Raw genomic sequence first — 72,089 nt, 5'->3', positions numbered from 1 at the left:
TTCCTCTTGGGATTACAGACTAACAACCACTGGGACTTCCTAGTAAGTCCGACTGAAGAAATAGCAGCTCTAAATTCAGTGAGAAACTCCATCTCAACAAAACATGTGGTTTAATGATAGAACAGGACACCTGATCGTCTCCTCTTGCTTTAGCAGGCATGTGTGACACACATCTGTACATATATGCACATGCACTACACGCACGCACACACAGATTTACATCCCACACTACATATCCTAGACACAACCAAGAACTATAAAGACCCATTCTGGGAATCATTTTTGGAGTTAGTTAACAAATTAACTGAATACATCATTACTTAACTTCTAGTGGTTGAGAGGCAACTATTATTGACATCTTGATTAAACATGCTCTTCAGTGTTATCTTGTTATCTTCAGTGTTATCTATTACCTAAATAATCTTTATGTCTGAAAAATAAATGTATTAAGATACCAAGTAATTCTTAAAATAAAATTATATTACCAAACAAGAAAACGCCAAAAGAGAGGACCAATTCCCAGGGTAAGGAGCAGTTGAAATTCACTGAATATATGGAATTATCTTGAGTGTCTTGAAAGTGTTGAATTCCCGTTTGTTCAGAAAATTGTCATTGCCTGTAAGACCCAGAAAATGTCTGTGTAAACTTAGAGCATATTTTTTTAAATATTTTTTGTTCATATTTTATTTATTTATTTGAGAGCGACAGACACAGAGAGAAAGACAGATAGAGGAAGAGAGAGAGAATGGGCGCGCCAGGGCTTCTAGCCACTGCAAACGAACTCCAGACGTGTGCGCCCCCTTGTGCATCTGGCTAACATGGGACCTGGAGAACCAAGCCTCGAACCGGGGTCCTTAGGCTTCACAGGCAAGCGCTTAACCACTAAGCCATCTCTCCAGCCCGAGAGCATATTTTTTAAAATTTATTTTTACTAGATATGGACATACTTTGTATGTAAACAACACATGCCAGTACCATCCTTTCTCTCATCACTGTTCCTTTTCTGAAGAGGCACTAACAATCTTTTTGACCTCTTTCGTCCTTCTCTGTCTCTCTCCCTCTCTCTCTCTCTCTCTCTCTCTGCATGTCTGTAAGTCTGTCTATCTCTGCTTCCAAATAAATAAATGAATGAATTTAAAACAAAGCTCTCTCTCATATCTTACAGTAGGTCAAGGAATGAGATCCAATTCCCATAAGTTTTCTCAGCTTTATAGTAAAATATAATTCCATTTCAATAAATGAGTTGGTTTATTAATGCTTAAAACAATAAGGAGTAGAGTTAGGGCAATGACTCTGTTGGTAAGGTGCTTGCCTCTTAAGCATAGGGGCCAGAACTCTAGTAGCCTCATAAAATTGTGTGTGTATTGGCACACCTGTAATCCCAGCTCTGGGGGCATGCAGACAGGTGGATGTCTGGGGCTCACTGATCAGCTTTTCTAAACTAACCATTGAGCACCAGGCCAATGAAAGACTGTGTCTCAAAGGCATTCTTGAAATAAATAAATATCTAAGATAATTCTCTGGCCTTTACACACACACATACACATATACCCCTCCATATACACATGATGAAAATGCATACATTTGTGCATATATATATACACAAAATAAGATAGTGCATGTATTAATGAGTATAGTATTTGTATAAGGTATTCAGCATGCTGACTATTTAAGGCACAAGAAATAAGAGCACTGTCTTGGATTGTATTAAATGATGGGATCCCTTCACATTGACAGTGCAAGGGGGCAGGAATGAGACAGGTGCAAACTCTCTTCATGAGTTTAACAAGTCTTTGATTTCCATGGGTTTTTGTCTGATTCACATTTGCATTTAAGATAAAGAAAAACAACTCAGGATCTTAGTCCATATTTTATGTAATAATATAAATTAAGTATGAGAATTCCTGTGGAGGTAAAAAAACAATGCAGGGCAAGTGAATATAAATTCATGAAAGTGCATATCACCCCTGGTTAGTTGGGATTTTTGCTTTACATCGAGCTCAGGTGAAAGAGTTTGAAGAGACATAATGAAAAACTGTCAGTGGAAAATAAGCCGGAGATTTCTTTCTTTCTTTCTTTCTTTTTGTTTCTAGAACAGTATTAAGACAGAATGTTAACATTTTGTGTAGTTCAAAGCCATGTACTATTTATAAGCTTAATATTAGATGTATGTTACTGAATTTCTTTCTTATACAGAAATGTGTTCCAAGATGCCCTATTCAGAAGTCTTTTCAGATGCAAAATGGAAAAGAAACATTTTTTCTTTTAGTAAAAAATCATTAATATATTCAAGGTTTAACTTTCCTTTTACAAGTGTTTCTGAGTATACCATATGGCACCAGTTAGATTTGAAGGTTTTCATTTGCTTTTTAAAAATCTGAGTGAGGTTTCCTTTCATAAGCTCATGCTGGTTATTTTTAATAAGCATATAACTTCTATATAACACCAAATGCATGATTTAACAGGAAGGAATAAAAAAATGCATGGCAATGTAATAATCGTCTCATTTACTTAAGAGCGCCTTTGAAGCTCAGCACAAAGAATAAGCAGTCATTAGCTTATTAGCACAAGTTGGACCTGGGCTTAGTTTTTCAATGAGTGCTGGAATACATATCTTGACAAATTATAAATTATCTGTTCCTCTCCCTAGTTCTATATTCACAAAGAGGGTTAAGCCTGGCCCTGCCAACCAAGACATTTGGTATGGAAACATTAATATATTTGAGCAGATGTGTGTCAACATCGCCCTGCAAAAAAGAAGGTTGTCTGAACCCTGCCTTGGCATACTTCATCCCCTCTTCTTCCAAAAACACTAAAGCTCTGTACTTTTCCTAGAGTTTAACTATGAAAATATGGTTGAAGACTGTACTGTAGGAGATGAATAGATCTGAATGTGCTTTCTAAAATTGTTCATCATCAGGCTCTGTTGACTATACTGTGGAAAGGCAGTTTCAAACAACAACTTTATTAGAAGCATCTTTATAAAGTGAGTAGGATCTAAAGTAATCAGTGAGCTTCACTTTTGGGGCCTTTTCATCTTTATTATTATTATTATTGGTATTGATAAGAGAACTAGTATGTTAACTCACTCTAGATTGGATTGTTCAGGTAAGTTACTTCTTTTTCAAGTTTGAAAATCTTATTTTTTTCAACCAAACTTTCATTTCAATTTATGTTAATTTGTAAAAAGAGTCTTCTGTTCTTTGAGTAATATAGTTGTTATTGCCCTGTATACTTCCCTCAATAAAATTATTGAAGAAAAATTGCATCTAGATGTAAAAGGAACACTAGACCATCAAGATACTGGGTGTGTAAGGGAAAACTATTATGTTAATATTAGATTCCTCAATATTGAGGCCAAAATGCCCTAAAGAATTGCATAATTCTAATGCTGACATTTGACAGGATAAATGGCAGAAACAATGTTCATCTGACTTTTATAATTTTATCCACCTGTATATTCAATAAATATGAATTGAGCACATATTATTTGCTATGCATCATTTGAAATTCTAAGACTGACGTAAAGGTTGCAATTCCCATTCTCTTGAAACTAACAATCTGCACAAAATAAATGTAATATTCGCAATGATAAGAATTAAGCTAAATATAGTTACATAAAGTTACAACAGCAAACTGCAAGACATTAAAAAGGCAAAACTTACACAGAGCATTGAAAGATTAGTAAAAGTTTCCCTGTTACCAAAAGAAAAAGAGGAGAAACTTTATGGTGAGATATCATGATGCAGAGAAGCAAAGGGCTAGAAATGGTGTGGTTTAAACTTCAGTAGGGTGGAGTAGTGTGACTGGAAATGAGGAAGAACTGTGGGCATTTAAGACTACACATGTTGTCTGAATATAATTGGCCTTGACCAAAGCAATCATAGCAAAGTTTAATTAGAGAAGTGATGGCAGATGAATAGAGTGTGAATTGGTAGTAAGAACACAATGAGATGAAGCTATGCCAGTAATATAGGTTTAAGAAAAAACAGTGTTGTATAAGCTATTTTTTCATGGCTATGATCAAAATACATGATATAAACTATCTAGGGGACTAGGATGTATCTTAATGGTGAAGCCCTGGGTTAGATCCTCAACTATAGCCGAGCATATCCTTGGCTATACCAGCGGTGGTGGTGCACACTGACAGGGCCAGCACTTGGGAGATGGAAGCAAAAGGGTCAGAAGCTCAGTCATCCTTGGTGCTACATGGTGAGATTGCAGCCATCCTCAGACACACGAGACCCTGCTTTAAAGGGGGGGGGGATTGCTTCATAGTTAAGGAGCTCCTCTGCAAATCCGAAGGACCTAGGTGCAATTCCTCAAAACCCATGTAAGCCAGATGCACAAGGTGGCATATGCATCTGGAATTTGCTTGTAGTGGCTGGAGGCCCTGACATGCCCATTCTCTCTTTCTCTATCTGCCTCTTTCTTTCTCTCAAATAAATAAATAATATTTGAAGAAAGAAGAAATGAAGGAAACATAAAAGGGCTGAAGAGATTGCTTAGTGGTTAAGGTGCTTGCCTGCAAAGCCAAAGGACCCAGGTTCAATTCCCAAGGACCTACATAAGGCAGATGTACAAGGTGGCACATGTGTCTGTATTTTGTTTGCAGGGCTAGAGGCCCTGGTATGCCCATTCTCTCTATCTTTCTCAAATAAATAAATTTATTTTTAAAAAGATCCAGTGTAAGAAAGTTTTATCTGGGCTCATTGTGGTAGGAAAAGCAAAGTGATGTTTATGTTAGTAGGAGTGTGTAGGGGAGACATCATATCATGGTCAATCAGGAAGCAAAGAGACCAGGTGAGAACCAGGATGAAAACCAGGTATAAGGCTGGGCTTCTCTCACAAGGAAATGCATGGTGCAAATATCCACTTCTACTAAGGAGAGCAGACAGGCCCATATCATAGTTTTAGAAGCCGACTTAAGCAAAGGAAGAACTAAGAAAGATTCTATAATATATAGAGGAATTTGTTGGAAAAAATAGTTATCACAGAGAATACCAGTTACTAGTAAAGCAAGCCAATGACAATATGTGTAGAAACCTGTGTCCATCCACACAAAATGGAACCCAAATGGCATTGGCACCATAAAGTTCTACATCCTAAAAGACAGACTAAATGGTTGAACCTTCATCAGGCCCTTAGAGGGAACACCTGAATCACAAGGCCCTGGAGAGGGTAAGATGAAAACTAACCTTAATCTTCTCCTGTTTCTCTCTCTCTCTCCCTCTCTCTCTCTCTCTCTCTCTCTCTCTCTCTCTCTCTCTCTCTGTCATCTCTCTCTTCCCTCTGTTGCTTTATATTACCTTTACCTTTTCCCTTTTCCCCCCTTCCTTTCCTTGGCACTGTTCTGTAACTCCCAGTACCAGCATGTGGTTAAATTCATAATGAGCTGTTGATCAGAGACACCTACAAGGTTTCCCAAAAGAAGATCGAATTCTATCAGAGTACATGATGACCCACCAAAGGTTAGTGGTAAGACCCTACTGCTGAAAACACCATATGCTGTCAGTATGGAAAATGGATTGACCTTCCTGTAATCTGGAAGAGAGTTAGTCCCCAGTTAGCTTGTCTAGTGCCAGAAGGTGCTACATTAGTGACTGGGGGAAAATGACCAACATCTGTCCAAGCAACATGTGGTCTAACCTGCTCAGAAGCAAACAACCTGACATGATGCTCACACACCTACAATAGTGGCACACAGCCATGGTGGGTAACCAACTGCACTTGATTTGGCTAATGGACCTGCTCAGTGAAACAGAACCTATATGTAGCTGGATCTGAGAAACAAGTCAGAACCATATCCAAAAAAACAATTCCACTCTCCATTATCAAGCTCCCACAATTGTGGGCTACAAGAAGGCCTATACCTATTAAATTACCTCTAAAATAATAATGGTTATCCCAATTATCTGGCGCTGACTTCACTCTCCATTGGAGAATTTGCCTCTCTTTTGCAGATGGACACAGACCCTGAAGAGAGAATCATCCCATCACACCTTACCAGGGCCCCAACTGAAACCAAGAGTAATTGGAGGAAAATGAGTAAGAGTGCTGCTTTCTTGGTGAACTTGGTACCAGCACAAGGGTGAAGGAGATAGACAGAGAAGACTCAACTCCTACCAAACCAGACATCCAGAGACACAAAGGCTCCCAAGACCTCATTACTGAAGTAGACCTAAAATAAACCCAACATGGCTCAGGGAAATTTGCCAAAGAGGGGGCGGAAAGAATGTTAGAGCCATGTGTTGGGTCATTATGCACAGAGACATTGCCTCTTACCCATAACTGATGGATAATCCCACAATGCATGACCCACATTCCCCAATGAGGAGGGTCTGTGGTGAGGGGGAAGGACAGGGAGGAGGCTCACGATAGTACCAACATGACTGTATACACACTGTGTATATAACTAATAATAATAAAAAAGAAAGCCATTCTGTTCACTTTTGCCTACTTTTACTTCAAGAAGGTTAGCATTTCTTTCATTCTAGTAACTTACCCTCCATACTTACTAATGACTCCTATAACTTTTCAGAAAATTAAATGAACTAGAATTTAATCCTTGATGTTTTGGGCTCAGAATATTAATTCTCTGGTTTTCAGGAATCAAGTAGCCTGGTTCATCCATTATAGAATTAGAAGCCACAGGTAGGTTTTCCCCCCAAATCCTTCTAACACATTACTTTAAAAACAAGTTCTCGCTAGCAGCAATTACTAAATTTATTCTAATGCCTGATCATATTTAGTTACACACTGAGATTGTAGCTAGCAAATTAAGAGAAATTTTTATTGAAATTATTATCAACCAATTAGGATCACTGGGCTTTAACTTGTGACGTTGAGCTCTTCAGTTTATTGAATGGACACAATGAAATTTCTTCCTTTTTAAAAAACAGGCAAACCAGTTAGCTGTCTGACTCTCAAACTATGTTTTGCTATCTGGGTAGTCCAAATGGAGGTTTGGAGGCTTAGATTCATGTCTTGTTTAACTTTATTAAGTTTGCACCAACATAACATTTTAACCTTCAAACAAAGGAAAAGATCAACAAACAACAGGAAGACTTTCAATGGCTCATCACATGAAAGCCTGTGTGAAGGGAGCCGGGGGAGAGTAGAATGCCAACTGTTGCAGCCACAAGCTCTGAGAAGGTTAGAAGAGCTGGCTGCTTGCCAAGGAAGCCTCAGGCCTTGTACACTCAATGTGTTTTCACAAATAGAAGTATGGGTGTAGGTACGCGGGCATCACGATGCACAGGGAAGCAACACAAAGTTAGTGTCTCACTGTAGCCAAGGCTGACCTGGAATTTACTACGTAGTCTCAGAGTGGCCTTGAACTCACAGTGATCCTCCTATCCCCTCCTATCCTCCTGCCTTGGCCTCCAGAATGCTGGGATTAGAGGTATGCGCTACCATGCCTGGCTAACACAAAGTTTTAAAAGAGAGCTATGGGAATCTTCAGGGTTTTGTCTGGGAACTTTTTATAACTTTTTACAGTTCTTGATTTTGGCTTATAAGAAAATCTTACAAGAGGGCTGGAGAGATGGCTAAGTGGTTAAGGTGCTTGACAGCAAAGTCTAACAACCAAGGTTCAAATTCCCTAGCACTCACATAAAGCCAGATGCACAAAGTGGTGCATGCATTTGGAGTTTATTTGCAGGAGATTGAAGCCCTACTGTGCCTGTACTCACTGTTTCTCTCTCCTTGCAAATAAATAAACAAAATACTTAAAAAATCTTACAAGAATGTTCAATAAAGTATACTGAGTTAGAAAATGGAATTTATTTGTTTAATGTACATTTTGTATGAGTGTGTATGTGTGTTCAAAGGAGCAAGAATGTGAAGATCAGAGGACAACCTGAGATGTCATCCTTAGGAAAAATGTCTGCCTTCCTCCTTTTTCTGTGATAGAGTTCTCATTGTCATGAAGTTCACAAATTCACCTAGACTGGCTGATCAATGAGCCCCAGGGATCCACCTGTCTCTGCCTCCCCCACTTTGGGATTATGAGCTTGTTCCACCACATCTGGCATGTTTACATGCATATCAGGAATCAAATTCATGTCTTCATGCTTACAGGGCAAGCAGTTTATTGAATGAGCTGTCTTATCAGTCTGGAAAATAAATTGCAGAAACATAAAGAGTCATGCTTCCATTATCAAATGATCCAGTTGTCTTGGCCATGTTCTTTTTATGTTCATTTTTCATATGTATATGTGTGTGCTGCATGTTTTCATGTGAGTATACGTGTTTGTATGTATATGTGGTGGGTGTATGTATTTGTGTGTACATGAGTATGTGGGCCAGAGTTTGATGTCAGGTGTCTTCCTCAATTGCTGTACCCTAGTTTTCTTAAACAAGATCTCTTTGAATCTAGAGCTCACAATTTTGGTGAGACAAGTCAGCCAATAATTCCCAATTATTCTCTTGTCTGCTTTGCCTCTGCTGGGATTATCGGATAGGCACCACCATCTGGGAAAACTCTTTTTCTTTTTCTTTAATATTTTCATGTAGAGAGGGAGGAAGAGAGACAGAGAAAATGTGCAAGTCACTGCCTCTTAGCACTACAAATGAACTCTAGATGCATGTATCTCTTTGTGCATCTGGCTTTACATGGGTACTGGGGTGTTGCAGTCCGGTTCACATTGCTGGTAGAAATCACCCAACCAAGAGCAGCTTCTGGGAAAAAGATGTTTATTTTGGCTTACAGGCTTGACGGAAAGCTTCATGATGGCAGGGGAAAATGATGGCATGAGCAGAGGGTGGACATCACCTCCTGGCCAACATAAGGTGGACAATAGCAACAGGAGAGTATGCCAAACACTGGAGAAAACTGGCTATAACACACATAAACCTGCCCCCAACAATTCACTGCCTCCAGGAGGCATTAATTCCCAAATCTCCATCAGCTGGGAACCTAGCATTCAGAACACTTAAGTTTATTGGGGACGCCTGAATCAAACCACTACATTCTGTCCCAGCCCCCATAAACTGATATCCATACATGATGTAAAATACAATGTATTCAGTTCAACTTTAAAAGTCCCTATAGTTTTTTATCAATCCCAATGATGTTCAAACATCCTCATAGTCCAAGATCTTTTTATTGTTTGTTTATTTGTTGTTTTTTGTTTTTTGAAGTGGGGTCTCATTGTAGCCCAGCCTGACCTGGAATTCACTGGCAAGGGGAAACTGGCTCTGTAGTCTCAGGGCGGCCTTGAACTCACAGTGATCCTCCTACCTCTACCTCCCAAGTGCTGGGATTAAAGGTGTGTGCCACCACACCCAGCTCCAAGATCTTTTAACTGAGCCATAATACCAAAAAAAAAAAAAATCCCCCCAAACCCATAATGGCACAGAATAAACATTCACACTGCAAAAGATGACATTGGGCATAGCAAAGAAATATTCACACAATGTAAGATTTAAAACAACCAGGGCAAACATCAAACTCTGTAGCTCCAACTCCAACAACTCTAGCCAGTGACAAATTTTCAAGTCTGATAATTCTAACCAGCAACAAGGCTCTGGAGTTCTAATTCTGCCCCTCCAGCTAGGCTACTCACAGTCCTGAAAACTTCATCTGGGACTGGCAGCTTTCCTTAGCAGCCATCTCGTGGTCCTGGCATCTCCACTGGGTCTCCACTGCAATCCACAGTTCATCCACATGGCTCCATCCGGTTTCCGTGCAGGCAATCCTGCTTCACACTGCCCATGGCCATTTCCAAAACACAAGACCACATTGCAAACTCAGTGACCCTCTCTTCCCTGCATTTCTTATACACCACAATACCAGATAGGGTGCCAATTTGTTAATCCACTGGGGAATAAAACAGACTTTGAAGAACAGACACTCCTTAAGCACTCAGGTCCCTTCAAAAGAGTCTACATTCTTACTATCGTCCCAGTGCAGGTCAGCTAGCCTAGTCTCAAAGGTTGTAATCTCTCAATTGCAGCTGAATGGGCATCATTTCACCCAAAGATTTTTCTTTCTTGCTTTCTTTCTTTTTCTTTCTTTCTTTCTTTTTTTTTTTTTTTCCTGTGCCATATCCCTCTGCTCACACCTGTTCATTCTACACAAAGCAACCCTGCACAACTTCTCAGGACCCAGGCACAACAGCTAGTTTCCCACACAAACTGCTAGCCCAGTCCAGGCAAAGCTCTTTCTCACCCTCATAAACCAATCCTCACAGTCCATAGTTCTTACTGCATTTAGGTCTTTCAACTCTGACAAGAATAGTCCATTAAACTGTACTTACAGCATCTCTTAGGCCAAGGTTTTAAATCCTTCCACATTCCTCTTGAAAATCAGCTCCAAAAGGCCAAAGCCACACAGTCAGGTGTCTAGCAGCAATCCCACTCCTCCGTACCACTTTACTGTTGCAGCCAGGTTTGCACTGCTGGTAGAAATCACCCAACCAAGAGCAGCTTCTGGGGAAAAGAGGTTTATTTTGTCTTACAGCCTCAAGGGGAAGCTCCACAATGGCATGAGCAGAGGGTGGATATCACGTCCTGGCCAACCTAAGGTGGACAATAGCAACAGGAGAGTGTGCCAAACAATGGCAAGGGGAAACTGGCTATAACACCCATAAGCCTGCCCCCAACAATACACTCCCTCCAAGAGGCATTAATTCCCAAATCTCTATCAGCTGGGAACCTAGCATTTAGAACACCTAAGTTTATGGGAGACACCTGAATCAAACCACCACATGATGAATTAACCCAGGACTATAAGACATTGCAAACAAGTGCCTTTAACCACTGAGCCATCTTCCAAGCCCTACCTCTGAGATTTTTATGAGTGATCTGGATATTTGAACTCAGGGCCTCATGCTGCTGTTCCTAACACACTGATCTATCTTAAGTTCTTCATCTCTTCTAAGCTTCTATTTCCTGAAACTAACAATGGAAAGGACAAACTTTCACTTTGCTCCGAACTGAGATGATGAGTAAGGGCATCAGGAAGTGTTATCACCCAAGGCAGCTGGAGATAAAGGATACAAGTCACTGATGCAGAGAGTTTGCAGTTAGCACGATTATTTCCTTACTGCCATTTCCAAATGTGCCTCAAATTCTCTTTAAAGTTGTAATTTTAAAAAACTCTCTAGAGTTTTGCCTTTTCCTTTCAAAACCTTTTTGAGGTTTTCCTCATAATCCAAGTGTTTGCAATATTTACATGTCTTAGCCCCATGTAGCAAAGCTACAGGCTGTAACCATCTAATATTATTTTATCAGAATATATGAATATGTTGCATATTAGTTGTATCCCCATCAGGTTATAATCTTTTTAATATTTTATTTTTAGTTATTTATGTATTTAGCAGAGAAAAAGGGAGAGAGAGGGGATGGGTGTACCAGGGCCCCCAGCCACTACAAATGAACCCCCTTGTGCATCTGACTAACGTGGGTCCTGGGGAATCAAACCAGGGTCCTTTGGCTTTGCAGGCAAATGCCTTCACTGCTAAGCCATCCCTCCAGCCCAGGTTATACTCTTATATTCCCTCTCTCTTCCCTTATTTCACTGGGGTCCCTCTTCATTGGTGTCAATGGTATTCACTGTGGAGTCATGAATATACCAATCCATCTCTATGGAAGTAACAATGCCTCAGGATACTCCTTCCCACCCTGTGGCTCTAACAATCTGTCCACCTCCTCTTCTGCAATGTTCCTTGAGCCTTTGAGGGTGTGTTTTAAGTCTCCTTTGTTGGTGAGCTCTCTGCATCTTCTGATTTTCTGCTTTGAAATTTTGAGTCTTCTCAGTGTCCACCACCATCTTCTTGGAGGAGGTTCAGAGAGCAGCACACAGGTTTAAATTGCAACTTCCTCTGCAATGTCTCCTGGGCCTGGCAGATGTGAGAAGATTACAGTGTGTACACCTCTAAAAGTCTCAGAGGAGATTCGTTCAAACGGGACTTAAAGATCAAGTACAAAGTAGGAAGCCAACATCACCACATCTCTTTAAAGTCAAGGGGAGAGAGGGAGAAAGCTGAACTGGACCAAACAACCTCAAAACCTGTCTTCCAGGAACATACTTCCTCTGCAAAGCTCCACCTTCCAAAGGTTCTACAACCTTCCTGAACAGCACCACTGGAGAGAATCAGGCTTTGTGATTGCAAGAGACATTTTGCATTCAAACCACAATAACAACCTTAATGGAATAGTCTGAGAATTCATAGGCAAAGATGAATTTGAGTCATGAGTGTTAGAAAAGCACAGAGAAAAAGTGGGCAAAAAGAAGAGAATTAAAAAAAAAAAAAGAAGGGAATTTATGAGAAAATGATAGGGTTGGCTTCTTAGTCAAGTGATCATATAGAAGAGAGAAACTGCTTGTGTAGGAGAAACCAGAGATAATTGCAAGTGTGAAGTGTGGACAAGCAAGAGGAAGAGAATCTGAAGTCCGTGGCAGAGCAAGCCTTCTTCCCCTGTAAATAGGTAACCAAGCGAGCAGGTGAGTTGATAACCACACAGGCCAATACAGTTGGTGGTTGTGAATTTATGTGTTGGTTGAATCTATTGCTGTTCATAAAGAAGAGAATTACTTCCCACATGTTCTTTCCAAAGAATCCCTCTGACAAGAAATTGTGCATTGGAGAGACTGACTAGAATTTTCTCAAAAGTCTTAACAATGTGCTCCTAAAGGAGGAGTATGTTTCAAATAATTGAAGTATGGTGATACAATAAAGAGTTTTTGTTTGCTTGTTTGTTTATTTTTTTTGAGGTAGGACCTCACTCTAGCCCAGGCTGACCTGGAATTCACTATGTAGTCTCAGGGTGGCCTTGAACTCACAGGGATCCTCCTATCTCTGCCTACCGAGTCTCCCAAATGCTGGGATTAAAGGCGTATGCCACCACACCCGGTGTTTTTTTTTTTTCTTTTTTTCTTTTTTTTCTGTGTGTGTATGTATACATGTTTGTGTTTTGCTCCAGAATACAGAGATATGACCAGCAGCTGGAAGTGATATGATGGCAGAGTAGAACTGATAATAAAGATAAACTTCATACAGGTCAGAACTCTGCAATCATGATATGTAATTTCCTTTACACAAATCATTCAGAGGGCTGAACATCATGAAGACATTGTGAAATTCCTCTCACATTGAAATGAGACACTTTAGTCTCTGTGTTGCATAAATGCTTCAACTTATTCATCTGTTCTATCACTTCCAACAACTTTTTTTTTTTTACTTCATTCATTCATTTTAGTATTATAGCATCTCAGTTGTACCTCCTGGAATTGTTGAAAATTTTGTGGTGAAATAGGAAATATAGGGGCTGCAGAGATGGCTCAGCTGTTAGGTGCTTGCCTGCAAAGCCTAATGACAGGAGTTCAATTCCCTAGTATTCACATAGTCAAATGCACAAGGTGGCATCTGGAGTTCGTTTGCAGTGGCCAGAGGCCCTGGCACACCCATTCTCTCTCTCCCTCTTTCTCTCTCAAAGTAAATAATAAACTATTTAAAAAAAAATATATATATATATATATATATATTAAAAGAGGAAATATAGCTCAGATAGCTATTTACAGATATATTTTTTAAGCTTTGAGGATGAAACATGTGGAATAATCGCTCTGACCTATAGTAGCCAGAGAAACTTGAGAAATCATATATCCAATTTCCTGTTTCTCTTTCTTCTTTTCAGTACTTTTGAACTTGAGTATGTACATAAGATGCTTCTGTGGGGCTGCTGCTTAAATTAATTAGAAGCAAGAGAGAACCGTAGATTACAGAATCAGTTGTTGAATAGTGACACGGACCACTTTGACAACAGAAGGGTCAGTACCTGCAAAAGTAAGGACACTACTTACAAGCTTTAGCATCCAAGGAGTAACAATGTGCATGGCAGGATAATGAACTTAAAACAATAGTAATTAACAGGCTAAGACAAAGGATTAAAATTAGAAATGAATGGTGCAGTGCTTTCCGCTTGCTTGTAAAACAGCATTAAGCCAACTTAATCCATTTTAATTCATTGTGAAACCTGCAGTGCAAATGAGATGGATTCAAGGGTCAGGTTCAGCTCCTGAGAAAGTGCGATACATTCACCTGTGACAATTCTTTCTGGAGTGATAAAGTAAAGGAAGTCTCTTAAGAACTCTGAGTGACTCCATGAGGTCCCCAGAGATCAGGTGTCAAAGTTGTCTATCAGATGCCTGAAAAGAAAAAAGGGAAGCATTACTCAATGCTATTGTGAGACAGTTGTCATTGACTGATCAGGCCTTTGAAGCCCGCTTTCACAGTCAATGAAACCACCTGAATAGATGAAAGCCAGGCAGCTTCTGACAAACAAGAGTCTATGGAATATTCATTGTGCATCTGGGAGGGAAAGATTAATGTATTAGAAATTAAAATGGGACCAGAACGTATGATCTTGCTCTAACACTTGGCCAGACCTGTGTCACCCAGTGCTAGTGCCTGAAGTCGACAGACAATCCTGCCAAGGTAACTGAGAATCATTAAGCATCCCGCTATTGTGCATGGTGAATAATAAAACTTTCTTTCTATTCTTTGCCTGGAGCTGACAATGAATAATTCTGGCGCTATTTGCAATGTTAACAGCACCTATCTTGCCCATCCATTCCTTTACGATAAGGATGAAAATATGCATTTCAACAGTCTGTACAGATACTGATTCACAGGCATTTCAAAGGACACCTGTCACTCAAGTGAAGGACCTGTCAATCTCCAGTGTGTGATGGTGCCAAGAAAATGGCCAAAAAGATTATCTATATTTTATTTCTCCCCCTTTTTTCAGATTAAAACACTGTTACATTTGCCATAGACTGACAAGTGATTTACACTGGCAACTGTAATGTGTTTAAGACCAGAAAGAAAGCTATTCTCTTAGCAGGCATATTCTTCAAAGGTTTACAACTGTATCAAATATACTATCACAAATGTGATCTAGACCATACAGAATGTCATTACACTGGATATTAGGAGCATTTAATCTGTTTGCTGACAGAAAGGTGACATTGATAGAGCTGTATTTTTGACGTCAGTGCCAGAGTAAATTTACTTTTAGCAAATGACAAGTAGACTGGAGGCCTGAAACTGTGACCGGCCTCCATGGGATCACGTCATTAAAACTGTGTGTGACTGACTGGAAATTGTTCTCCATCAGTATAGTGTCGAATGTGTAGTCCAAATCAGAGCAGTGTTTGTTGTCAGCAGAGATTCATGTCACAGATTCTAAAGCTTAGAATAAAATACCCAAGGGATTCTTAAGGTATTCTTCCTTGGAAAAAGTGGTAACTGCTTTTTAGATCTATTTCTCTGATTTAATTCTAAGACTTCCAAGAAGACCTCAATTGCTTTATTGAAAAAATCATTCCACTTCACTGATTTGCAGTTAAATTATTAAATAAGTTAAAATCAATGAACTTCAAAATGGTCCATGTTTCTAAAAAATATTTTATTTATTTATTTGCAAGCAGAGAGATACTACGGGTGCCCCAGATCCTCTAGCCACTGCAAATAAACTTCAGCTGCTTGCACTCTTTGTGAATCTGGCTTATATGGGTAATGGGGAATTGAACCCCTGTCATTAGGCTTTGCAAGCAAGCAAATTAACCTCTTAGCCATCTCTCCAGTCCCACATTCTTTTCTCTTGTTGAATGTCATATAAGTTCCTCTTCCAGCCAGTGGACCATGAATCTTCCTGGTTTTGTTTTTTTTCCTTAGAGTTGTAGAGCCCATGACAATCATTGATAGCAAGAATATGACTAGAGGATGTTTGATTGGCACTTGTGAACAGAAGGATGTATTTGGCACATTAACAAAGTAGGCTATGGAGTTTTCCAGGGTCTTGCTGATGAGTACTCACTGTCCTTTCTGAAATGCTATTCTTACAATTAGCAGTCTTTCATTCTTAAATTTATAATTTGGTGATTGGTATAGGGTATATTTTAAACCTGGGAGGTTTCAGTCAAGAAATGATCTTCAGTCTCCTTGGTATAAAGGAGTACATTGAAATCAATGGGAACCAACTATTTCTTTACAAATATAATAAGTAGATAGGTGACTTGATCTTGCAGAGAAGGTAAATATGAACTAATTTAAGCCTCTCAAACTCATGCAACTATTGTAAATGTGGAAAGGCTTTATTATAATCACTGACAGGGATAGAATACATTTAAAATTATCATTACAAAACATCCTTCCTCCCGGCACTGCTACAATGAATGTGGACTAGACAAAAGATAAAATGGGAATTGCATTGGGGCAGAGGAAATGCAGGAATAGTAGTAGTTAGATTCTGAATAACCAGGTCCACTAAAGGTCAATAAATTTATAAATTTGTTTCTTCACAATAATGAGATTACCATGACCAATGTCAATAATCTGGTCATTATGGATAATTTTTTATTGTAAATTTCTTCTTAAAAAAGATTTGTGATTCTCAGAAAAAAGTGTATAAAGTCCCAGAAAGATGCTACATTTTCCCATTGCTTGCAGAGCATTAAAATGTTCGTCCTCACATGGGCCCTCCAGTAACACAGCAAGTGGTTTCTTTCAAACTATTATTCTCCTTACTGATAAAAAACTGTCTTCACTTAAAATTCTCAGTGCTTTAAGTAGATTTATTCTGTCCCTGTCCCTTAGTAATAATATAAGGTTTAAAACTATTCATTTAATTTTCAGAGCTCTCATTTGATAAACCTTTTGCATCCTTGCTGTATAGGTGTGGAAGTTGTCTACCACAGGACAAGTTAGTCATCAATGCAATTGATTTAAACCCAGAAAGGTAGAACCACATTCCCTGCCTTCAGCTGTGATTCTAGAATTGGTTGAGAGAAGTATTTTGCCTTAGCATGAACTCACAAATGGGAGTAATGAACCACCAACATATATAAAAGTTTATTATATTTTGACAATAATAACCTTGAGAAATAAATTTAATTGGCTTGTAACATGCAATAACCTAACAGAAACATTATCCCAGTAAGTGGTCATTTGGTCAATCATAAAGCTAAGTCAATTCAATAACATCAACTAAATTACATATTAAAATGGTAACAAAGGAAGAAAATGCTCATTTTCTCTCATATGGTACTTCAGTATAATTTCTTATTGTACACTGAGCTTCCTGCAATAATGCGTATTTCTACTAGTACCAATGAATAAAATATATACAGAGAAATGTTGACACTTTTCCTAGAGGGTTTAATTGATACAACATGATGCACGAGCATGTCTTTCTGTCCTTTGGATATATAACAAATAGCCTTTCCAAAAAATCGAGCCCATTCTTTCTCTCTCTCTCCCTCTTGAACAAACACATACAAAAAAAAAAAAAAGACGAGCGAGATGGATTAGCAGTTAAGGTACTTGCCCACAAAGCCAAAGGACCCAGGTTTGATTCCCCAGGACCCTCATAAGCCAAGTGAACAAGGTGGCACATGCATTGGAGTTCCTTTGCAGTGGCTGGATGCCCTGGCACTCCCATTCTCTCTCTCTCTCTCTCCCTTTCTCTCTCTCTCCCTCTCTCTCTCTCTCCCCTCCCTCTCTCTCTCTCCCCTTTCTCTCTCTCAAATAAATAAACAAACAAAACAATAAACTAATCACAATGTGAAACATTATTTCAAATGGTCCATCTGGTTGGGAACAAAGTCTGTCTCTCTGGACCAAACTACCAGAATACTTGCTTTTTGTTTTCTTCTAACAGCTTGTTTATCTATAAACATGTCCATTGGCTTCTACTTTAACAATAGTCATAAATCTAAAAATTGTATCAATATACATCAAGTTTAAGATATGAAATTGATTTAAGTACTCTAGAAATAAATAGCAATTTTATTTGCCAGGATGCAGTTACAATTGCCTCCATGTGAAGTGGTTAGATGAAGGAAAAGAAATTTCCCAAGCTGGAGAAACTTCTAGACTACCTGATCCAGCTAATCCTTGGCAGAAATGTGGCTTAGCAACAGTTAGAATCCCCTTTCTCACTCCTCCAAGGAACTTTATTTTAGGAACTTGTTTGTTTTAATTCTTTAAAATACTGATACAAAATATGTTGTTAATAATAATAATAAAAATTTTAAAAATCATTGACAATTTCATACATGTAAATAATGTATTTTGATCATGATCATGTTCACCCCTGTTACCCTTACTTATCTTCTCCCCACTTCCCTTTTACAAATGTGTCATTACACTAAAGAATATGGTGATTATGAAAGTGGATAGCAACATTGCATCCATCTCACACTGATTCCAGAGGCTGCCTCCAAATTTCTGTTTCCTTAGTTAAGCTTATTCCTAAATGTCTTTGTAATGTAATTTTCATTCTGCAACATTAATTCATGTATTCTGTATTTTTATTTTTATTATTATAAATATCAATATATTTCATATGGATATATCATGTGTTGGTACCTTCTTTTCCCTCATCCCTGCCTCCATTCTGTTGGGGACCCTTCTAAGTGGCATTGCAGGTATTCTCTATGGGGTTGTGATTTATGCATTGTGGAAGCAGTAATCAGTTATTTTGGGGGTGGAGAGAATGCCTATGTGCATGTGGTCTCAACCGGCGGCTCTTACAATCTTTCCGCCCCATTTTCCACAAAAATCCTCTGAGCCATGGTGGATGAGTTTTAAGTCTACTTCAGAGATGAGTCCTTATGAGCCTCTGGATCTCTGCTTCTGTAGGTGTTGAGTTTCCTCAGGATCTGTCTCATATACCCTGGTGCTGATTGTCAGGTTCATCATAGAAGCAACACTCTTGTTCCTCTCCCCAGTTCCTCTGTGGTTTCAGCTGTGGCTTGGCTGAAGTGTTAGGGGTAGTTTATCTCCTCTGGTCTTACTACCTTCTGAAAAAGAACAGATTCTCCAATAGAGAGTGACGTCAGCATATTTTAAATAGGATGAGTATTATTAATTTAGGAAGAAGTTGGTGTATGTAACTCATCTCTTAGCCAAAGACTAGTGAAAGCTTGACACTGGAGAACCTAATCTTTGTCTCCATAGGATGCTGATCTGGCTCCCAATTCCAGATATGGGTTCCTTTACACTGAGCAGATCTCTTGGCCAATCAGAAAGCTATTGGTTACCCACTGAGGCTGTGTGTCATTATTGCACTGGCATTTATATTCTGTCAGGGTATTTGCTTGTGAGTAGCTTAGACCTCTGGTTGTGCAAACTGCTATTGGTCACTTTCCCCCAGTAGCTCATATAGCACTTTCCAGCACTAGACAGGCCTCCTGTCTGAGTACTGGCTTTCTTTTGAATTCCAGACAGGTCTCTCCTTGCTCTGTTACCTCAGCATAAGGTGTCTTCAGCAATAGGGTCTTACAATTTGCCTCAGGGGAGCAATCAAGTGCTTTGACAGAAAGCTGTCTTGATTTGGGGACCTCTTAGGTCTCTCCGGTCAACAGCTCAATGTGGGAAACAACCAATTTCTGGTACTGGAAGTTATAGGCCAGAAAGAGAAAAAAAAATTTTTTCTTTTAAGCTTAGTCTTCATTCCTTTCCAGGAGCCTACTTTTCAGGGGCTTCCCACTTAGTCTTCTTGACGGTTACATCTTTTAGGCTATCTCCAAGGATAAAGTTTTCTATGGTAACAGCTTACTTAGATTTAGTTTTGTGTTTGTTTTTCCCTGCTCCCTGGACTTTTTATATATAACATCATGTCATCTGAAGAGTTTTACCTTCTTATTTGTTATTTATATGTGTTTTTTTCTTTTTCCTAACTAATTGTTTAGGCAAATAGTTCCTATACTATATTGAATATAAATTGCCAAAGTAGTATTCTGGCCTTTTCTATGATGTTAGAGGAAAAGCTTTCATTTTTTAAAAAATTTTATTTTGCAATATCATGTTAACAGTTGAATTTTTATGTATAAAAATTTTAGAAGATAATACAGGAAAAAGTTTATAGCATTTATGTAGGAAATGATTTTTTAAAAATGAAGACAATAGAATAGGTAATCAAAATGAACAAGTGTTGGGCACTGCCAAGCTCAGGCTGGAGCCTTCAAGAGAGGAGCCTGAGCTTCCAGGCATGGCTATGGACCCCCAGGCTACAGAAGGCCACTCCTTCTCCAAGCCCAGCGCACCTGAACTTGGGCTCTGCCTTGTAAACTTTGGCCAGTTGCCTAGGAACACCCCCCCCCCATCATTACCTATGTGCTAGAATGGATGTCCTCATATGTGAATTAGGAATCAGAAATCAACTTGGTACTTCCAATCCCCTTAGGTTCCCTCCCCCCATCCTCAGATGCTTATAAACCCATTTCACTGACAATAAGCTGAGAGAGCTGTTCAGCTATCTCCCAGGAGTATTTCTCTTGTCATGCTCTCACATACTCCAGTTGCTTGGGTGCCTTCAGTGTGGGGGGATCACGGCTAGCCCCCACAGCAAAAACCCATGAACCCACAAACAAGTAGAACTAAATCAAAGCCAAAAAAATCTGGATAATAAAGGAAATAATCAACGAAAAGATAAGGCAGCATATACAATGGGTGAAAATGTTTGTGATTAATATATCTGAAAGTAGTTAATATCCTAAATCTTTACTCTATATTTAAAAAAAAATAAATGAATAAACAAATTTCAGATTTAAGCCTAACATCTTGAATAGATATTTCTCTAAACAGTACCAATAACCAAAAGGTTTATTATAAAATGATCAGAGCCAGGCTGCAGATATAGGTTATATGGTAGAGCCTTTGTCATATTAGTGTGAGGACAATAGTTTAGACCCCAAGCACCCACATGATGGGTGGGTGTCATGGCCTGCCTGTAATCTCAGCACTGGGGAAGTGGAGACAGTGGATTCTTGGGGCAAACTACCTAACTAGAGTAGCCAAATCAGTGAACTCTGGGTTCAAGTGAGAGATGCTGCTTCAGGGAATAAAGTGGAGAGCAATGGAGGAAAACCCTCCACATCAACCTCTAGCCACCAAACACAGGTACACATACATACACATGTACCCACACATGTTTACCCACATGCATGTTAACACACATACACATAAAAAGATCAATGTCACAATTAATCAGGCAAATATTAATTTTAGTCAGATGTGTAATATTTCCTCATAGCTTTCAGGATGACATGTTATCAAGAAAACAAACATGAATGACTTTAAGTGTTGGCAAAGAAATAAAAGAACTGGAATTCTTGTGCACTGTTTGTGAGAATAAAGTATGGAACATCCTCTATGGAAAACAGTAGGAATATTCACCTAAAAGTTAAAAGTAAAATTACCATATGATCTAGGGATCTCACTTTGGGATATTTATTCAAAACAATTGAAATCAGTATCTTGAGATAGTACTGCTATGTTCGTTAAAGCTATGTTACATTCCTCATGTGAAACAACCTAAATGTATATTGAAAGATTGTTAAAAATGTAATGCATACATATAAGAAAATACTATTTATACTTAAAAAGGAAGGAAATTCTGCAATATCTAACAACCTCAAGGATATTCAACCAAGTGATGTAACCCTATAGTAAAATTAACTATGCCTGGTTCTACTTAGATGAGGTATCTATGACAAGACTTGGAGAAATAAAAACTGAAATAGTGATTACTTCAGGTGAGAGTGAGACGTAAAGGGAAATTACCAAGTAGCAGGCAGGAAGTAAAAGTCAACAGAGTAAAATTCTGCTGCACAGCATTGCACCAGGAACAAAACTCCTATTCACTCAAAGGTTTGTTGGTAGAGCAAATCTCACAAACTGTACAATTAAACCCCAAGTTAATAAAGAAAACAAATAGCCTTACAAGGCAGTAATTCATGAATAGTTACATAAAGACCACCTTCATTATTTCAAGTATAGGTATGAACAACTAGTTTCTTCATTTACAATATAATCTTATTACACTTAGGGTACTGGCATTCAATTTTAATGGAAGAATTTCCAGGATGGGATATGTATTTTATGATAGGAAGAAAAGATGTAAGTGGAAAATACATACCAGATTTCAAAAACTTATCACTAAAAATACCTTATTTATAATACTTATATTGATTATGTATTACAATGTGTTTTAAATTTTTATAATTTACTTAATATTTGTACATATTCAGGATGTATAGTGTGTCATTCCAATACATGTATAGAATGTGTGAAGCTCAATTCAAGGTAGTTAGGATATCCATTCTCTTCTATACTTAACAATTTTTTTTTGAGGGGGGGGATCCTTCCTACAGGCCATTTTGAAGTATATTAATTAATTGTTTTTGAATTCTTCAGTGTTACACTACCGTGCCATGGAACATTAGAAGTTATTCTTCCTATCCTTATACTCAGTAATAACCCTTTCTCTAATTTCCACCCTCTCCCCTTTTCCAAGCTTTTGTAACCATTATTTTACTTTTTGTTCCTATGAGAAAACCTTTTTAGCTTCCTTATCTAAATCAGAACATGCTAACCTCACTTTCTGTGTCTGTTATCTCACTTAATATAAGGACCTCCATCTCCATCTATGTGACTACCTATGGCAGAATTTTAGTCTTTTTTAGGATTAAATTATATTCTACCACACATATCAACCACATTACATTATCATTTGTCCATTGATGTGTACCTAAGTTGATTTCATGCTTTGGTCACTGTGAATGGTGCTGCAATAAACATATGAGTACAAATACCCAGTTTCACTTATTTTAGACGTATGCCCAATTGTGGGTTGCTAGATAATATGACAGGTCTAGTTCTAGTTTTCTAGGGAATCTTCACATTGTTTTCTATACTTTACATGCTCACTAAAAATAAGAGTTCATCTTTCTCCATATCCCTACCAAGTTTATTTTTCTTTTTGAGAGTAGTCATTTTAACAGGAATGAGATGGATAGTTTACTGTGACTGGTTTACATTTCCTGATGATTAGTGGTATTTAGCATTTTTCATATATGTGTTGGATATTTGTATGTGTTATATATTTGTATATTTTCTTTAAAAATGAATATTTAGGTCATTTATTTCAAAACTTCAATTATTGTTTTTATATTTACTCAGACAATAAAAATATATTGATTCAATACTTCTTTTACAAAAATACATGAGTCAAATTGATAAAACTAGGGAAACACTGGAATTATATGGTCTGGATTCCAATGCTCTGAAGATCAGAGGAGGATTATATATATTTGGCTTTTTGAAGCACTGTCTTGTTCAACTCAGGATAACCTGAAAGTCTCAGGGTGGTCTTGAACTCACAGTGATTCTTCTACCTCTGCCTCCTGAGTTGTGGGATTAAAAGCAAGAGAGAGAGAGTGGCAGAGAAGGGGGGTGGGATGGGTGCACCAGGGCTTCCAGCCACTGCAAAGGAACTCCAGATGCATGCACCACCTTGTGCATCTGCCCTATGTGGGTTCTGGGGAGTCAAACCTGGGTTCTTAGGCTTTTCAGGCCAATACCATAACCACTAAGCAATCTCTCTAGCCCCAGAGTAAGAACTTATGTAGAAAATCACTAAAAGGGTGTTCTCATATTCAAACAATAGTGTGTGTACACTAAAGCAGATTTAGGCTAGTGTGATAGAGCAGTGAACACAAGAATCCCAGGGCTCCATGAACTCCTGTTTGATTAAAAATAGGCAAAACAAGACAATGAGTCAAATAAGATTCTATAGGGTTTTTCAAAATACTGCAAGAACATAGGTAAGTAAGAGAATTTACCATAAAAAACAACTTTGACTGGCAAATGGAAAATGAATGTTTGAAAAATGGAAGTAAGATTTTCTGAAAAGATACCAATTAGGAGACTATAACAATTGTAAATAGGATGTCTGGCAATAGCTTGGAATGGCATTCTTCATATGGATCTTCTGAAATCCCAAACAAGATTAATACATGCTGTTGCTGATGGTGGTGTAGGTGGTGGTGGTGGTGGTGGTGGTGATGTGTGTGTGTGTGTGAGAGAGAGAGAGAGTGTGTGTGAAAGAAAGAGAGAGAGATGGCCAATATTGACTTCATGGTTGATAATATGGTGAATATTATAAGGATATATTTGAAATAATTCATCATAGGTGTCCATGCATACTTTCAAACTTGATGACAAAAATGAGTGGATTAAAAATTCTTGTTTGGGCCCTGGCGCGCCCATTCTCTCTCTCTCTCTCTCTCTCTCTCTCTCTCTCTCTCTCTCTCTCTCTCTCTCTCTTTCTCTCTCTCCTCTTTCTCTGTCTGTCGCTATCAAATAAATACATAAAAAAAATAAAATAAACAAAAATTCTTGTTTGTAGCAGCTGATTAATAGGACAGATAATTTTTAAATAGCAATATTTGGAGATTACTGTGCATGGTTTCTTGGAAAACAATCATATTGGAAAAGGATCACCTCAATAGAGATTGAAAAATGACTCAGACTCAGCAGATGGCTCAGTGGATAAAGAATTGATCTTCAAACCCCTAATACAAAACACCAGAAACCTGGTCAAACATCTGTAATCCCAGCACTTTGAAGACCAGACAGGAGGCTGTTGTCTATCTTCTTGTTGCTGTTACACAGCACCCTACCAACAGTAGCTGGTGGGAGGAAAAGGATTACTCCAGTTTAGAGTATTGAAGGGACACTCTATGATGGCAGGGGAAAGAATGGCATAAGCGGTGGCTGGATATCACCTCTGCTATAGTAGGTGGAAAATTGCAGCAGGAGAGGGAGCTTAACTCTTGGCAAAAACTGGCTATAAGACCCAAAGCCCCAGCAACACACAAGGCTCCACCTGTAAATGACCATCTGTTGGGGTCAGCCTTCAAACTCATGAGTTTATGGGAGACATCTGATTCAAACCACCATAGAGGCAAGAGAGGAATATCTCCTTGAACTTTGCAGCAAAATGAGCAATAGGGGCTGGAGAGGTGGCTTAGCAGTTAAGTGCTGGCCTGTGAAGCCTAAGGAGCCCGGTTTGAGGCTCGGTTCCCCAGGATCCACATTAGCCAGATGCACAAGGGGGTGAATGTGTCTGGAGTTAGTTTGCAGTGGCTGGAAGCCCTGGCATGCCCATTCTTTCCCTCTCTCTCTCTCTCTCTCTCTCTCTCTGTCTCTCGCTCTCAAAAAAATAAACAAAAAAAATTTTTTTAAATGAGCAATAGCAGAATAAAATGGAACAAAACTCTGCCATAGATGAAGTGTACCAGTGAAGACAGACCCTGAAGTTGTCTTCTGACTTCCACATGTGTGCCATGACATGTGTGCGCACTCACACATGAGCACATATACACACACGTACATACACACATGAATGATTAATACAATTTAAAAATCAAACAAAAAATTCCTTATTCTTAGTGCTCAAAATTTATAGAGGTCTGTAGACATGGCTCCATGGTTAAGGTGATTGTCTGCAAAGCCTAAAAACCTGGGTTCAATTCTCAGCATCCATGTAAAGCCAGATGCACAGTGGCATATGCATCTGGAGTTCATTGCAGGGCTGGAAGCCCGGGCATGTCCATTCTCTCTGTGTTGTATCTCCCTCCCCCCTTCTCTCGGCTTATAAATAAACAAATACATAAACATTTTTTAAAATGGTCAGCAAAAGTAAACAAAATCTCTTATCTTTTCTAATGAGATACTAGGCAGTTTTACTTTCTGGTTAGCCTGAAAAAAAGGTGTAATTACTTTCAGGATAGAGAAACCATTTTTTCAGGTGACATTTTCTATTATGCATAACAGATAGACATTATTGTATTATTTAAATATTATTTATTTGCAAGGAAAGAGATGAAAGAAAAAGAGAAAATGAAAGAAGGAAAGAAAAAGAAAGAAAGAAAGGAGGGAGGGAGGGAAAGAAGGAAGGAAGGAAGAAAGGAAGGAAGGAAAGAATGAAGAGATATGGGTACACCAGAAGGAACTTCAGACACATGTGCCATTTTGTGCATCTGGCTTTATGTGGTACTGGGAAATCAAAGCTGGGCTCTCAGACCTTGTAAGAAAGCACCTTTAATTCCAGAGTCATCTCTCCAGCCAGGATTACTATTATAAATGCCATTATCTGCAGGTGTGAAGTTAGCAGATGATATTATTATTCATTTTATTTAGATCATCCTTACCCTCTCCTCCACTCTGACCAGCACTGCTAATTCACCCCTATCAGTTCCCTCTATATAACTATTCTTATAGCATTAATTATCACTTGCATCTTCAGAAATAATGTCTGCCTAGGATCATAGGTCCAGTGTAAACCTCTGTAGCTTACTGCTTACCCAACATAGCACTAGTCACAATCTGTAGGACTTAAACTCTGTGTAAAACAGGGAGGCAGACAAAAGGGAAAAGTAAGGGTAGGGCACCTTTTTGCTCATCAAAGGGACCTTCACCAAACATCTGGTCATGGACACTTTTAGGAGAATGTACCTGATTAAATAGTAACTGTGCTGGTAAGATAAGGAAAACTCACTTTAAGTAAATAGAAATGATAATATAAAATTTAATTTTAGACTCATCCTTGGTTTGCTGTTTAGGCCAAAAGGCACATTTCTTTATAAATCTGTTTAAGAAATCACCAGGGACTTTCAATTTTTAAAATCCATGCTGAGGTTCATGTCTCATTTCCCTTGTTGCACTCTTTAGCTATGAAATATTAGCTTCTAATCCTGTTTATTTTTGTCGTTGATGCTTTCAGCTTGAATGATTTCCAACTCAGAACATCGTATTCACTGGAGAATCCATATGAAATTTCCACCTTCTCAGTGACTGGAGAACAACAAATAGCTTCAAAACAAAGGATGCTGCCTAGCAACATGCAAAATGTCTCACAGCATTACAGATACCCCTTCTCAAATGCAGTGAGGTCCTGCAAAATTTTATCCTAATAATTTATAGGGAGAAAAATTAAGCAACACAATTTTAATGCAAGGATTTGGGGGAAATCTGCTTTTCTCCTCTGATTATGGGTTTGCCCTTGATGTTATTTAGGGGTAGCAAGAATTTAATATTTCTAAAAATAATTTCTCTGAAACTTCTCTCTCTAAACAATTTGAATTAAGGAAAGTATTTGCTTTGTCATTTTCTTTAAAATAGGGTAAACTCAAATTGATTTAGTAAGGCAGATTTTACTATGGCCCCAAGTATGATCAATTTTGAAAAATAGTCCGTTTCTTTGCGGTGAATGTTTATTTTACCATTGCTGAGAATAGTCATCTTTACATACTTAGCTTAGTATTAAAGTTGCTTCAGTTTTTCTGCAGTTCAATTTTATAGTCCATATTGTTCATCTGATAATGGGAGTCAAATGCTAAAATGGCTCTCTGGGATTATGGATTGTAGTAGTAAACTTCAGGTCATGGGGCTGAACTTCCAGGCCAGGCACAGTTATGAAGGAAGGGATATTTATTGAAGCCTACAGATCCAGGGGACGTTCCATAATCACAGAAGAATCTGGCCCACATTCACAGGTCCAAGCAGAGAGAGAGAAAAGCACAAGCCATCACCAGCAAGCAAGCATACTTCAGGAGCTCCAGACAGAACTCAGGTATTCTGCATATCTTTAGACTGGAATTCCTAATCCACCACCACACTTAAGAGCTGGACCCTAAAATTCACAAAGTGCCACCTCCTCCAGCCAGGTGGCTGCAGATCTAAATTACAAACTTTAACAAACTCCTGGAGAGAGGAGGGCCATCTATTTAAACTAACATATGGATCTTTTCATTTTTCACATTATTCCTGTTATTTTAAATATTTTTTGTTCATTTTTTATTTACTTATTTGAGAGAGACATACACAGAGTGAAAGACAGATAGAGGGTAAGAGAGAATGGGCGCGCCAGGGCTTCTAGCCACTGCAAACGAACTCCAGACATGTGCGCCCCCTTGTGCATCTGGCTAACGTGGGACCTGGGGAACCGAGCCTCGAACCGGGATCCTTAGGCTTCACAGGCAACCGCTAAGCCATCTCTCCAGCCCATTCCTGTTATTTTAACTGTTTATGTTTTGAAGCATGAGGCCCTGGGTCTGAATTCTTAGCATTGTGAAAATATGACAGTCATCTAGCAAGGTCATGCATGCCAGAAAAGGGCTCAATCACTCATCGACAGCTTATCTCTGGGTTTTTATCACTTTAAAAGTCTTTTTTTTTTTTTAAATGTAGGCTATTGCCAATGCACTTAGATACCTGGCAGAGCTAAAAAGTAAAACTCTATTGCTGAAGACACCACATGCTGTGGTCACAGGACATCAAGAGATCATACTACAACTGAAAGGGGATCCGCTTCCCTCCTGGTTAGCCTTCATAACATGGGAAAGTGCTCGGGGAGCTGCTGGAAGATAATGGTCACTGAAAGCATGAATAAACAGGAGATCCTGTAAGCTATGAAATCTACCAGTTTGGCATGAAGTACATACTTGTGCAATAGTGCCACACAGCATATGCAGATAACCAGTTGGTCTAGGATTAGTCATGAAACATGTTTGTTTAGTGGGTGAGAATTTATACTTGGTACTGGGACCTACTTCAGAATCCCATGAATAGGAAAATGACAGACTCCAGAAACAAGCTTCATCAATCTTTTCCTAAGAAGAGTGGGTATGCACATCAAAAAGTTTCTCAAATAATTATGTTGATCCTCTGTAATCCAACCTGCTCTTATTCTTGTTGAAGAACCTATTTGTTTTTACAGATGGCAGTGAATATTGGGGAGACTCAGGATCCCTCAATACAAGAAAAGGTAGTCCATTACTTACTAATAGGCACTTCTGCCACATCTTCCAGGGCCCATAAGTCATTGAAGAGGAAATGGAGACACAATACTGCTCTCATTGCCCGCCTGGCAATGAGTTCCAGGGAGATGGTGATAGATACTGTGGTCTCTCAAAACTCTTCAAATCAAAAATCCAGAGTCTACAGAGAAGTCACCACTAAGTGAGAATTCTAACATGCCTGCCAAGACTTAGAGACATTGTGGAAGAAGGGGCAGAAAGATTGGAAGAGACACAGTATAGGTAGAATTAGCATGAGTCACAGTTCCCTCTCCCACAGAGACTGAGTCCTTCAAGACCCCACAGTGAAAACCAATAGCCCCTCTGAGGAGGGTTCTCAGTGGAATAGGGGGAGGATAGAGGATATGAATATAAACTAAAAAATTAAAAAAATATTAAATCAATTTCTTTCTAGTAGTATCTCCTTTATTTATGTATTCTTTCATTTTTAACCTCTGTGTCCTTACAATTAAGGTACATTTGTAGCAAATATATACTTACATGTTTTGTTTTGTTTTTTTTTTTTTTTTTTGCTTTAGCTTAGCTTGAAGATTTTTATTTTTACTCCTCATAATTTTTATATAGTAAACCACCAGTCCTCCACTTAGGAAGCCTTTTCCAAGACAGGTGTTTTCTGGTATCCCTAGACTTTTTTTTCACACACTCATCTAGTAATATTTGGTCACTTTCTGATGAAACCTAACCTGGCCCCTTGTCTAGGTAAACTTCCTTCTGTTGTTATTCTTGGAGCATATTACTCTTTCTCTTAAGGTAATATAATTCAGTTATTTTTCACCAACATAGGTTTATGTCTGTTTCTGCTTAAGAACCTAGCCTGATCATGAGAGAACTAATTGCCTCTTGTTTCTAATCATAAAGACATATTTGTAGTGTTACTAAGTTAGTATATGGGACCTACTGTAATTAGTTTAAAGTTTCATCATAATAAAAATAACTGAAATGAAAATTTATGTAAAGTTCAATATATTTTCCCCATCTAGAAGACACATTATCTCCTTGAGAGATCACTGTCATATCCAGCCTAGCTTGTCGCTGGCCTTTTTGCTCTGTGGCTTCCAGTAACAGTGAGCTTATTCCCACAGACAGATTTCCTGAGACAATTCTATTTTTTTATACACCCACATAAGGGAGAAATAGGACTGACCAAGTGCTGGTTTATTTCAAATATTTTCCAGATTATTTGATGCAAATTCCTTTCCTACAATATTCCATTGTCATTTTTAAGTGAGTTCTGCAGAGCTGAGGGCTCTGACTCATGAATGTCCACTTTCTTCCTGGATTATGTAGGCAGTCACAGGCAAAAATGCCCATGACTCAAAGTTTCTATGAGTGTGTTCAAGTTTCTTTTTTTCCCCTCCTTTGGAAATTACTTTGAGTCCAAGTGGCAGAAATAATGATCTACTCTGTGTCCTTCCTGCCATTCCTGTGCAAATAGTGAACTCTTCAGGACTTGTCTTTACAGAAATATTGCAGGTTTTCAAGTTCTTGTATTTATTTCTGGTTACAAAAAATATTTATTGGACTGGAGAGATGGCTTAGTGGCAAAGCACTTGCCTGTGAAGCCTAACGGTTCGAGGCTCAATTTCTCAGGACCCACGTTAGCCAGAAGCACAAGGGGGTTCGGGCATCTGAAGTTTGTTTGCAGTGGCTAGAGGCCCTGACACACCCATTCTCTCTCTCTCTCTCTCTCTCTCTCTCTCTCTCTCTGTGCCTCTTTCTCTCTCTGTCACTCTCAAATAAATAAATAAAAATGAACAACAATAACAACAAAAAATCTTTCCATTCATTTATTCTTAGGAATTTTATACAAAATAACTAAGATGATGAATAAAATATCTTGGAAATTAAAGAAAACTAGGTGAATAAAGCCCTCAAAAACTTCCTTGGAGGCTTGAATTCTCTTTGGGTTGTTATACTGTACAGGAGTGATATTGTTTTGCTGAGCATCAGCCTTGTACAAACATCAACAGTTATCTCATTTTACCCATGAGAGTAAGAAGTAGATCTTAGTCTACTTTTCACCATTAAATTTGCTTATGTTTTTATTAGCATATAAAGAATTACGCCCCATAATGGTGTTTTCAAACAATGTGTATTGTTTCTCCCCTCTTATTTCTTGCCTCCTTCACACCTCGTGCCTTCCTCCCAAACATAGCTTACTTCCTCTTTTATAGGACATGTCCCTTCATCCTCTTGCCCCTTCATGTCCCTTCTCTCCCCTCTGATGGTCTCCTATCATAGCCTCTAATTACTCTCACATTGTTTATTTACATACATACAAATGTTACAAGTGAGATATACATATAAGAAAGAACATGGGGTTTTGTCATTCTGGGCTTAGATTACTTCACTTAATATACTTTTTTCCCAATTAGATCCATTTTTTCTAAAAATTTCATAACTTTATTTTTCTTTATAGCTAAGTAAATCTCCATTGTATATATGAACCATGTCTTCATTATTCAGTCTTCAGTTGATAGGTATCTAAGTTGGTTCTATTCCCTAGATATTATGCACAGAGCAGCAAGGAATCTTGATAGGTACTTCTGGCCAGCATCAGCAATGGCCATCTTTGATATTCAGAGCTGTATGTAGAAAGACTCAGGGTCTAAATTGCAGTTTTAGCCCTGGGGGACAGGTAGACTGGTATGAAGACTCAGACCCTGAGAAGTTGCAAGCTCTTGCTTTTATTGCAGCATTATCAGATAAGGAAGATTAATCACTGACCAAGTAGACAAAGGGTATTTGTTAGGTTAAAGTAAAATATTATTCTTATATTTTTGTGTCCCAGCATGCAAGGAGCACATAGCCTTAGTCACTGTATGTCAAATGGGGCATATTTGCATTTAATATGAGTTCCTGGAATCTGATGTGTGGGACAGCAGGTTATATAGATATGAGGTCATGAACTCTTGCAGCTGGACTGAATGCGATAGATAGGTATAATATAGTACTTGGGTATATGCTCAGGAGTGGATAGGCTGCATCATGTGTTAGTTCAATTTTCAGCTTTTGGAGAAACATTTGCACTCATTGTCATAGTGGTTGCACCAGTTTACATTCATAGCAAGAGTGAAAAAGAGTTTCCCTTTCCCCATGATCTTGCCAGGATTTATTGTCATTAGTTTTCTTGATGATAGCTTGTACATGGTATGAGATGAAATCTCAAAGTAGTTTTAATTGCATTTCACTGGTAGGGAAGGATGTTGAAATTTAAAAAAAAAAAAAAAAGTATTGTCCATTTATGTCTCTTCTTTTTAGGAATATCTTTTCATGTCATTAGTCCATTTATTAATTGGCATGGGTTTTTGCAGTTATTTGAATATTACAAATACTAATCCTCCATCAGAGAAATAGCTGGGAAAAATCTTCTCCCACTATGTAGAGTATCTGTTCACTCTTATGTTAGTTTTGCTTTGCCATTAAAAAATTTGTAATTTCATGCATTCCCATTTATTGATTTTATTTTCACTTCTTTGAAAGAGAGAGAATGGGCATGTCCTTTGCCTCTTACATTCTTTTAACATATTTTATTATTATTTATTAATAATTAGTTATTTGTGTGTGATAGAGAGAAAGTGAGGGAGACAGAGAATGGGAATGCCAAGACTGCCTACCACTGCAAAAAAATTAAATTAAATTTAAAAACCTCCAGATTCATGTACCACATTGTGCATCTGGCTTTTTGTGGGTACTAGGGAATTGAACCCAGATCATCAGGCTTTGTAAGCAAGCACCTTTAACCCCTGAACCATCTCTCCAATCCTTTTACATTCTTTATGCCACCTCATCCCCTATAGTTCCCGATTCATTGGAGATTATGATGTCTCATTAAGCTTGTAACACTCAACTGTCACTTCTCAGCACTTTGATGAATTTTGAGTCTTCTTAGAAGTCACTGTAGGACTTCCAGTTAAGATGATGGCGTAGGTACCATGCCAAAGCAGCCTAGGGGGGAGAAAAGACCAAAAAAACTCAGCAAAATACACAGATTTACTAAAAAGTGAGGTGTATAGGAAATTGAAGTGGCAGCGGAGAAGTAGAAGAGATCCAGAGCATCCCAGAGTCCACACAGGCCAGCAAAAGCAGCACGGAAGCTCCACGAACCATGGCGGCGGCAGCGGAAAAAAAGTGGCCAGACTCGGCTCCAGCCGCAGGAAAAGCCAGGTGCGGGAGCTTCCCCTCACACCGCGCCCTCCGCAACTCAGGAAACGTGAAGGGAGAGCGGCAGTGAGCAACGGAGGAGCAGACGATGAGGTAGAAGAACACCTGGAGCAGCGAGAGAACCAGAGCAGCTGCTGCTCCCTCCCCTCCCCCACTGCCTGAACCCAGCTCCGGTGAACAAAGCAGCAGTCCCAGGACCCGGACACACCAACTTCAGCCAACAGTGGGACCCAAGAAGGAGAAGAGTTTGCCAGCAACATCAGTGGCTCCGGCACTGGTAACAGAGGCCCCAGCAGTAGCAGCTCCATTCAAGGCAGCAGCAGCAGTCAGCAGCAGAGAACCCAGGAGCGGCAGCAGTGGCAGATCCCACAGCAGCAGCTTCAGTGGCAGCAGCGACAGTGGACACAACAGCAGCAGCTTCAGTGGAAGCAGTGGCAGTGGACACAGCAGCAGCGGTGGCTCCAGCAGAGGCAGCTACAGCAGCAGCACAGGCAGCAGCAGTGGTGGGCCCAGCAGCAGCAGCTTCAGCAGCAACAGCTACAGTCCCAGCAGCAGCAGCTTTAGCAGCAGCAGTTCCAGCAGCAGGGGTGCTGATCTACAGGGCCACACTTTCCAGGCTCGGTTTGCCCCGCAGGAAAAGCCAGTGCCCAGCTCCAGAAATGAGAACAGCAGCCCGACAACCCAGGCAGCAACTTGACTGAGACCAAAATCATCCAAGGTAACTGGGATTGCACCAGGGAAGGGTCTCACTTGGTCACAAGCTGACTTGGATCCCTCAACAGACCAGAAATCTTAATCTCTTTATTGATAGAGAATCTGGTTGTTATAATAACTACTCTTGCAAACATACTTGGGGCTGTTTTTGACTGAATGTGTACAGTGTTTAGTTAAATTTTAGAATCTACCCGTATTTTATTCCACTCAGACTGCTTGAATACTCCCATAGCAGGGAAACTCAACCCATAGGAACACCTTTGTAGATACTCTGAGAGTCTTAAGAGCCAGACCTAACACCTTAAGCTCCTACCCTGAAAATATATAACATCAAATCAATTGATACAGCTAAGAAAACCCAGCTAGCTAGAAAATCCAAGCATTAACTTAATCCAAGATGCAAAAATATATACATTATAACACAAGAAACACTAAAAAGGAAGACGATATAAATCCACCTAAAAGTATTAATGCATCAGAAATGTCCTCCAGTGAGAATGAGTTAGAGGAAATACCTGAGAAAGATTTCAAAAGAATGATTGTAAATATGTTCAAAGAAGTCAGAGAACAAATCAAAGGAGTCAAAGAGGAACTTCAAGAGGAAATCAAAGGAATGAAAGAAGATGCAGGACACCAATTTCATGAAATAAAGAAGGCAATACAAGACATGAATAAGGAAATAGAAATAATAATGAAAAAACAGTCAGAATTACTAGCAATGAAGAACACAGTTAATGAAATAAAAAACTCTATAGAAAATCTCACCAGCAGGATTGATGAGGGAGAGGACAGAATATCTAAGCTAGAAGTCCAGGTGGCAGATCTAACACAGTCCAACAAAGAGAAAGACAAGCTTATAGAAAAGTATGAGTGGGAAATTCAAGGTATTCAGGACACTATGAAAAGATCCAATATAAGAATTCAGGTCATAGTAGAAGGAAAAGAATTCCACTCCAAAGGCATAGTAGATGTCTTCAACAAAATCATAGAAGAAAATTTCCCCCAAATTGGGAAAGAGATGTCAATGCAGATACAGGAAGCCTTTAGAACCCCAACCAGACAAAACCCAGAAAGAACCTCTCCTCGCCATATTATAATCAAACTTCCAAACACAAACACCAAAGAAAAAAATATTGAAAGCAGTTAGAGAGAAAAATAAAGTTACCTACAAAAGCAAGCCCATCAGGATTACAGCATATTATACAAAACAAACTTTTAAAGCCAGAAGGGCTTGGAGCGATATATTCCAAATTCTGAAAGATAACAACTGTCAACCAAGGTTACTTTATCCTGCAAAGTTATCCATTCAAATAGATGGAGAAATAAGGACATTCCATGACAAAATCAGGTTAAAGGAGTATTTGAAGACAAAACCAGCTCTACAGAAAATACTTGATAGAATCCTCCATGCTGAAGAAAAGGAAAAGCACACATATAAGGAACAAAACAAGCAATACTCAAATACTAGTTAACAGAAGAGAGCACAGGTAGAACTGGAACCACAAAAAAAAAAAAAAAAAAAGCCAAGCATAAATACACTTTTTAATAATATCTCTTAATATCAAAGGCCTCAATGCCCCAACGAAAAGACATAGGTTTGCAGACTGGGTTAAAAAGCAGGATCCTACAATTTGTTGTCTCCAAGAAACTCACCTTTCTGCAAAGGATAGACATTATCTTAGGGTGAAAGGTTGGAAGACGCTGTTTCAAGCAAATGGGCCTAGAACAGAGGCAGGGGTTGCTATCCTAATATCGGACAAGGTAGACTTTAGTCCAACGTTAGTCAAGAAAGATAAGGAAGGTCACTATATATTGATTAAGAGCACACTCCAACAGGAGGACATTACAATCCTAAACATATATGCACCTAACCTGGGGGCTCCCAAATTCGTCAAACAAACACTATTAGAACTAAGGTCACAGATAACACCAAACACAGTGGTGGTGGGTGACTTTAACACCCCACTCTCAGCAATTGACAGGTCATCCCAGGAAAAAATAAACAGACAGGCATCTGGACTAAATGAGGTCGTAGAAGGAATGGACCTAAGATATATATAAAGGACATTTCATCCAAAGGCTGCAGAATATACATTCTTTTCAGCAGCACATGGAACATTCTCTAAAACAGACCATATATTAGGACAAAAAGAAAATCTTAACAAATTTGGGAAAATTGAAATAATTCCTTGCATCCTATCTGACCACAATGGAATTAAACTACAAATCAGTAGCAAGAAAGGCTATATAGCATACACAAAATCATGGAAACTTAATAATACACTACTAAATGATGAATGGGTCAATGAAGAAATCAAGAAGGAAATCAAAAAATTTATAGAGTCAAATGATAATGAGAACACAACATACCAAAATCTCTGGGACACAATGAAGGCAATTCTAAGAGGGAAATTTATAGCCTTAAGTGCCTATATGAAGAAATTAGAAAGGTCGCAAGTAAACGACCTAATGTTTCACCTTAAAGCCTTGGAAAAAGAAGAACAAGGCAAACCAAAAATCAGTAGACAGGAAGAAATAATAAAGATTAGGGCAGAAATTAATGAAATAGAAACAAAAAGAACAATCCAAAGAATTAATGAAACAAAGAGTTGGTTCTTTGAAAAGATAAACAAGATTGATAAACCCTTAGCAAATCTGACCAAAAGAAAGAGAGAAGAGACACAAATTAATAAAATCAGAGATAAACAAGGTAACATCACAACAGATTCCAGAGAAATTCAAAAAATCATAGGGACATACTACAAAAGCATATACTCCACAAAGTATGAAAATCTGAAAGAAATGGATGATTTCCTTGATTTATATGACCTACCTAAATTAAATCAAAATGAGATTAATCACTTAAATAGACCTATAACAAACATGGAGATCTGAACAGTTATGAATAATCTCCCAACTAAAAAAAGCACAAGCCCGATGGATTCATTGCTGAATTTTATCAGACCTTTAAGGAAGAGCTACCACCATTGCTTCTTAAGCTTTTCCAGGAAATAGAAAAAGAAGGAATTCTACCAAACTCCTTCTATGAGGCCAGCATCACCCTGATACCAAAACCAGGCAAAGATAGAACAAAAAAGAAAATTATAGACCAATCTCCCTCATGAACATAGATGCAAAAATTCTCAACAAAATATTGGCAAACAGAATACAAGAGTATATCAAAAAGATCATTCACCCTGACCAAGTAGGCTTTATCCCAGAGATCCAGGGATGGTTCAACATATGCAAATCTATAAATGTAATACATTACATAAACGGGTTGAAGGACAAAAATCACATGATCATCTCATTAGACACAGAGAAAGCATTTGACAAAATCCAACATCCCTTCATGATGAAAGTCCTACAGAGACTGGGAATAGAAGGAACATATCTCAATATAATAAAGGCTATTTATGACAAGCCTACAGCCAACATATTACTAAATGGGGAAAAACTAGAAGCTTTTCCACTAAAATCAGGAACAAGACAAGGGTGTCCACTGTCCCCACTTTTATTTAATATAGTTTTGGAAGTCTTAGCTATAGCAATAAGGCAAGAGACACACATAAAAGGGATACAAATTGGAAAGGAAGAGATCAAGTTATCATTATTTGCAGATGACATGATTCTATACATAAAGGACCCTAAAGACTCTACTAGCAAACTGTTAGAGCTGATAAAAACCTGCATCCATGTAGCAGTATACAAAATAAATACACAGAAATCAGTAGCCTTCATATATGCTAAAAACAAACACACAGAGGATGAAATCAGAGAATCACTCCCATTCACAATTGCATCAAAAAATAAATAAATAAATAAAGTACCTTGGAATAAACCTAACCAAGGAAGTAAAGAAACTCTACAATGAGAACTTTGAAACACTCAAGTGAGAAATTTCAGAAGACACTAGAAAGTGGAGAAACATCCCTTGTTCCTGGCTTGGAAGAATCAATATTGTGAAAATGCCAATCTTACCTAAACCAATCTACACATTTAATGCAATCCCTATCAAAATTCCATAGGCTTTCTTCATGGAAATAGAAAAAACAATCCAAAAATTCATTTGGAATCACAAAAAACCTCGAATATCTAAAATAATACTGACCAACAAAAATAAGGCTGGTGGTATCACCATACCTGATTTTAACCTATACTACAGAGCCATAGTAACCAAAACAGCATGGTACTGGCACAAAAACAGACATGTAGATCAGTGGAACAGAATAGAGGACCCAGATGTAAGCCCAAGTAGCTATAGCCACCTGATATTCGATAAAAATGCCAAAAATACTCATTGGAGAAGAGGCAGCCTCTTCAGCAAATGGTGTTGGGGAAACTGGATATATATCTACAGAATGATGAAAATAGATTCTTCTCTCTCGCCATTCACAAGAATTAAGTCCAAATGGTTTAAAGACCTTAACATCAGACCAGAAACTCTGAAACTGCTAGAGGAAAAAGTGGGGGAAACCCTTCAACATATTGGTCTTGGCAAAGACTTTCTGAATACAACCCCAATTGCTCAGGCAATAAAACTAGAGATTAATCACTGGGACCTCATGAAATTACAAAGATTTTGCACTGCAAAGGACACAGTGAAAAAGCAAAGAGGCAACCTACAGAATGGGAAAAAATGTTCGCCAGCTATATATCTGATAGAGGATTAATACCTAGGATATACAAAGAACTCAAAAAGTTAGATAATAAGGAATCAAGCAAGCCAATCAAAAAATGGGCTATGGAGCTAAATAGAGCATTCTCAAAGGAAGAAACACGAATGGCATATAAGCATCTAAAAAAATGTTCTACATCACTAGTCATCAGGGAATTGCAGATTAAAACTACATGGAGATTCCATCTCACTCCTGTCAGATTGGCCACCATCATGAAAACAAATGATCATAAATGTTGTTGGGGATGTGGAAAAACAGGACCCTTCTACACTGCTGGTGGGAATGCAATCTGGTCCAGCCATTGTGGAAAACAGTGTGGAGGTTCCTAAAACAGCTAAAGATTGATCTTCCATATGACCCAGCTATAGCACTCCTAGGCATATATCCAAAGGACTCATCTCATTTCCTTTGAAGTACGTGCTCTACCATGTTTATTGCTGCTCAGTTTACAATAGCTGGGAAATGGAACCAGCCTAGATGTCCCTCAACTGATGAGTGGATAATGAAGATGTGGCACATTTATACAATGGAGTTCTACTCAGCGGTAAAGAAAAATGAAGTTATGAAATTTGCAGAAAAATGGATGGGTCTGGAAAGGATTATACTAAGTGAGGTTACCCAGGCCCAGAAAGCCAAGCACCACATGTTCTCCCTCATATGTGGATGCTAGCTACAGATGATTGGGCTTCTGCGTGAAAAGGAAAATACTTGGTAGCAGATGCCAGTAAGTTAAAAAGGAGACATAAAGAGAAGAGAAATGAAGGGAGGAGGATATGTAATAGGTTGATATTGTATATATGTAAGTAGAATGATTGTAATGGGGAGGTAATATGATGAAGAATGGAATTTCAAAGGGGAAAGTGTGGGGGTGGGGAGGGAGGGAATTACCATGGGATATTTTTTTATAATCATGGAAAATATTAATAAAAATTTAAAAATAAAAAAGTCACTGTCATCTGAAAAGAGAGAGATTTTTAAACAAAAGTAATACCACGACTAACATATATGCATAGACATAAGTGTATATAGAGAAATCTTGTGGGCATAATTAATCCATATAATCAAACAACAGTAGTAACCTTCCCTCTGAGTTCTGTTGTACTCCCAGCCATAGGCTTTGGCTAAGTCTTTCTAAGTTTTCAGTACCAGGCATGAATTTTTTTCCCATGGAGCTGGCCTCATATTGAATGAGAGAGTAGTTGGTTAACTCCATAACAGACATGCCAGTATTGCACTAGTGGGCACATTTCCTTGGGTGGCCAGTTGTGTAGCTTGTTGTTTAGGTCCACTGGTGGTTGTGGCCACTGACAGCTTTTCTTATCCTCCCTGGTAGGATGTCTAGTAGTTATCAATGAGGAGCCTTACAGTTCAGTTCTAGCTTGACCTATCAGAGGTGGGGCGGGGGTTTGCTCTGTGGTTAAAGGTGCTTGCTTACAAAAGTCAAAATAAGTTAAATGGAGAAGGACAAATAAATATAAATAAAAGTATAAAATAACTATGAGTGTAACTATATATATTATATACATAATATTCTTTCATACGATAATAAATTTATATTTTTTTAGTATAAATCTGCATTTTCTATCCTATTCCATTGATCTATGTCTGTTTTTGAGACAGCACCATGCTTTTTACACTATTATGGCTCTATAACATCACTTGAACTTAGGCATGATGACAACTACAGTATTGATTTTTTGGCTGAGGAGAGTTATGGTTACCCAGAATCTCTTGTGCTTCCATTTGAATCTTAAGATTATTATTATTATTTTATTTCTGTGAAGAATGGTACTGGAATTTTAATGAAGGTTGCATTAATTATGTATATTGCTTTTGGTAGCATAGCCATTTTTATATTAATTCTTCCAGTCCATGAGCATTGGAAGTTCTTTCCAACTTCTGGTATCTTTCTCAATATTTTTCTTCAGTGTTTTATATGTATATATTATTATACAGATTTTTTCTTCTTTGGTTAGGGATATTCCAAGGTATTGGACTAGTTCATTGACTTCTTCCTCAATATGTTTGTCACTGATATATAATAAGGCTTTGGATTTTGTGTGTTAATTTTGTATCCTGCCACTTGCTAAAAGTAGTTATCAGCTCTGTCAGTTTTCCAGTGGTGTCTTTAAGCTATTTATTTTATGTGTATAATTGTGTCATCTGTAAATAAGGGTAGTTTGACTTCTTCCTTTCCAATTTGTATCCTTTTTATTTCTTTCTCTTGTCTTATCACTCTATCAAAGACTTTAAGCACTACATTAATAGAAATGGAGAACAAGAGCTGGAGAAAAACCTTATGGTTAAGGTGCTTGTCTGTAAAGCCAAAGGACCCTGATTCACTACCCCAGCTATTATTTAAGCTCTTCAAGGTATGATAGAATTTTGCAGTGAACCATCTGGATCTTAAGTTACTTTTTTGCTGTTTCTCCTCCTCCTTCTATATTTTAAATTACCATTTCAATCTTACTGTTGACAAGATAGGTCTGTTTAAATTATATATCTCAATTTGTTTTAGCTTTGGTAGGTTATATGCAATTATAAAGTCACCCATATGTTTATCTGTTCTAATTTGAAGGAATGAAAGTTTTTGAAGTATGTCCTTAGGATTTTCCTAATTTCATTTGTATTGTTGCAATGTTTCATTTTTCATCTTTAATCTTATTGATTTGGGTCTTCTATCCTCTTTTTTTTTAACTTAATGTGGCTCAAGATTTTACAACTTTTTTTTTTAACCTTTCAAAGTATAGATGCTATTTCTTTAGTTCCTTTTATTATTTTTTTGTTTATTTCTATTTCAGTGATTTCTGCCCTGATTTTCACCTTTTCTTTTTGTGTGGCATATTTTGATTTGGTTTGTTCTTGTTTTTCCAAGTCCTTGAAATGCATCATTCAGTATTTGTAAAATCTATTTTTTTTCTTTTTTAAAATTAGTTATGTACACAGTGTGTATGCAGCCATATTGGTACCATTGTTAGCCTCCTCCCTGTTCTCCCCCCTCTGCAGGGAACCTCCTCCTTGGGGAATGTGAGCAGTGCATTGTGGGGTCAGCTATCAGTTATGGGCAAGAGGCAACGTCTCTGTGTATGTTACAATGTGTGGCTCTAACAATCTTTCTGCCCCTTCGTCTGAAAATTTCCGTGTCCTAATGGGTTCATTTTAGGGCTACATCAGTAATGAGGTCTTGGGAGCCTCTGTGTCTCTGAATATCTGATTTGGTAGGAGTTGAGTGTTCTCTGTGTCTATCTCCTTCACCCTTGTGCTGGTAACAGGTGCAACAAGAAAGCAACATACTTGCTCACTTCCCCAATTACACATAATTTCAGCTGGGACCCTTGAGAGGAGTAATGGGTTGGTTCTATCCTTAGAATCTGCAACCACCTTGAAAAGAGAAGCAAATTCTCCAATGGAGAGTGAAGTCAGCACCAGATAAATGGGATAACCATTATTATTTTACAGAGGATTTAATAGGTTTAGGCCCTCTTGTAGCCCATGATTGGTGGGAGCTTGATAATGGAGAGCAGCCTCATTTTTGGATATGGTTCTGACTTGTTTCCCAGATCCAGCTATGGGTTCCATTCTACTGAGCCTATCCTTTAGTCAAATCAAGTGCAGTTGATTATCCACCATGGCTGTGTGTCACTATTGTGCTTCTGTGAACATCACATCAGGTTGTTTACTGCTGAGTAGCTTAGACCATGTGTTTCTTGGACAGATGTTTGTCATTTTCCCCCAGTCGCTCATGTAGCACCTTCTGGCACTAAATGAGCTAACTTTCTGGGGACTGATTCACTTCCAGATTCCAGCCAGGTCACTCCATGTTCCCTACCAGCAGCATATGGTGTCTTCAGCAGTAGGATCTTACCATTAACCTATGGTGGGTCATCAAGTACTCTGGCACAAATCTGTCTTCTTTTGGGAAATCTTGTATGTCTCCCTGATCAACAGCTCATGGGGAGTTACAGGCTAGTGCCAAGGAAAAGAAGAAAGAAAAAGATAGGTAATATAAAAAAGATAGTGTATCATTGAGTATTTATAAAAAGCTTTCTACTTTTTTCTTTTTTATTGACAACCATATCCTAAAGTCCTTCCATCTGCTCTCTCCCTTACATTTTTTTTTCTAGCTTACTGGGCTCTGCTACCAATGTTTGGTTCCAGCTCTCACACAAGTCTAAAAATTTGTAGCTATGATCCATATATGAGAGAGAACATGTGACATTTGGCTTTTCTATTTTTCTTTGACACTGAATAGAACTCCATTGTGTAAATGTACCATATCTTTATTATCCATTCATCTATTGAGGGACATGTATGCTGGTTCCATTCCATGGCTATTGTGAATAGAGGAACAATAAACATGGTTGTGCAAGTACATCTAAGGTAGTGAGAAGGGTCATTAGGATATATGCCTAGGAGTGCTATAGCTGGGTCATATGGTAAATCTATTTTTAGCTATCTCAGGAACCTCCACACTGATTTCCACAATCACTATAGAAGACCGCTCCATTCTCCAACAATGTAGAAGGTTCCCCTTTTTCCAATTCCTTTCCAACATTTATTGTTATTTGTTTTCTTGATGGTAGCCATTCTGATAGGAGTGAGATATAATCACAAAGTTGTTTTAATTTGCATTTCCCTGATGGATAAGGATGTAGAACACTTTTTTGGATATTTATATGCTATTTATGCATTTGAGAACTCTCTACTTAGTTCCATAGCTCATTTTTAATTGGGTTGTTTGATTTATTATTGTTTTGTTTTGAGAGTTCTTTGTATATTCTGGATATTAATCCTTTGTTAGTTATGTAGCTGGCAAATATTTTCTTCCATTCTGAAGGTTATCTCTTTGCCCTGTTCACAGTGTCCTTTGCTGTATAAAAGCTTTGAAATTTCATGAGATACCAATGGTAGATTAGTGGTGTTATCTCCTGAGCAATTGGGGTTATATTCAGAAAGCCATTGCCTATTCCAATATGTTGAAGGTTTCCCCTAGTTTTTACTCTGGCAATTTCAGAGTCTCACTTCAGATATTAAAGTCCCTGATACATTTGGACTTGATTCTTATGCATTGAGAAAGACAAGGATCTATTTTCATCCTTATACATATAGATATCCTGTTTTCCCAGCACCATTTGTTGAAGAGGCTGTCTTTTCTCCAATGAATATTGTTGGCATTTTTGTCAAAAATCAGATGGCTGTAGCTGCATGGATTAATTTATGTGTCCTCTATTCAGTTCCAATGATCTATGTTTCGGTCTTTGTGCCAGCACCATGCTGTTTTTGTTACTATGGCCTTGTAATATAGCTTAAAACCAGGTATGTTGATACCACCAGCCTTATTTTCATTTCCCGAAATTATTTTGTCCATTCAAGATTTTGTGTATTTCCAGATGAATTTTAGCATTTTTTTTCTATGTCCATGAAGATTGTTATTGGAATTTTAATGGGAATTGCATTAAATGTGTAGTTTGCTTTTGGTAAGATTGACATTTTCACAATATTTGTGTTTCTAATCCAAGAACATGGGATGCTTTTCCATTTCCTACTGTCTTCTGCAATTACTTGCTGGAATGTATTAATGTTCTAATTATAGAGATCCTTCACCTCCTTGGTTAAGTTTATTCCAAGTTATTTTCTTTACTTGTTTATTTATTTATTTTGAGACAATTATGAATGGGAGAGATTACCTGATTTCATTCCCCACATGTTTGTTGTTAGGAAAGCTAATGATTTCTGCATGTTTATTTTGTATCCTGTGACTTTGCTATAAGTGTTTACCAGGTGTAACAATTTGCTGGTAGAATCTTTATGTGTAGAATCATATCATCTGCAAATAATGATAATTTGATCTCTTTCTTTCCAATTTAAATCCTTTTTATGAGTGTCTCTTGTCTTGTCTTAATTGCATGATTGCTATCACTGACTATATTAAATAAAAGTGGGGAGTGTGGACACTTTGGTTTCTGAAATTAGTGGAAAAGCTGCAAGATTTTTCCCCATTTAGTATTATGTTGATTGTTGATTTGTGATAAATAACATTCATTATGTTGAGAAATAGTCTTTCTATTCTCATTTTCTATAGGGCATTTACCTTGAAGGGATGTTGGATTTTGTCAAATTCCTTTTCTGCATCTATTTAGTTGATCATGTGATTTTTGTCCTTCTGTCCATTTATACTATGTGTTCCATTTATTGATTTGCATATGTTGAACCATCCCTGCATCTTTGGGATTAAGCCTACTTGGTCAGGCTGACTAGTCTACCTGATATATTCTTGTATTTTGTTTGCCAATATTTTGGAGGGAGATTTGTCTCTAATTTTCTTTTCTGGTCCTATCTTTGTCTGGTTTTGGTATCAGGGTGATGCTGGCTTTGTAGAAGGAGTTTGTTAGTATGCCTTCTTTTTCTATTTTATAGAAAAGTTTGCAAAGCATTGGTATTAGTTCTTCCATGAAGGTCTGATAAAATTCACCAGTGAATCCATCTGGGCCTAGACTTTTCTTTCATTGGAAGACTTTTCATAACAGTATGGATCACCATACTAGTTATAGGTCTATTTAATTGGTTTATCTCATTTTGATTTAATTTTGGTAGGTCACGCGAATCAAGGAAATCATCTTGTCTTTTCAATTTTCAAATTTAGAGGCATATATATGGTGGTTTAATTCAGGTGTTCTGGAGGTTAGATTCCCCATATGATGGCAATTGGAATTAAAGTCTCCTGGAGGAGTATATTGGTGGGGGTGTTTTAGCCAGTTTCCCCTTGCCAATGTGTGGCACACTCTCATGTGGATATTGTACACCTGATGTTGGCGTGATATACATCCTCTGCTCATGCCATCATTTTCCCCTGCCATGATGGAGCCTCAAGCCTGTAAGCCAAAATAACCATCTTTTTTTCCCAGAAGCTGCTCTTGGTTGAGTGATTTCAAACAGCAATGCAAACCTGACTGCAACAGTAAAGTGGTACCGAGGAGTGGGATTGCTGCTAGACACCTGACTGAGTGGCTTTGGCCTTTTAGAGCTGATTTTCAAGAGGACTGTGGAAGGATTTGAAACCTTGGCCTAAGAGATACCTTACATTGCTGTAAGTACAGCTTGATGGACTATTCTTGTCAGAGTTCAAAGACCTGAATGTACTAAGAACTATGAACTATGAGGTGTGGCTTATGATGGTGAGAAAATCCTTTGCTTGGACTGGGCTAGCTGTTTGTGTGAGGCTGGCTGTTATGCTTGTGTCTTGAGAAGTTGTGCATGGTTGCTTTGCATAGAATGGGCTGATGTGAGTAGAGGGATATGGCACAGAAAAACAAAATCTTTGGGTGAACTGCTGCCCATTCAGCTGCAATTGAGAGATTACAACATTTGAGATTGGGCTAGCTGACCCGCACTACGGCAACAGGAAGAATATAAACTCTTTTGGAGGGGCCTGCGTGCTCATGTAGTGTCCTGTTCTTCAAACTCTACTGTATTCCCCTTTGGACTAACAAATTGTCACCCTACCTGGTGTTGTGGAGTATAAGAAATGCAGGAAAGAGAGGGCCATTGAGTTTGCAACACAGTCTTGTGTTTTAGCAATGGCCATGGGCAGTGTGAAGCAGGCTTGCTGGTTGCCTGCCTGAAGACCCCATGGGGCCATGAGGATGAACTGTGGATTGCAGTGAAGACCCAGTGGAGATGCCAGGACCAGAAAATGGCTGCTAAGGAAAGCTTCCAGTCCCAATGAAGTTTTCCAGGACTGTGAGTAGCCTAGCTAGAGAGGCAGAACTGGAATGCCAGAGACTTGTTGCTGGATAGAATTATCAGACTTGGAGATTTGTCACTGGCTAGAGTTGTTGGCCTTAAGAGTTACAGCATTTGATGTTTGCCCTGGTTGTTTTAAATCTTGCATTGGCTGAATGTTTCTTTGCTATGCCCAATACCATCTTTTGTAATGTGAATGCAAATTCTGTGCCATTATGGTTTTTTTGAGTTACTTTTTGGTATTATGGCTCAGTTAAAAGATATTAGATTTCAGGGATATATGAACATCATTAGGACTGATAAAAGCTATGGGGACTTTTGAAGATAGACTGAATGCATTGTGTTTTACATCATGGATGGTTAACAGCTTATGGGGGGTAGGGGCGGAATATAGTGGTTTAATTCAGGTGTCCCCCACAAGCTTAGGTGTTCTGGAGGTTAGGTTCCCCAGCTGATGGCAATTGGAAATTAAAGCCTCCTGAAAGAGTGTATTGTCGGGGGTGGGCTTTTGGATGTTATAGCCAGTTTCCCCTTGCCAGTTTATGGCACCCTCTCCTGTTGCTATTGTCCACCTGTTTTGACCAGGGGGTGATGTCTAACCTCTGCTCATGCCATTGATTTTCTCTGCCATCGTGGAGCTTCACCTGAAGCCTGTAAGCCAAAATAAACCTCTTTTTCCCAGAAGATGCTCTTGGTTGGATGATTTCTACCAGCAATGTGAACCTGACTGCAACATCTATTCTTAAAGAATGTCCTTATAATTTTCTGAGTTTCTCTGGTGTCTTTTGTAATGGTACCTTTTTCATCTCCAATTTTCTTAACATTTGTCTCTTCTCTCTTTCTTCTGGTCAGATTTGCTAAGGATGGGATGTTCTGTAGATATCTGTTAGGTCCATTTGTTCCATGACATCATTTAATCCAGATATCTCTCTGTTTATTTTTTGCCAGGATGACCTGTCAATTGATGAGAGTAGGGTATTGAAGTCACCCACTAAAATTGTGTTTGGTGTTATCTCTGACCTTAAGTCTACTAGTGTTTGTTTGATGCAATTGGGAGCCCCCATGTTATTAGGTGAATATACATTTAGTATTATAATATCCTACTATTGGAGTATTCCTCTAATAGGGATAAAGTAGCCTTCTTTATCTTTCTTCACTAATGTTGGTTTGAAGTCTATCCTGTCAGATATTAGGATAGTAATCCCTGCTTATCTAGGCCCATTTTCTTGAAACACCATTTCCATCCTTTAACCCTAAAACAGGTTCTATCTTTTATTGAGAGATGAGTTTCCTTGAGGTAACAAATGGTGGGATCCTGCCTTTTAATCCAGTCTGCGTACCTGTATCTTTTGTTTGGGGCATTGAGGCCATTGTATTAGCAATTATTGTTGAAAGATATACATTTCTTCTCTCCATTCTTGTTTTGTAGTGCTTCCTGTTTTTACTTTACTCACTTGTTTTAACTGTTATTTGAGTATGGTTTGTTTTTCCCTATTTTCTCATGTGTGTGTTTGTTTTCTCTTCAGTGTGAAGGATTCCTTTAAGTATTTTCTGTGGAGCTGGCTTAGTTGTGATAAATTCCTTTAGCCTGCTTTTGTTGTGGAATGTCCTTATTTCTCTATCAATTTTGATAGATAGCTGTGCAGGATAAAGTAATCTTGGTTGACATTTGTTATCTTTCAGAAGTTGGAATACAACATTCCAAGCCTTTCTGGCTTTTTAAGTTTGTGTTGAGTAATCTTCTTTTATTCTGATGGGCTTGCCTTTGTAGGTGACTTGTTTTTACTCTAACTGCTTTCAATATATTTTCTTTGGTTTGTGTGTTAAGTAGTTTAATTATAACATGGCGTGGAGAGGCTATTTCCAGGTTTTGTCTGTTTGGTGTTCTAAAAGCTTCCTATATCTGCATTGGCATTTCTTTCCAAAATTGGGGAAAGATTTTTTCTTTAATTTGGTTGAAAATGCCTACTATACCTTTGGCATGAAATTCTTCTCCTTCTACTATACCCTGAATTCTTATGTTTGATCTTTTCATAGTATCCTGAATATCTTGAAATTCCCATTCATATCTTCCTATTTGTCTTTTCTTTGTTAGACTGTGTTAGGTCTGCCACCTGGTCTTCTAGTTTAGATATTATGTTCTCTATTTTATCCATTCTACTGGTGAGACTTTCCACAGTGTTTTTTGTTTGACTGGCTGTGCTCTTCAGAGCTAGAATTTCAGCTTGGTTTTTCTTCATTATTTCTATTTCCTTACTCATGTCTCTTAATGACCTCCTATTTCATTAAGCTGCCTTCCTGTGTTCTCTTTCAGGAGTTTGTTTTCTTCTTCAATTGCTTTGTTTTCGTCTTTGATTCCTTGCATTTCTCCTTTGATTTCTTGGAGTATAGATAAAATCATTTTTTAAAGTCTTTATCAGGCATTTCATCTAAGAGTCTCATTGGTGAACATTTCTGCTGGATTTATAATTTTTAGTGGGATTTTATTGTCTTAATTCTTTGTGTGTTTTTTTTTTTTTGTATTATTATGTAGTGACTTTTGCATCCTGAATTGATTTGATACTTGGTTTTCTACTTATCAGCAGTGTTCTTAGATGTGGAGAACCAACCTTATATACCTTCAGAATATGAGTTTAAGGTGCTAAGTATAGCTCTTTTACCCCAAACTAATTGCAGAAGTAATCCTAGGTGTTGAGTTTGCCTGCTATTCAAGGATTGTAGAGGAACAATTTAGTAGCAAATTCTAAATTTCAGCTGAGCAATATACCCATTCAATAAAGAAAACAGCGCAGAGTATGCAAGTGTGGGGATTTAAACAAACAGATATCCCTATAAAGCCACAAACCCTAAGGGTGTGTGTTGCTCTACACCATTAATCCTGTCAGCTGGGAGGTTAAGAATTCTGTTCTGAATTGGGTTCAAAGTCAGCCTGGATCTGAATCATACCCTGCCCTCAATAATGACAGAAGCAAAAGCAAAGGCCCTATAAATCTGAAAGCATCAAAGACAACAATAGTCAGTCCCCAAAAATAGTTTAGTTGAGAATGGTAAAGTCAACCAAGAATTTGTAACCTGTAACCTGTCCTGACCTGGAAAGAGAGATGAGCACTTACAGTGCAGGCCTGTGTACCTGCTTTTTTGTCAGTCCACCTCATTACCTTTTGGAGTGTCTTCTAATCTCACCAATGCTGAGCACCCACCTTGATCCCTCTATGTCATGCTGTGGACCTGGTGCTTTGATCAGCTTTTCTGGATGCCCTGCCTCCAGGGGATGAATGCATTCTCAGTAATGTTATGGTTCTGATGGTTGGAGGATGAGAAAGTGCAGGAAGCCTGGAGTTGTACTGGAACTTCTCAGCTGGTGCCACCTGTATCCCTTTCAGCAGCTCCTTACCTGATCTCCACTGTCTCCCCTTCAGGTTTCTTAACTTTGCAAGGAGGCTGATGACGTTGAAAAATCCCCTTGTTTGTTTCTGCTCCTGCAGCTCGGTGCCTGGTAGGTGGTGTGGGCGGGTGCAAGGATCGGGCAGAACAAGCACCTCAGTGGGAATCTGGCCATGTTCCTTCTTTCTGGTGTATCTTGATCTCTCCTGCTTCCCTACTGTGGCTAATAAAAACCTATACACCTTCACTTTTCAGAAAAAGAGTGTATTTTGCTGTGGTTTTGCTTAAATCCCTCTCTAGGCTGATTTGGCCTGGCTCCTATGCCACCATCTTACCTCTCTATTTTTGTAATGTAGGCACTTAAAGCTATAAACTTTCATCTTAAGGCTCATTGTGTCCTATAGGGTTTGGTGTGTTGTGCTTTCATTTTCATTTCCTTTTAGGAGATTTTCAATTTCCTTCTTAATTTCTTTGATGACCCATTCATAATTCAATAGTGTGTTGCATAATATTCAGGTAGTTGTATAATTTATGTAGTTTCTCTTGTGATTAATTCCAAGCTTTGTTGCATTTTAATTGGATGTGTTTTTGAGTTCTGTGTAAGTAGTATTTTATTGAGGCATTTTGCACCAATGTTTAAGGAAATTGGTCTGTAATTTTCTTTTCTTGTTGTTGTGCTTTCTGATGGTATCTGTTAAATTCAGCTGACCTATAGTATAATTGAACTGCTGAGGATAGAAATGAAATTATCTGATGTGGGACACAAGCAGGGCCCCGGGTTAAAGCAGGCCTAGGCTATCAGACATGACAAGGACCCCAAGCTATGGAGAGGTTTCAACAGCCTGAACCCTGGAAAAATCTCTGCATGAGTAAGGACTGTCCCCCCTCTAGGGGGTGGCAGTGAGCCTGGACCCCTGCATTCTTGGGCCCTGAGACAGGCATAAGTAGGGCCCCTCCCCTCCCCCACCACCCCAGGCTGCCTGGACATCCTGATAGGACATAGGCTTTGCTCATAGACTTGTGAGCCTTGGCCAGTTGCCTAGGAAACTCCTTATATGGCATTAGCCAGCAGTCTTCACACAGCCTACCCTCCTATGACCTGTACGTTATACCTCTTCCCACCACTACCTAGATCACCTCACTCTCTCCCTACATACTGGAATGAATATCCCTATATGCCAACTAGGCATTGGCAAGCAACCTTTGAACCCATCAATCCCCTTAGGACCTTCTTTCAGCTCTCTCTCAACTGCTTATAAAAACTCAGTCCCCTGACAAATAAATGAGCTGTTCTCTGAGGCTGTCTCCAGGATATTTCTTCCCATTGTACTCATGGCCACTCAAGACCCTGCTCCACAGTTGCCTGGACACCTCCAGGGAGCCTTTGTGCAATGTTCCCCTGAGGAGCCAGGGACCCACAATCTGATGGTCTTTCCTCTGTCTGTGTGTGTGTATTATTGTTTTATTCTCTCATAAACTTTAGTATTGTTTCTTTACTTTGTATATATATATATACATATATATCTACATATAATTAAATAAAATATTTTAAAAGGGAAAATGTAGCTAATCTCTCAAAAACAATAAAGCAGTTGTGGCTCTGATTCCTTTAGTATAATACATGCATCTTTTATTTATATCCCATTAGAGAGTGGATGTTGCTATTCCTCCAAAATTATGGTGGATATCTAACTCCAAGTGTGATAGTGGTAGGAGGCAACGCCTTTAGGATTTGATTGGGTCATGGAGGTAGACTCCTCCAGTGAGGGATTAGAAGGCTTACAACAGGAGCCAGAGCTCTTCATTGATGCTAGCAAAAAGGATGGTGCTGGGCCAATGGCTGTGCAAGAACCAGGAAAAGGGCACCCTCCAGACATCAGTCACTGCTGCTGCAGTCTTAGAGACTCCAGAACAATGAGAAATCATTTCCTGTTGTTCATAAACTGCCTACTATGTGTTGTTCTGTTATAGAAACCAGGGTAGATGAAATTCTCTCACCTAGATGTCTGACAACTCAGATGAAACTTAAAACAGCGTACTGATTCAGATTCAATATTTCTAGTCAGATAGGTGATCTCCAGTCATTTGTAGGGTATTAAAAGTTACCTAGTTTGTTATACAGATTGTCACATGTGAAATTTAAGACTAAAATACAAAATATAAAGGCTGTCCAAAAGTATAGTACCTGGATTGACATTTAAACTATGTATAAAAGGACTCTAAAAAGTAACTTATGTATTTATGAAAAGGAATCATGGGTAAAAACAATCTTATTCCAGAAAGAAGACAAATGAGGTTATACCATTGTTTTAGCAATCATAAGAAATTTAATAGTCTTTAATAAATCTAGCCACTTTCAGAGGTGTTTGGGTTATCCACTTATCTGTATTCATTCATGGAAAGAAAGCATCTTCTTAAAGTAACTTGTTTCAAATGGGATCATTCATGTTGAAAATGTGATCCTTACAGAGCAAGAGCTCTTCTAGCTTTGTAAATAAGCAATTAATGTGTCAGTAAATGTCAGCCCTCACCTTATTCTTTCATGAACACAAGAGAGCAAACTTTTATTCATATATCTTCATCTCTCATGCTTGTAAATTCTAGAGGAATGTTCAGTCTCATTGTCTTACATGCTCAGGTGGCCAGTTCCTTTCAATTCCTAGTGGCTCTCCTCATAGGTAGCAACACAATATCATAACTTTACAGTCGAAATATGGCAACATTAAAAATACTGGGTAAAATTCAGTAATCTTCAGTAATCTGATACATAATATAAGTATTATCAGTAATAATATTAATATTATATTATCATATAATATTCTATATATTATATTTTTATTATTATCCTATTATGTTTTTAATATTATTAGTTGTTAATTATTATTATAGGCTTCCAAGACTGAGCAGCATTGACTGATGTCTGGAGGGTGCCCTTTTCCTGGTTCTTGCACAGCCATTGGTCCAGCACCATCCTTTTCGCTAGCATCAATGAAGAGCTCTGGCTCCTGTTTTAAGCCCACTAATCCCTCACTGGAGGACTCTACCCCCATGACCCAAACAAATCCTAAAGGCGTTGCCTCCTACCACTATCACACTGGGAGTTAGATATCCACCATAATTTTGGAGGAATAGCAACATCCACTCTCTAATGGGATATAAATAAAAGATGCATGTATTATACTAAAGGAGTCAGAGCCACAACTGCTTTATTTATTTTTGAGAGATTAGATGCATTTTTTCATTTTAAATACTTTATTTAAATTTTATTAATTATTAATATGATATTATATTATAATATCAGTAATCTGATATATATAATATGTACATGAAATATACATAAATTTCATCTTTTAGATTAGTGTCATATATACATACATATATTTAAAAATATGATTCAAAACATTTTAGATAAAGGATACTCAATCTGTATAACAAGACTATTATTTTAAAGAGTGTACAAATGGCAATGCAAGTTTATAATTCTGACTTAAGAGGAATAAATGAGATCAATCCTAAAGTAATTTTGGTTTTTGACCTAAAGACATTTTCCAGACTATCTACAAGGAAAGGAATCCAAGCCGAGCACTGAGTTACTGAATATGAAGAGGCTGGAAGAGTGAGGCACAATAACAAAAAGGACAGAGCTACACACAGAGAAAGTTCTTTCAGGCTGTACTCATGTACAGTACATGGTATGGCAGGGTTGTTTTTGCATTTTTTAAATTAATTAGTTTTGTACTCATCAGATACAGTCAATTTGGTACCATTATTAGGCTCATCCAATACCTACCCCCCCCCCTTAACTCCTCCTTGTTGAAGTATATGGATCATGCATTCTGGAGTTATCCCACAGTTATAGGTAGGATAAATGTCTGCATATCATGACCCAACTTGTAGCTCTAGGTATGGTGGTTTTTATAGGGAGACTAAACAGAGAACTGTTAAGAGGTGGGAGATGCCTAATAGAGAGATACACACTCTCCAATTTTCAGGGTTGGAGGATCTTTAAATTTTCAATAGCCAAGTGGTAAGGCTAATGAAATGTTCAATTCCAGGGTTACTTTAAAAAGCTCACATTTTTCTCCTATAGTTGGATTGATCCAAGAAAAATGTATGTAAATAATATCCAAACATTTTAAAACTAGGAAAGAATTAGATGATTCACAAGCAACAACTACTTATACAGAATTCTATAATCTTTTATAAAATCATAAATGCAGACATTGTGTATATTGTAGTTGCCATCTCATTGCTGGGACAAAACACCTAACCAGAAGCAGCTTATGGGGAAAAACAGGGTTTTATTTTGGCTTACAGACTTTAGAGAAAGCTTCATGATGGCAGTGGGGTGAGGGGGGACATGGCATGAACAGAGGCTGGACATCACCTTTGTCACAGCAGGCAGAAAATTTCTGCAGGAGAGTGAGCCAAACTCTTGGCACGAGGGACCTAGCAACAGCATCCATAAGCTCATCCCCATCCCCACTGACATATCACCTCCAGCAAGCCTCCACCTCCCAAATTACCACCAGCTGGTGAACACGCATTCAGAACACATGACTTTATCAGGGACATATGTTTCAAACTACAGCACTATAACAAAAACAACAAAAATCCAGCATCTAGAACATTACCACATAAATAGCAAAACAAAAAATATGATCTAAATCTGGGAGAAAAATCAGCAGGTGGGAAATCACAAATGTGAGTCAGGTATTATAGGCATGATCTGAGCACTTGGGATACTGAGGGAGGAGAATTATATATTTAAGGCATACTAGGCTATATTGAGCAACCCTCTAAAAGAAATGAAATGAAATAAAAAATAAAGGATGATGAAAGTAAGGGATGAATGAAGAAGAAGAGAGCATGAACAACCACAAAAAGAAAATGATAGAGATTACAACTTTGACAATAAAATTTTAAGACAATGTATCTTAAAAGAATAAAGAAAACACAACCATAATATGAAAATGTATTATAAGTTAATTAAACACAAAATGTAAAAACAGGAAAAATAAAAATCTATTATCTATTTTAAAAAGTTAATTGAGAGTAAAAGTAAGAAAAATGGACAGACATGGCAACTTGGGGGAAAAATGTGAAACAAGCACAGAGAAAGTTTGAGGAAAAGTAAACAGATTGTCAGGATCCTATGGCGTAAATATATGTCAGCCTTACAGATGAGTAACTGGTACTTCCAAAGAAGAGAGTAAAGGACATATATTTTGTAAAATTTTATTTATGTATTATTTATTTATTTATAAGAGAAAGAGAGAGAATGTGTATGTTAGGGCCTCTAGCTACTACAAATGAACTCCAGATGCATGGCCACCTTGTGCATCTAGATTTATGTGGGTACTGGGGAGTCAAGCCTTGGTCCTTAGGCTTTTCAGGTAAGTACCTTAACCCCTGAGCCACCTCTCCATAGTTTGTAAATTTAATTAACTCTGTTAACTTGCAGATCTGAGAACCTCAAATAACAAAAGCAGGCCTAACACAAAATTATGCCAGATATAATAATGATAAATGGGTATCAATAATGATAGAGAGGAAATCTTAGAAGTAGGCAGAAGAAATTAGCTATTAAAATTCAGATAAAGGAGAAAAAGTATAACCACCAGCTTTTCTTCAGAAGATAATATGATGAGATGTTCAGTCCCATAACTATTGACAATGTCTTCAAAAGAATATTATTCAATATTCTTCAAAAGGTTGATATTTGATTTTATATTATTACACATATATATACTCATGCATTCATGCATATGCATACATTCACATATAATAATTATACATATATGTTAATGTGCACATACACATATTAGTATACAAGTGTTTTAAACATTGTATTCTAGGGATTCTGAGAAACAATATGTATTTATATTTGCAGAGATCCAGGAATAGTAGCAATGGCAAGGAAATGGATGAATAATACAAAGATCGATGGAAAGAAATGTTGAGTCTCTAGGAAGAACAAAAAAGTTGATAAACTATCAGAAAAGTTAATCAAGGGACAACAGAGAGAAGACAAAAGTTACTAATACCAGGAATAGAATATTGGACAATACAACTTCTACAGACACTAAAATATAAAAATGTGCCAAAAATTTCATAGATTTATCATAAATTGATGTGTGTAATCCCCAAACTTATGGAAACTACTTAGTGGAGTTAAAATTATGTATATATCTTTATATAAATTAGAGCATTTTCATTTATAGTTAAAACCTTTTCTATCAACATTTCAGAAATTAAATAAATCTCTTGCAGATAATAAAATGTGAATATTGGGCTGGAGAGATGGCTTAGCAGTTAAACGCTTGCCTGTGAAGCCTAAGGACCCCGGTTCGAGGCTCCATTCCCCAGGGCCCATGTTAGCCAAATGCACAAAGTGGCGTATGCATCTGGAGTTCGTTTGCAGTGGCTGGAGGCCCTGGCATGCCCATTCTCTCTCTCTCTCTCTCTCTCTCTCTCTCTCTCTCTCTCTCTCCATCTGTCACTCTCAAATAAGTAAATAAAAATAAACAATTTTTTTTTTAAAAATGTGAATATTTCCAACTCAGTTTCCAAGGTCAAAATCCACTATAAAAAAGAAACCATAAAGAGTAGAACCATATCTTTAATAATCATATAGATATACAGATATATACATAAATCATGTTAGCATACTTTCAATTAAATTCAGAATATACAACATATTATTTTATGACCAAGTAGAGTTTATCCTAAGAAAATAATCATTTTATATTTCTAGAAAAATTAATCTAGAAGCTCATCAGATTAGTAAAATAAATACAACCCTAAGGTTATATTAATAAATGAATAAAACTACTTAACATATCAAACATATACCACAATCCAATAGCATAAAGGAACTTCCTCTAAATGACACACTACATATAGAATACCTAGAGTTAACATATCCCTCAGTGAAAAAAATCACTTAAGTTCAGGAAAACAAAAGAAAGTCAGGTTTTAACTCTATTATTGAATATTTTGCTAAAGCTCCTGCCCTGGAAAAATTTCCAAGCAGTAGAATATGTATAGAGAATATTATAACTTATCTTTATAAAGTCATAGAGTGAGTCACTTGTTGTCATTATAGGATAATAAACTATAATTCTCTTTGTAAGTAAAAACCAATGGATAGGAAGGGAATAACTGGAATATTAAATTTTAAAACATTAATACTAACTTTGTAGTGTTTTAATAATATTTATTTGCCTCAAACTGCATAAAACATTTAAGAATAAGTTTTTAGAAATAAATGTTCAAGGCCTATACAGTGAAAACTACAAAATTTGCAACTAGAGAAAATGAAAAAAAAAAATTAACAGGTTGAAAGATGACATTATCAAAATTTTAATTACTTATTGTAATGTGTAGATTCCCAAGAATGACAACCAAAATTCTACCACAGAATTTATCATGATGATTTAAAAAATATATGTGGAGGGCTGGAGAGATGGCTTAGCAGTCAAGGTGCTTGCCTGCAAAGCTAAAGGACCCAGATTCCATTCTTCAGGACCCACATCAGCCAGATGCACAGGGTGACACATGCTTCTGGATTTTGTTTGTAGTGGCTGGAGTGCCCATTCTCTCACTCCCCACCTCTCTCTCAAGTAACTAAATAAAATAAAATATTTTTTAAAGTATGTGGAAGCAACTCAAAGTCTAAGCAACTTAGAAGCAAACAACTTGCCTTGATGCTTACATAAGTGCAATAGTGGCACACAGCCATGGACTGGCTAACAGATCTGCTCAGTGGAAAGGAAGCCATATTTGGAACTGGGAAACAAGTCAGAATCATATGCACATAATGATTCTTCTTTCCATTGTCAAGCTCCCACTAACCTTAGACTATAAAAGTGTCTAAACCCTTTTAATTCTCTCTAAATTAATAATGGTTATTCCATTTAACTGGTGCTGACTTCACTCTCTGTTGGATAATCTGCTTCTCTTTTTCAAATGGGAACTGGAATTGAGGACCTAAGTGACCTAACACACTCCACCCCAGCCCCAGCTGACACCACAGAGGAATTGGGGAAATGAACAGGAATGCTGTGCTCTCTTAGTTAAGCTGATAGCAGCACAAGGGGGATGGAGAAAGATACTGAGGACACCACCACCTACCAAACCAGAGATCCAGATGCTCCTAAGTGCCCATCACTCAAGTAGACTTAAAATTCTCCCAGCATGGCTCAGAGAATTTTGTGGAAGATGGGGCAGAAAGATTGTTAGAACCACACGTTAGGACATTTTGCACAGAGACATTACCCCTCCCCCATGACTGACTGCTGCCCCTATAATGCATGACCCACAATCCCGATGGGGTTGACCTGTATCCCTGAGGAGGAAAGCCTCTTCAGAAAAGGAGCAGGGAGGAGGGAAAGGATGGTACCAACATGTGATGTTTACATACAAAATTTGTCCATATCTCATAGTAAAAAAAAAAAAAAAAGAAACAAGAAAGAAAGTGAACTTTATTCATTTTTCTTATTTCATATTCTCCTAGCATGTCCTCATGATGACTTTATATACTGGCCTTAGAAGGTTTTCTTCAACTGTGTAACTTTTCCTCCTTTGGACAATTTATTCAGCTAATAAGTGCATTGCCATGAATGATTTCTTTTTCAAAAGCATGTATGTGGAAATGCAAAGAATTTGAATTTAAACCTGGGTCTGGCAGTTTTAATAGCAGCTGTTTGTTAGAAGGGGTCCAACAAGGAACTGAAAATCATCACTCAAGTGCAGTAAGCCAGTACCACAAAGACAAGTATCTCATGCTTTCTTTCCTATGGAATCTAACAGACAAAATAAAGAACAAAGAAGCAAAAGGGAGACTAAAAGGGGAAGGAAGGATGGAGCATAGGAAAGAGCTATTGAGGGAGCAAGTATGACCAAGCATGTTATATACACATATGGAAGTCTCATAATGAAACTCTTTCCTTTGTGCAATTAATATATGCTAATAAAAATTTGATATTCAAAAGTTCCAATATGCCTTGGATTGCAGTTCAGAGAATGTGTGGATGCTTACTTGCATAAGCAGATAGGTTTGCTGTCTCCATTTATTGTATAGTTTAATGCTTTGAGTCAAGGCTTTAACATTCCCTGCCCTTCTAGCACAATTCAGGTTCTGGAATGCTTGATTGTTCATAACTATTAAATGTTTTTTTCAGAATAGAAAGAAAGTAGAATGATAAATATAAGGAATCAGCAGCTTCAAGTGTGTCAGTGAGTATTTCAGCACACCGACGTTTTAGGAAGAAAGTAATTTGTTATAGGGCATTAGAGCCAATGGAACTGAGTGTGGTCAGGGAATGCCACAGCTGGCTTGAAGGAAATTAGGAGGAGTAAGAAGGGAGGCATCACCAATGATGACTACAAACAAGATATTTCATAGTTTTTTTCAGAGATTTTTCCACCTGCTCCATGTGGCTACCAGAGAAATGATGGCTCTGGCTTCTTTCTCCAGTCTAGAACAGATGCTTTCCAGAGGAGTTTCTTAGAGGGGCTCTCTGGTGGAAATAGCAGCTCTTACAGATACAATTCTCAAGCTTCCAATTGTTTGATACAGGAAAGAATAGTCCATCTGCCACTAAGATAGTAAACTGTAAGACATTTTGTTTAATTTTGTTTAATAGGCATTCACTGAGTGCATACTGATACTAAGCACGGCACGACACTGGACTGTGAAGAGACTCATGTATAAGTTGACATCATCCTCAAGAAAACTGCTAAAGATAAGATTTGTATCCATAATTATAGTTGAAAAAGTAAGCTTATAATATACATAAAATGAATTTAGAAACAGAACCAGAAAAGGCATTGATGGAACTTTGCAGTCTATATTGTTTAATTAGTTGCCTAATATTTTAGTTACCTTTTAATACCTGCATTTGCAAGAAACATTGGCCTTGAAGTTAAAAAAGAAGTCCTTGTTTAGTTCGACATAACCTACTCTAGGTTAAATGTTTTCCTTGTTAGTTGGGACAGTGCTGGATGCCAATTTTTGCAGATATAGTGTGATGGTGCCAAAATTCCCCTGTTTCAGAGTCTAGATCTGAGTTATGCACATTGGAGAACTCACATTTGTCAATTAGCCCAGGGGTGAATATATCCCAGTGTCGTGATTCAGCTGGGCTCTTGTAAAGGTGACAATTCTCTTAGTGGATAACATATGCCTTCAACAGATAATGACCCCAACACCTGATATTAAAAGCAGTGTTTTAGATTAGCAGATTGAAGAAATAACTTCTATAAAAATATTATTTATTTAAATTTTGAGAGAAAGGAAGAGGGAGATAGAGAGAAAACGGGTACACCAAGGCCTCCAGCCACTGCAAACAAATTACAGAAGCATGCACCACCTTGTGCATCTAACTTTATGTCAGAACTGGGAAATCGAACCTGGGTCGTTTGGCTTTGCTGGTAAGTGCCTTAACTGCTAAATTATCTCTCTAGCCCTGAAAACTTCTTATTCAGAAACATCATTTCTATACTTATATATAGCATAGTATTTGGATGTGTGATGTCAAGAACTACTTGACAGTATTTGGACTTAGTGCACCTCAGTTTTAATTTTGATTGGCATCTACTCAGTGATATTGTGTGACATTCTAGTTTGTTTACGAAGCATCTTCTATTGTAGGTTAACATTACAGATGGCTTCTTGAATTAATTTTCTGTTTGTTCCTTCTAGCTACAATTCTAGATAGTGATGTTTCCAACAGTACTCCTAATGATGGAAGGGCACCCTCCTCATCATTAATTATACATTTACTGCAGTTAATACTAACAGTAGTAGTAATTGTAACTGTAAATAGATTTGGGACATTTTGGCATTATTTGTAATGAAAAAAAAAAAAGAAACATTTCAAAGCTATTTTATATTATTTTCCAAGCAGAAAGCACACTAATTTTTATTAGTTATACAGATGTCAAAACTTATTCTCATTACTCAGAAGTGACAGCATGTTGTAAATGCTATTTTTATCTCAGCAAAGATTTGAAAACAGTTATGTTCTGATATCCACTCTCATATTCTACTTAAACTCTTCTTTCATATGTTATGATGTAGATTTCTATTTTAAGTTACTAACAGTTTGTGATTTTTGTCCCTTTCTTTATTTGCAATGATAATTGCCTAATTAGAGAGTTGATCATTCACAAAAATAAAAAAAAAAAAACACATCCCTGTTGAGAAGCAGGCTTTGGATATGCAAATGATTTCATATATCAAAAGGGATTATTTTAAATATTTTTTCCCAAAACTCAAGTGTTACTGCCTGAGTTCACTCCTTATCTTCATCCTAAAAGGTCATCAATGACATTTAAAAAAAATACCAAAAAATAAACTGTGACTAATTTGTTTTATGAACTTTGTGCTTTAATGTTTGCCCACATATTCATATTGTGTGATCATTTATTTATGCATAACATCTTGGCTCAACTAACTATGTCATTAAAATGCAGGTCTGTATTTGCACGTGGTCATTAGCGCATTACGTTTACAAAAATGGAAAATCTCCTTCAGACATTATTGTGGTATGTATAGTTATTCAAGGAATACAAATTGTGATTTTTTCAAAGTAAATAGGGTTTTATGTTAGTTAGCTAACACTATAATGAAATAATTGAGATCATTAATTTGTAAAGACACAAATTTCGTTTTAGCTCATATTTGGGAGGTTCTTGCCCATACTCTACTTGCCTCATGTTGGCCTGTGTGGGGCAGAATATCATGGTAGAAGGATGTGATGGAACAAAGCCACTTAAAGCATGGCTAGGAAGCAAAGAAGAAAGAAAGAAGATGTTGTTCTGTAGTGTACTTGGAGGGACACTTCCCTTCTACACACAGAGATCTAAGGTTGCACCTTCTTTAAGTCTACTGTACCCCAATAATACTAAGTTGAAAATCCGTCATGTGGGCCTTTGGGGAAATTTTAACATCCAAATCACAGTAGGTATAAACTACTAATTTCTCTTTGCTGATGGTTCTAAGATTGGGTAAAACCAAGTTTTATTTTTTCAGTTTTTCTCATAAAACAGAAACAACAAACCTCAAGTTTTTAAATTTAATTATTTTGCACATAATTTTTTCTCATTATTTAATTTCCTTCTAGTAATTTTTAAATAGGACATATACTCATCTTAACACAAATATCAAATTATTTAAGACCAATATATCATTTGTTATATGAAGGGTCCAAATTGACACCATGACAGGCTTCAGTAAGGCGTCACTCTAACTAGGCCGAAGTTTCAGTTTCTCAGAATGGCAGCCAAGATTTTCAAAAAAAGAATGAACAAAGGACTATTGATCAACAGTAACCTTGACAAGACAGCTGCCCAGGGACCTGAGTCAGCTCCGGGAGACATGCCCGAACCTGCCCCTTTCGTGCCTTCTGCCCCAACTGATCAGAGATCCACAACTGTAATTGCTGCTTGCATAGCCAAACATTTTAAAGATTACCTAGTCCTCTTGGAATTCCCCTAGGCCTAGCCCGCCAAAACCTTAGGACCAATCAAATGAATACAAATACAGTTACTTTTCAAATTATCCAATCATGTTAAAAAAGGCTTAGCCTGTCAAAGTTCCTCTAGCTATGCTTACAAGGAGCCTGCGAGCTCCTCTCAGGGTCACCATTTTGCATGAATGGTTGACCCCCACAGGCTGGCTGATTCTACAGAATAAATGCTCTTTGCTTTTACATGCTATTTGAGTCTGGGGTCTTCAGCAATTCTCAGACCCATACATTATATGATTTGTATTTTATAAATATTATTTAATTTGATCTTTACATAAACTTCAGTAAATATTAACAGCAATTTTATATATGAAGAAAAGCATAGAAAATTTGAAAGATTTAAGCCGGGTGTGGTGGCGCACGCCTTTAATCCCAGCACTTGGGAGGCAGAGGTAGGAGGATCACTGTGAGTTCAAGGCCACCCTGAGACTACAGAGTTAATTCCAGGTCAGCCTGGACCAGCGTGAGACCCTACCTCGAAAAAACCAAAACAATAAAAAAGAAAAAAAAAGAAAATGTGAAAGATTTATTAAAGTTATAGAGATAACTAGTAGCCAGGGACAAATGCATCTATGACTGCCAGCTCTTAGGTTTATGCTTTTAATCATTTTTCTAGAATCAGCTACCATCATGGGCAATTGTTGCAGGAAAAACAAAAAGGAAATATATGTAACAGTACTTAGCTAAAGGAATGTACTGCAGTTTCAGAGAGAGGACATGTTTGTTAAAGGAATGTATTACAGTTTCAGAGCAAGAACATATTTTCAAATTTTCTTTGAGTAGGTCAAGATCCATGTAACATTGATTTTACAGTCTAAATTTATAATGTGTTTTTGCTTTTTCTTCTTCTATGTCCATGTGGAGCCCCTTATAACAGACTGAAGAAATCATGATAGAAATCACATGACCTAACCATTTCCACCACAATTTTTTGATTAAGGTGAACATCTGACCTATGTCATGCCATATTATTGCCTTCTTACAGCCAAGAAGGAGCCCACACTATCATTTCTCCTTAGCACTAATGACCATGCTGGGCCAATAGTCAATTCTCTTTTAGAAAATTTACATACAGATGTAGAGAAACAATATCATATTATTATGTTAGTGGCCTGAGCAGGAGTACCTAGTTATAACAGAAGAAACTAAAAGATAATGTGGAGAGAATTGAAAGAGAGAAACTAACTCCTTTATAGAAGTGAGCATGCAGAAGAAACCATTAAGCCCTTTGCTGCTGAGGGCCTCTAGTCATGCTGTGGTTGCATAGCAGGGCAGGGACTGCAGAGAACAAAGGGAAGATCATGGGACCTAACAAGACAGCAGATTCATGAGGGATTTCCCACCTCTATCTTTAATTCTCCCAAAGAATGTTCTACCCTCCAAACTGAGTTCACTTCCCTGCTGTGCTACCTACAATATTTGTCTTTTTGAATACATCTCCTAACCCCTACAGACAATTCACATAAGTGTAAACTTGACAGGAAAGGTGTCACGTGGTTGTTTCTGGGAAAGGATTGGACATCTAGAAATATTACATGAATCTACATGGAAGTTAAGCTACTCTTCACTGACATTCCTATTTCCCATTAGACTTTTTCTCTGTTTGGTCTGTCTCTTTTCCTCCTCTCCTCATATCTTCTCTACTTCCTCCTTGTGGAGAGAGCCGAGGGGAACCTCAGTGTGTCACCTCCACTGCTCCACTGTCCCACTAAGCAGCTCTGTTTTCATTCTACTTAAAATCTCTTTCTCATGGAGTTTAAAGAGAATATCAGTGCATCTGATATATATATATATTGGTTTTTCGAGGTAGGGTCTCGCTCTAGCCCAGGCTGACCTGGAATTCTCTATGGAGTCTCAGGGTGGCCTCGAACTCACAGCAATCCTCCTACCCCTGTCTCCTGAGTGCTGGGATTAAAGGTGTGCGCCACCATACCCAGCACATCTGATATTTTTAACCCATATCTGTTTTACAACATTGAAGTTTAAATATAAATGTATGCCTCTTGTAGTCTGAGGTATTTTTGATTAAGCTTTTCAGCTTGAGTCTCCAGCAGGAGGTGTCCTCGGGGAAGATGCTATAGTCCAGCCCTGCTAGGTATGGAAAGAGCAACTGAGCTCTGGCAGTTTGGAGTGCTGGCTGTTTGGTGGTGTCTCTCTGCTATGAATCTATGGAAGTGAGTCAGCTTCTTCTACCATTGATGGTGTTTCCCCTGGAATTTATAAGCCTGAAACAAACCTTTTCCTCCTATAAGCTACTTCTGGTCTGGTGTTTGTCTAGCAATGGAAAGGTTACTGTAACAGACATCCTATGCATCTTCCAAATTCATTTGCAAAAAAACATTTCCAAATGATTTCTACCAGACTTATTCACTATCTTCTTACCATTGGTATTCTATGATTATTAGTGAATCTGTCTTGTCAGCTCATCAAGGTGACAGTCTCTTTGAAAGCAGAAACAATACGATATTACTGCCCTTCCCTACAAGCATGTAGCACAGAGCCTGGCACACAGAAGTTATTCAATGATTATTTGAATTGCAACATAGTTTGCTGAGCGTGGGAAAAGCTGCCTGAGCAGAAGCAGTTACTAATTCAAAGATCAGGGAAACACGAGCTGGTTTTGCTGATATGGGGCCTCCTGTCCTTTCTGCATGTGGGAAAGTCACACTGTTTGTGCGTGTGTTGCTGTGTTTCCACCACCCAGTGGTACAGGTGCACAGATTAGCATCGAACAGATTTGCACAAGCAAGAACTCTTCCATTTGTCATGAAAAGCTAGGATTCCAAGAAAGGAGGTGATAAGTTGAAAAATTAGGGGGAAATATGTTGTAAGGAGAACCTGGCACACCCCTTCCCCACCTCCAGATTAATGAAATGAGAAGGGTGGGGGAAGGAAGTGTTAGGCTGTGGGTTGGCAGGAAAATTGTGCATGTCCTGTGAGCAGATGAACATGGGACTGCGAACAGGAAGCTGATTATTCCAGCACGTTATACTTCTCACTGGAAATATCATCCTGGAGGAAAAGTCCAACATCCCTGCTTTTGGAGCACCTACTCCTCTGTCTGCATCATTTGGTGAGGAAGATTGTAACGAGGGTCACTGAAAAGCAAGGTAGTTGACGTTTGTCAACTGTGTGCTCAGCCCTGCACTGACCCCACAACCAATTCCTGGACCTCCTTTTTACCTTTTCTGCAAAGCTAATTAGAGGAACACATTTTTATTTCTATCAATTATGGAATGTCCTCTCCTTCCCAGTACAACTGGCCCATTTCTAGACATGTGTGCTTGTTCCCAGTGTAGGAAAAAGGCATAAACTGATGCAGTCCTGTGCCAATAAACACCTTTTACTAAAATTGGGGTTGAGGAGGGAGGAAGATTCTGTTCATAATGTTAAACTTGGGGAATTAACTGCAGTCTAATTTTCTACAGCATGTACTAAGGGAGAGAAATCTAGCCTGGAATTTGAAGCATTACTGACTAAGAATAAAGTAGCTGTATAGTGAGGATACTGAGAAAGAGAAAGACATGCTTTTTGAATCCTTGTACCCAAATACTTCCTGGGGACTATTACTTCCCTCATAAGGCACTTTTATCATCTTAAATGTAGCTCTTTCCCTCAAACAGAGCTGGAATTTTTTTCTATTAAAACAGTTTTAAATATTTCAGTTTCAGATTACATCCATATCCTCCTGTGTGTTTTACTAGTAGTCTGACAATCACCCAACTGCCTCTCTCCTCTTTAAATAGCACAGTTCCTTGTCTACCTACAGCTAAAAACATAATCCAAGCTAACATTAAACTCAACTCTGCAAAGATTAGTAAAGTTGGGCCATTAAAAAAAGTTAAAGGTAACAGTTGCAAAGGTTTTTCAAATAAGAAGTATTGTTTAATAAATCACAGAAGTAATACCTATATCCATATCTGTATTTATATCTATTTTTACATATAATCAAGCAGGAATGAAAAGTAGCCACCTCTATCAATCAGTAAAACAAGAGTTTTTAAAAATTCCACTACACTTGCTTAAAAAAAAAAAAAAAAAAAGAAGAAGAAGATTGTTTAAATCTGGTGTGCAGTGGCCTCCACAGTTCCCACATGCAGGGTGGTATTTTGAAAAATGCAAGACACATGTGCTTCATTTGAAACTGAATTCATTAACAGGTTATGTTATCTTACCCTGCCTCTATGGAACATCACATTGGACTGATAAACCACCCCCCTTCAGGCAGAAGGAGGCATATAAACAAAAGTTTTCGAGTGAAAAGGCTGTGGCCCTAGCAACCTGCACGATACGCCACATGCCAGCTGATTTATTCAGTGGGACCAGGGAAAAGATGATCTTTTCTTAATTCCAGTGCATTTTCATTGTGACAGAGCACAGAAACCAGTCTCTAACCCTATTAAATTACTTGTCAAGGGTTGGACCCTATTTTTCTTTGGAAAAAAAAGTGTCAAGGCAATAAGATAATTTGTAGTTCTGGGTTCCTAATATACAATAATTCTGACCACTTAAAACAGGTTTTGTAGGAAATATTTTATAGTTAGAGAAATAGTTTTTGACATTTTGGGGGGAAAAGAACAATGGGCCGTTTACAGGCCTACACAGCAGATTAATGAATCTAATTGAGTCTGTAGGGAAATGTTTCAGTTTAACTACTGGAACTAATTTATACATTCACTACATCGTAATAAGTCAATTTAAGTTTCTGGAAATAAAACTGGATATCCTGGGTATAGATTTGAACTATAAATTTCTGCAAGAAAGGAGTCTGTGTGTTCATTATACATTGTAAAATTACCATATGGACCTGTCAACACTTCTTAGCACAGCTTTGTAATAATGTCATTTAGTTTAACATTGTAATGTGCCAACTGAATTAATGTGTATGACACAAAGCATGCCTCCCTCCCAACCTCTGCTTCTGGGGAGCTGTGTAACTTTTAAAGATTTTTCTCAAGGCAAGAACCTCCTGCATTTGCATAGAGAACTCCGGAGGAGGAAGATTGAGTGTAATCACATTTACTGGGAGCTGCTGAAAACAAGCTACGGGGCTCTGACGCCTAGACTTTCCAGACATATGAGATCTCTAGAAACATGAATAAATCTTTACCTGAGAAATCATACCTAATAATCTGTATGGAATGAAAAATAGCTTTCTTTAACTATTTCTTTTTAACTATACACAACTCTGATGATGAAGAGGAAAGAAAAAATTCTCAAGAACACATGTACATATTAATGCTAGGTGTTACAGTGTTACTTAAAATACTTTCTTCCATCTAGGTGTTTTTAATGTAAAAATGATAACATGTTTCACCTACATTAGACAAAATATAACCCTATGAAGAAATCATCAAGAAAAATGGGAATAGGTATGTTAATTGCTATAATTTACCATGAGTAGACATTTATGTGTATAATTTGACTGCTTCTAACCCATTTTGTAGATAAGGAAACTGAGATACAGAGAAATTGCAAGAATCTTGTATCCTCCATGGTATATCTTGGTAAGAGAGCTGATTTTACCTTGCTCATCTTCTCATAAAAGCTTCATAAGTTCTTCATTAAATAAAAATCTATCCCAACTGATCTTCAGGTTAAGCCATTGACTTTTAAGAATTCCCATTCCATTAGAAAAGCAATACACTGTAATAAAAATTTTTAAGGACAAAATATTATTGATGAACTTGTTGATGAGTGAGCTGTTGTCAGGCAGTTATACTTCAAGTGAAAAACTTGCCAGTAAAATTTTACCAGAGACAAGAATTTCAAGAAAATCAAAACACTCTATGAAAAAAGGGTGAAACTGGGGACACCTAAGAATAAACAGGCATTAATCTGACTTATGAGTACAAAGGCTTTCCAAAAGAGGAGAGAACACTACCTTACACTGAATATTAGCCAGCTTGACATACCCAAATACCAGACATGGAATGTATGTCCAAGAAAATTTAGATTCTAGCTAGAAATTGCTGAATCTTCTCGATTGACTTTAAACTAAATTTTCACAGAGCTTATTATTTTTCTAGTCTGTTCTTAGCATTTAGACTAGCCAATTGAACTTGATTTCCTCAATTTAGTTTTATGTGGTCTGTTCTGTTATTTTGGTATATGCCCAGTTGTAGTCTCTATGTCCCAAAGTGTGCTGTGCTTGATGAGTTATACCTTTAAAGAGACTGCTTCAGGCCTGTGAAGAAAGTCTAGAGGCTTCAAAGTAAGGTGTGTATTATGCTGGTTTGAAATCACAATGAGCATTTTTCAATATGGCTAATGGGGAAAATTTTGAAATGAACAAAATATAGTCATGCTCCCACCACCACCACCACCACCACCACCTTTGACATCTGTACCAATCCTACTATATAGATATGTACTGTATACTAATGCCCTACTGGAAATCTTATGAGAAATTCATTCAGTATTGGTGTGCATTTATTCTTATACAAAATGTATGTATATCGTAACTATTCAACAAGTTGTATATATCTGGGATATAATTCTTAAGAGAAAACTTTTCTTTACAAAACCCTGCAAATAGTTGTCTATTTTTCCATAAGTTATACATCTTAGAAATTGCATTTATTAGAGGCCTATGAAAGAACCGCAATATCAGTGTTTTGGAAGAAGTAAGAAAATTGAAAAATGAAATTTAATGCATCTCATGCAATACAGGAAGAAACCTTCACTTATTCTCAAGGAAAAGTGAGGGCATATGGCACTCTAGACTTCATGAGTAGTCACTTGGTAAATCCCTACAGCCAAATGAGCTCTGTGTGTTTGGCTTATTCTTTGCATAATCACAAGAGAAACTATGCAAGTAGTCATATAAATATGGAAAACAATAACAAAAATAAAAATAATGTGCATGTAATGCTTTATGATTGGTCTCTGTTCCTATCTTCTGTAGCCTCTGAGTTACTGGCTTGAGAAGTAAGAAAATCATGGAAATTTTCCAACATAATCACCAAACCAGAACAAATATAATTTCTAGCAAAGTTGAATTTCCCATATGACTCATTTAAAAATTACAGGGTACATCATGATTAAATAAATGAAACATTTTAACAAGATTGAGAAGTCAGTAGTTTATAAAGCTCGCACTGGAACGTCTATCTATATGCAGGTTTGGTTCTCTATATTGCTCCATATACGGCATTAGCCTAGACTCCTATCTCCCAAGCATTAGCATACTGTCAGGCCAGGAAAACCACCGCCAAGTAAAGGGCAAGGCGTTAAGTTAGGCAGCATACATTGATATCTACGTTCCAAGTGGATATTTTTGTTTCAAGAACATTAGAAAATAAAACCTGTGTATTGAGATGTCTTAATTTTTTATCAAATTAACATATATGATAAAATTGCCATATTATTCCATTTTTAGCAGCTTTTCAAGAATGCATACATCCCTTTTGTTCTAATGATAAATGGACAGACATGAAAAGGATCATTCTCTTCTTGATTATACCTGTGCTTTTCCATTCCAATGTTTACTTCCGTCTACCCTCTGCCTCTTGTATGTGTAGCTTTATTCACTTAGAAGAACTGTAATTTGTTCAAATTGTTCTTTGGAAACTTTAAGGGTACAGGAGCATATGAGGCAAAACATGACTTTAAAATACTTAGCATTTGCAGGCTGTTGCTCAGCACCAAGGCACTTTAGAAATATTAGCTAATTAATTAATTAGCTCCTGATTACAAGGGGGTAGAAGTTCAAGGAGAAAATTGAAAAATACTTCTCTATCTTTATAAAGAAAAGCTTGCTTATATCAGAGAACATTATTTCTCTTTTTGAGTAATATGTGCTATCATAAAAATGTTATAAATGCCCTTTGCTGATACTAGGTATAATAATCATTAAAAATGAAGAATAGTAGTAATAATACTGGAACAAACACAGCAATATTTTGTAAGGTGGATACACATTTGTTAGACTTCGATGCTTATAGCAGAAGTCATGTCTTGTTCTATTTGTGTTCTAGCACTTAACACAATCTATGGTGCGAAAAATATAAATACACTAATTTATAGGTGGTGAAGTCTAATTTATAAACTTTCCCATGCAATAATAAGTAATACTAGAGGCAATGCCCAGAAGAATTAGTCCACAATAAAAATTAAGGAATTTTCTGATCACAAAATCACATCTACGTGCCATTGAATTTCATGAAAAAAGAGAAAAAAAAAGAAAATTACCAGATATGAGAAATTCCATGTATAGAGAACAGAATCAGTGTTTGAGGCCATCTTATACTAAGAATAATCTAATTCACTCAAATGTCTCAGACATATTTTCCTAGAGAAGTTACCCTGAAATTATAACAGCTGAATTGAATGAGAGTGTAATTCCTCCTTATTCATTTGATGTCAAACAGCTAGACATTTTAAATTGACCTTTGAGTCTTACACATGATCTCCTGATTTGAGATAGACACAAAGTAAGGCTATATACATATAAAACTATAATTTTGTTAGTCAAATTACCTAGTTGGCATTAAATATAAAATGGGTGTATTTTAATTTATAAATAATACAGTTTCGCTGAGCAAGTAATGATCGAAGATTGCAGTTTCTGTCTGCAAAGAAGAGTTATGTGTTTGTTAAGTTATCTACCAAACACCTGTCAGTAACTGATGTAAAACAGCTAAAATGTATAACAAAAAAGATTGTAAAATCAGTTCCAAACTTCAGGTTTGGAAGATTACTACTACATTTGAATTTCTGTCAAGATACATAGGAAGCAAAAGACACCAAATCCCATCTCCAGAGGATGATGCCTCTCTATGGACGCCATATACCTAGAAAGGTAGTGCAAGGACAGCTGCTGAGACAACCGAGGAAATGCTTTAGGGAAGATTACTTCAGATTTGAAAATCAGAGAAAGAGTTAGACCCTACAGATAGATGCTTTTGTCATGTACATGGTCAAAGCCACCAGGGCAAGTGTAATAAGTCAGCACAGAGAAAAATGCAGGCATAGGAAACAAAAGATGATGGAAAAGATAGTGTGATATCTACTTGTAAAGATGTGGAAGTGAATAAGAAAGAAAGAATTGGTGACTAAGACATAGAAGAAAAGTCAGGGAGCTTAAAAGAGAAAAGGAGAGAGATTTCATAAGCAGATAGTAAACTATAACAGAAACTTTGCCAGAGCAAATGCAGAGAACCAAGTGAGGAACATTTAGTTTGGTGAATATGAGATCTCAACTAAATTAGAAAGGGGCAATAAGAACATATAAGGATTAAATAGAAGGGGGTAAAAAAGAATAATGGGGAAGCTAGTATATCATTGAGAAATTTTGTCATCAATTAAAGAGAGCATAAGGGCAGTTGTAATGAATAGAAAGAAAAGACTGAGATCTTTCCATAGATAAGAGAAACTTGAGTAGACAAAGAGGCAATGGGGAGTGCCATGTGTTGGCAAAGGGAGTGAGTCTAAAGCATGTAGCAAGCCCCTTGGGACAATAGGATGAAATGGACACAAAACTGGATCATAATGCAAAACATTTCCTTGTTTCACATAGGCTGTCAGAGACTCAAAAATCCTTAGATGGAAGTGCTGGAGAGATGGCTTGCATGCAAAGCCTAGTGACACAGGTTCTATTCCCCAGTAACCATGTAAAGCCAGATGCACAAAGTATTGCAAGCATCTGCAGTTCATTTTCAGAGACTAGAGGCCCTGGTGTACTCATATTCTCTCTCTCTCTCTCTCTGGTTAAATATAAACAAATAAATAAATTTTTTAAAAGTCTTGGAGATGGTGGCTGAAGTGAAACTTCACACTGGATGACCTGATGAACTCAGAAGGTGTGTCAGCTGAGAATAAAGGCATTGAACTTGGAAACCCAGACACTGTGACAATGATTGCAGGAAGGACATGTGCAAAGAACACAGAATTGAAAGCACATGTTGGCTGAAGTGGGAGAACTTAGGTTTGTTTTGAGCACTATACAATTATCTGAAAAAACAACTAGTAATTTGTTAGTCTACAGTTGAGGATTAGAGGGGTGTAATGTGATGGGGGTTTGGTACTGGCACAATCCTGAGCCTTGCCAATGAGAAATGTGATAGAAGGGCAAAGAAGAAGAATCTTAGAGAATGAGAATTTGCATTCCGATTTAATCACATTATCTCAGGTTAATAAGTTCCCTTATTTAATCTTACATCTTTATTTGTAAATTAAATGTGTTAGGCT

The sequence above is a fragment of the Jaculus jaculus genome, chromosome 4 (genome assembly GCF_020740685.1).
Source record: "Jaculus jaculus isolate mJacJac1 chromosome 4, mJacJac1.mat.Y.cur, whole genome shotgun sequence".
Lineage (NCBI taxonomy): Eukaryota > Metazoa > Chordata > Mammalia > Rodentia > Dipodidae > Jaculus > Jaculus jaculus.
Note: the sequence above shows the minus strand (reverse complement) of the source record.